The sequence below is a fragment of the Dipodomys merriami genome, unplaced genomic scaffold (assembly GCF_024711535.1).
Source record: "Dipodomys merriami isolate MVZ:Mamm:240054 unplaced genomic scaffold, mDipMer1.0.p SCAF_5, whole genome shotgun sequence".
Classification (NCBI taxonomy): domain Eukaryota; kingdom Metazoa; phylum Chordata; class Mammalia; order Rodentia; family Heteromyidae; genus Dipodomys; species Dipodomys merriami.
The window spans coordinates 70,502,816-70,573,259 of record NW_027206068.1 but is presented as its reverse complement, the minus strand read 5'-3'; the positions used below and the strand labels follow the sequence as shown (position 1 = coordinate 70,573,259).

The 70,444-nt window shown below is 46.3% G+C and overlaps 2 protein-coding genes across 5 annotated transcripts; one reads left to right on the top strand and one right to left on the bottom strand.

Moving 5' to 3' along the window:
- The first annotated feature begins 10,284 nt into the window (after positions 1-10,284).
- Trpv6 (transient receptor potential cation channel subfamily V member 6) lies at positions 10,285-24,430 on the top strand. Of its 3 annotated transcripts, XM_069996927.1 has the most exons (15): positions 10,285-10,717; positions 17,979-18,076; positions 18,201-18,323; positions 18,666-18,803; positions 19,107-19,205; positions 19,330-19,502; positions 19,879-20,025; positions 20,103-20,315; positions 20,516-20,602; positions 20,702-20,778; positions 20,996-21,161; positions 21,645-21,711; positions 21,996-22,264; positions 23,320-23,426; positions 23,762-24,430. In XM_069996927.1, the coding sequence occupies exons 1-15, from the start codon at positions 10,590-10,592 to the stop codon at positions 24,051-24,053; spliced, it is 2,184 nt and encodes a 727-aa protein (XP_069853028.1). In that variant the 5' UTR covers positions 10,285-10,589; the 3' UTR covers positions 24,054-24,430. The 3 variants fall into 3 exon arrangements, with proteins under 3 accessions (XP_069853028.1, XP_069853029.1, XP_069853030.1); XM_069996928.1 differs by lacking the exon at positions 18,666-18,803 and having other exon boundaries at positions 10,498-10,717; XM_069996929.1 differs by lacking the exons at positions 10,285-10,717; positions 17,979-18,076 and having other exon boundaries at positions 18,237-18,323; positions 18,671-18,803.
- Positions 24,418-39,170, bottom strand: Ephb6 (EPH receptor B6). 2 transcript variants are annotated; one of them, XM_069996925.1, is made up of 18 exons: positions 38,799-39,170; positions 31,844-31,964; positions 31,214-31,415; positions 30,869-30,933; positions 29,820-30,603; positions 29,026-29,181; positions 28,534-28,884; positions 28,250-28,374; positions 27,965-28,127; positions 27,509-27,623; positions 27,202-27,254; positions 26,903-27,022; positions 26,549-26,796; positions 26,234-26,407; positions 25,663-25,812; positions 25,229-25,422; positions 24,958-25,113; positions 24,418-24,847 (listed from the first exon to the last, which is right to left on the bottom strand). In XM_069996925.1, the coding sequence occupies exons 3-18, from the start codon at positions 31,311-31,313 to the stop codon at positions 24,739-24,741; spliced, it is 3,063 nt and encodes a 1,020-aa protein (XP_069853026.1). In that variant the 5' UTR covers positions 31,314-31,415; positions 31,844-31,964; positions 38,799-39,170; the 3' UTR covers positions 24,418-24,738. The 2 variants fall into 2 exon arrangements, with proteins under 2 accessions (XP_069853026.1, XP_069853025.1); XM_069996924.1 differs by lacking the exon at positions 31,844-31,964.
- Between the last annotated feature and the right edge of the window lie 31,274 nt (positions 39,171-70,444).

Genomic DNA, 70,444 nt, shown 5'->3' with positions numbered 1-70,444 from the left:
TAACTCCCTGCCTCTGGGTAAGAGGCCTCCAGATGGGGGAGCTCCGTTCGGAAGGGTGGCAGTGACTGGAGACACAGGTGCCATTGCTGCAAGCACCCCGCCCTCCCTTCCATCCCAGCTGCGACTCCCTGCCCACCTTCTCCAGGACAATAAATCTTTCAAGAGCAGAAGGCCGGCCAATTCTGTGTGTGTGGGCTGGGGTTTGGCCAACACTCATCACCCTTCCTCACATGGGTGCTTACACACGCACATGCACGCACACACACACACACACAAACACATTCCTCCTTGTCAACTCCTGGGTCCCTAGGTACACACTGATCTGATCTATCTTTACCCTTGGGGCATCAGAAAGAAAATACATTTACTAAATGACGTGCAATTTCCTTGGCACAGGATCATTTTTTTTTGCAAAACATAGTTCAACATATGATCTGTACCAACTGCTCTAATGGGGCGAAAGAAGAATTTGATGTGGTTTAGCCTCTTCCGTGGAGATTCTCCAAGTAAGAGAAACAGGCAGCCCAATGAAGGCTGCGAATGCTATAGACTGCCTTGTATCCAGAGTGAGAACAAGAAGGGTGGGACATTGGAAAATGGATGAGCCTGGTCGGATGAGAGCAGACTCAGAGGGAAGAAAAGAGACACTCTGGTATTACAAAAGCCTGGCCCTCTAGGGCATTCAGAGCTGGCTAGGGTTAGTCTGGTTAGAAAACTTGATTGGGGGAGGGCAAGGGGCAATGCCATAGAACTTATTTCTTCCTTATTTAAATTAACAATAAACTAGGAAGTTAGATTTAAACACTGTTGAGAAAGGATTGGAGGTTGGAGCCTCTGGGTTGGATGGCATAGACTTACTCTCTGGGGGGGGATGCTAGCAGTCTGAAGTTGGGTATGCTCATGGTAGGTTAGCTCACAGAAAAGTCTCCAGGACAGGAAGACAACCACAGGAGGAAAAAGGATGAGGGATAAGAACAGAGGCTGTTACTGTACGTTTATTATGGGCCAGGTGCCCCATACACCTGTCTCATCTGATTCTCACAAACCTGCAAGTTAGCTGTTGTTATCCCTGTTTTACAGACAGACAACTAAGGGCCAGAGGAGGGTGAGTTTCTTGCCCAAGGTCAAGTGACAATTATTAAGCTCTGTGTAGACAAGGAAGCTTGAGGCTCAGAGAGGTAGACTAATTTTCCCAAGATCGCTCAACTAGTAATTAGCAGCATGACATTAAATCCAAAGGTACCTAGCCCCGAAGCCTGTACCTCTGACAGGAGATTTAGCACACATGAGATAAAGACACCTGTAGTATCTCTACCAGAAGATCACTTTCTAGAATCTTCAATGCCATGTACTCCCCCCCGGTCAAGCAAAAAAAGATAGAAGAAAGGCTTGAATGCCTACCACATTTTATAGTACATAAAGTCTTTTCATGTCCACTATCATCTTTCATCCTAACAACAACCCTATAAAGTTAGCAGAGTAGGATGAGTGTTCCCGTTTTACAGACAAGGAAGTGCGGATTCTCAGAGAGATAGCCTGTTTGGGGTCACGGATCTCACCTGTGCCAGGTGGTAACATAACTTGAGGCTTACAAGTTCTTGGAAAGACCTGCCTCCCTCATTGGTAGGAACAGATGGACCAATCCAGACCCAAGCACACTGGAAACCACCCTCTCCATAAAGCCTATAACAAGGGTCTCAACCCCAGAGATACCCCAGCACAACGCTTACCTGCCCACAGTTACCTGCAGAGCTCTGACAACCAATGTGGCTTAATAGATTGCATTCTGTTTTCTCTCTTATGTGGAAATTAGATCTAAATTATACATATGTTCATAAGCATGTGCAGTATCATATACATATATACACACATATTACTAACGTGTGTTGTATGCAGGAGGGAATTCCAGCGATATCACACCTTTGAACAACGAACAGTTAACAAAATGAATACCAGGAAGCTGGAACTCAGGGTGTGTGTGGTGGTGGGGGTGAGATCAAGGGAAAGGCAGTAGACAAATGGAAAGAGGAAGGATGGGAACAATGCAGTCATAATATTCAATGTATATAAGTGACAATGGAACTAGGAAAACTGAGGGAAGGGGCCGGGAGAGATGGGGAAGAATGAGAGAAGGGGTAACATTGATCAAGATGCATTGTACTCATGAATTGACATGTTCAATTCCAATCTCTTTGCACAACTACTTAAAGACAATTTAAAAAACTAAAAATAGATTTCTTTCAGCAATGAACATAACCCCTCACCACAGCAACCCACACTATCACCTTCAGTGTTGGCTCAAATGGCAGCCCTGGCCTCTGGTGGTCTCCTTTAGCACTCTGAACTATGTTCCAGGACTTTAAGCTCAGCCTGGACTCCAAAATGACTTGGGGACTTTCCGTCAGCTTAGGAACTCATTGTTTCTCTGAGTGCTCCAGAATGAACTCTTAGAGTTGGGAACTTTAGCACAGCCAGAAGAAGGGGAAGAAGGTAGGGCTGGGAAAATGGGAGTCGTGATGGAGAAGCACTTCCTGGATAGAGAGTGTCACTCTGTGATAATGAAAAATCCTCATGCAGAGATTATTGCTGCAGAACAAACCTGCCCAGCTCATGCTCCAGCCATACCAATTCCCTGTGGATGCAGGTTCTAGCACATATATGCTGATTAAATCCAACATTCTCTCTCTCTCTTTCTCTCTCTCTCTCTCTCCCCCCCCCCAGTTCCTGTTATTGTGGTGACTGAGAAGGGACCTCACACTCTGTACCTGGGTAGATTCAGAATTGCCCAACAGCCACCTAGAGAATGTGCTGTTTGGCTTGAGTCCCTGCCTTGTTCCCAGTGGAGACGCCTCCTCCCTCAGCCCCCCTTGCCTCCTGCCTCTCTAGCCTCCCACCGGCACCAGCACCACACCCTGCTCAGGTATCTGCCACAGAATCTCTCAGGCCCCTGTGTCCCAGCCGGATGCTGACTTGCTGACGTGGGCCCTGGTTACCACTCCAGCCCCAGCTGTAAGAAAGGGCAACCTGACTCCAGGGCTCCAGCCTGGTTTCTCAGAATCTCAAGGGTGAGGGGATCTGCCTCACACTGGGGTATTTTCTCCTCTGTCAGTCCCTCATGTATTCCCCTATCTTTCAGCCTTAGACTCCTCTGACCCAAACCTTCAGGAAGAAACTTCTTGCTTGCTCTCAGGATTTCCCTCTAAGAGCTTGCATGTGTCTGAACAAGCAATCCGTCCCCCCACCCATACACACACACACACACACACACACACACACACACACACACACACACACACACACACACACACACACGCTTTCAAACAAGTCTGGCATTTTGCTTGGTTTTTATGACGGAGGTGGTGGGGTGTTTGGGTGAGTGCTTGCTTTAAATAAATAGAATTTGAAAGAGTTCTTATCAACTGCTGCCCTTTCACTGAGTTTGTTGGAGTGGGGAGAGAAAGAGAATAAGAAACGCAGGTGAGGGCAGACAGGGAAAGATTGATGATAAAAAGTGCTTCTACAAGGCGGTTATTGACAAAAGCTGTGTTATCAGGCTGAATGGGATGGTTTTGGAAAGAGATTTAGGTTTGAATTTTTCTTTTTGGCATGAGATTTGGAGTAATGATTTGACCCTGTCTCCTGAGCCTGAACCCCCAGTGAAGGCTAGTCTTGGAGATCTATATCCAACTTTCCTGCATGCCCTGGCTCCAAAAACCCCCACATGTTCCTGAGTAGAAGTAGTTGAGTAGACAGAGTTGGTTGTGTTGATCTTAGAGTCCGGGGACATCCCTGCACTAGAAAGCCAGCCTCAGTAGAGGGCTCCGCACCCTGTCTGCTCCCCTACCTGTAGCTTTCCATAGCTCTGGAAATCACTATGGTCGGTGATCCCATCTAGTGCTGGAAGGTGACAGGATTGTGCCTGCTGTCATCTCTCCTCTTGGCCTGGTGAACCTGCCAGCCTCCATCATACTCAAAGACAAAGGCAAGCAGATATCACTTTGAGGGGATGAAAGCCTCTTGGCCCGATTCTGCTGCAGCTTCTTCATGCTGGCACCTGGAAGCCCAAAGCGGTATAGGGAGGCCAAGGAAAGAGAAAGGAACAGGAGAACTCATGACGAAGGGTCTTTAGTTTTGCTCATCAGGAAACCCACAAGGAAAAGGACTTGGTCAAGGTTAACCAGTGAATTCTCATAGAACTGAACTTGGAACAATCAAACTACTCTCTCTTCTTTTCTGGTTCCTGAAAGCTGACCCACCTTCACCCATTCAGCAAACTTCCAAAGCTCATTGGTAGACTGTGTGTGCTTCTGAAGCTTGTCCCAGTTGGCTTTGATGCCTACAAGAGAAGGGATGGAGGTTGAGTTTGGGAAGGTAGAAGACTCCAGAGTTAGGTGAGGAGACCATAAAGAGAGAGGCAGCACAAAACAAGCCAGGGGCAAACAAGGCAAAAAAAAAAAAAAAGGCCAGTGGCTTGCTCAGGGCCAGGCTGTGGACTTTGACACCCTCCTTTTATACACGATATCTCCAAGGGGCCCCTGCTGGGACACAAGCCATGATATAGCTACCCTGACCCTGCAAGTGAGAGCTGGTAGAGTCCTTGGCTTTCTCCAACTCTCCAAGCTTCCCCTCACAAATCCAGGAGGCCCAGTCTTCCTTCTTCCAGAACCAGAGCTCATCATGCCCCCCTCAACCTCGAACTCCTTCAGACGCAAGGTGTGCAGACTCACAGATCCAGTGAGGGAGAGGCCACTGGCTAGGTGAGCAGTCTCAGGGTGAGACCCACCCCTATTCTTGTTCCCAGGTAGGTAGGAAGGGAAAGGGGTGAGACATGGATGACAGGGAGATGCTCCCATACACCTGCTCCGGGGGAACTCCATTCTCAGGGACAACACACCTGCGGATTTTGAAATCTAGAGACGACTGGGAAGATGCCAGAAAAGAGACATGCGAATGCATACACATAATCCTTCTAAGTCCTTGCTACAACGTATTGAGTCATTTGATGAGAAATAGACCACACGCTTCGGTTCCTGTCAAGGAACACACACGTGCCTATTTAAGAAGCTAGAAGTAGCTGTTGCGCATTTGTCCGTCATGGTCGCTGCCTCCCCTGTGCCCATGTTATCCCCAGGTGGGTCCTTCCACCAACTTCCTGTTGGCACTTCCCCAGAGTTTCCCAAAACATGTAAGAGCCTGAGGCCCCACCGTGCCTTTCGCCCAGTGATCCTGGATAGAGGTTGTAGGAAATGAGGGCTTGGGGCAAATGGATGGAACTGGAACTGCAAATGGATGAGGAAGGAGGAGGGGGGAAGTAACATTTTGAGAAAAGGCATATGGCAATTCTGCAACAAATAAGACCTCCTGACCCTTGGAAATGAAGTGGCTGTGTACACACGAAACCACAGGGGCTCTCCTCCCTGCAGAAACACAGGATGTTTGAGTTGAAAAGGACTTGGAGGGTTTCAGCACAAAATGTCTTCTAGACACAGAAGTGACAAAGCCCACTTTGGAGCCCAGTGAGATAGGCATACATGGAAGCCTGGTGTGTGTGTGTGTGTGTGTGTGTGTGTGTGTGTGTGTGTGTGTGTGTGTGTGTGTGTGTGTGTCCACACCCACTCACCTACTGGCCCGGCGGGCTCCCACAGGCTTTATGAGTTGGCACTCAGGGCCTGTGAACCCAGTGACTGGGACAAACTCCACGCTGAATGAGCACTGCTTCTGACCTCACTGCCTTCCCTGCCCCACATGAGCTCCACTCTCACAACACCTTGGCCACCTGTCCAGCCCATCTATTGATCGGAGACATCATCCAGGAAGGCCAGGAGCAGAGAAGAGGGCGCTGGAAATGGAAGAAGAAGAGTCAGAGACAAAGATGAAGCCAGATATCCAGAGTTCCAGAACCCAGAGTCCAACACATAGTTAAATGGATACACACATATACGACACCCCACACAAACACAACTCATACATGCATGCACACCACACCCCAAACACACAACGCTTACCACATACCATCAGGACATGCATGTACCTGGCATCACATATATAGACACCATGCCTGTATACACCACACATGCATCATACACAAACATACTATAGAACACACAATTCACATGCCATACAAACCACATGCATAAGTATACTACACCTGCAACAACACATGTGTACACTTCACAACATCATAGGCAACACATGATCTCTACAAACAACAAACATGAATATACAGCAATACATGTGCATGCTTCACAACACCACATACAACAGACAGCTACATAACTCAACACACACCTGCACACACCACCTATGAAACATGCATGCTACACACCACACGCACCATACATGCAACAGCACACACATACACTACACAACTTATACCTCATCCCTCCCACACATACAGACTTCACACACAATAACACATAAAACACACAATGGAGTCCAAAACACACTGTCTATGTACATATCATATATACACACCAAGTATAACACACACACATACACACACACACACACACACACACACACACACACACACACACACAGGCCAGAGGAACAGAAATCCTATTCCAGAGTGATGAAGGTAGTCAAAGAATACTGAGGGAGACAGACATGCATACACACATAAAATAGACACAGTCAGAGGAAAAATATATATCTACTTTTTTTTTGCTATCAGTCTTGGAGCTTGCACTCAGGGCCTGGGCACTATCCCTGAGCTCTTATGCTCAAGGCTAATTCTCTACCACTTATGGCTCTACTTCCAGTTTTCTAGTGGTTAACTGGAGGTAAGAGTCTCACAGACTTTTCCTTCTCTGAGCTGGCTTCGAACCACAATCCTCAGATCTCAGCCTCCTGCATAGCTAGGATGACAGGCGTGAGCCACCAGTACCCAGCTCTCTACCTTTTTGTGCCCTAAATTGGTGTTTCTCTGCTTTGTTGAATGGCAACTCCTTTGTACAACTACTGAAAGATAATACAAGTTATTTTTTAATGAAAAAAGCATTCATAAGTAGAGATACTAAACAAAATTAAGAAGATGGTTTTGCCACTTGGGGTACATTGGCAATATCTAGGCATCTTTCTTTTACAACTGAGGGGAGGGAGAGGCTCTGTCGCTCTGGGTGACCATTCAGGTGCTCCTGTCCATCCAAAGATGCCCTCACAGGCCCATTTGTATCAACAGTGCTGAGCTAGCCAGGATCAACAGTGCTCAGACCTAGCGACCCAGAATGCCACCCCAGCTCGTTTCCTGCATGCGCAGGCACGGGCACACATAGAAACCTTCTGATCTCCTCCAGCCCCATTGAGGTAATTATGTTCTAGCCATCTGCTGCTTGCCCAGGCTCTTTGATTACCTTCTGAGGACCTCACAGTGTCTTAGCGTTGGAGGCTCAGCCCGAGGCAGGAAGAACTGGCTAGAACAAGCCCCTCCTGCACACTTTGGCTCGTTTTAGACTGTCCTGGTGGAAGCTCAGAACTTCCCTTCTTCTCTTCCTCCCCAGCCTCCTGACTCCTCCAGCTCTCCCCAGGGGTGTTTGGGGGGGGGAGGATTCTCTGATGTCAGTCACTCCAAACTCCTCTGTCCACTGTTAGGACAGGGGGCGGTCATTGAGTGGATCTGTGATTTGCTCAGATTTGGAGTCTGGGCAAGGGACTTGGAGAAGGTGTGACAAGAAACCAGGCCTTGTGACACTCCTGCCCTGAGCTCACATCTCCCTCTCGCTTCCCTCCCCAGCAGCGTCAGTGGTCTCCTGCCTGGGGACACTCCTAGGCTCTGGCTTGTGCAGAGTGACATGGGGACAGGACAAGCCAGTCTGAGTTGGTATCAGCCCTTAGGAACGTGCCACAACCCATGGCTTATTTTTGCCCACCATCGCAAGGATGAGACGGGTTTTGCCCAGCAAGCCACCCTTCCCATTCTATGCCTCCACTGTATTTCGAGTCTATCTTCCATTTTCCACCTGTGGCTGACCCACGCAGGCCAGTGCTCGGCAAAGGAGGCTGAGGTGGAGGGAGAGGCGGTTGGAAAATGACTTCTTCCTCCTTCTGCTCTCCTGAGGCCTCCCTCCGTGGCATACCGTATGACCTCGCTGCCCTGGAACAAAAGTGGGGTCTTTTCCTGGAGCCAAGGAGGATAGAGAAGGTGGGGTGGCTGGCTCTGCAGGCAACTACTTGGTTTAATGGGCACAAAGGTCCTGGGTTCAAGGTTTGGATTCTAGCACCTTCCTCCCACCCAGCCTGAACCCACTGACCCCTGGGTGGGTGGGGAAGGCCAGGTTAATCGAACTGCACTGTTTGCTTAGGGCTGAATGGCCTGGCCTTAGGCCCGACAACAGGAAGACAAGTAGCTTTCCCTTTGAAGGTGGCCCTCCTACACCCCACCCACAGAGGTGCCCCACCCCTGTACCAACACACCCCTTCTCCTCACACATGTGTTCATGCGTGTGCACACATGCAGACCCACATTTCACACCACAGAGATGACCACCCCCGATAGCCTATGCCTGTGTTCCACACCACAGGGACTATTTAGATGCTGGAGACACACGTAACATGTACACACACCTATTCCTATCATGTACCCCCACACATACACACCCCCCACACAGGAAAAAACATACACTGTGACTTCAAATACCCAAGCATCCACACCAGCCAATCAGGGTCCTCAGTGGTGGTCAGAGCCATGAGGGAACGGAACTTGATGACCCTCCACCATAAGAGCACTCCTGTAGTCATAGGTCATTTACTTTCCTATTTTGAGCTTTCTTTGCCCCCATGGGCAAAAAAGATAATAATACCTGTCTTGCAGCTTTTTTGTGTGTGAGTTTATGTAGACAGACTCAATTAAAGGGGCCCCAGCACCGGTAGCAGTGACCTAAGGTTGCCTCCACCGGAAGATTGCTGGATAAAATACTCTGGATATATTCGCTGGGAGAATTATTATCTCAAAATTCACACTTATCTCAGCTTCTTTGTGGGTTGTTGGGGCTTTTTGTTGTTGTTTGTGGGGTTTTTTCTTTGTATTTTTTGTTTTTTCTTGGGCCTGGCCACTGTCCCTGAGCTTCTCTTTGCTCAAGGCTGGTACTGTACCACTTGAGCCACAGCACCACCTCCAGCTTTTTCTGCTTATGTGGTGCCATTGAACCCAGGGCTTCATGCATGTTGGGCAAGCACACTACCACTGAGCCACCTTCCCAGCCCCCTCTTTTTTTTTTTTTTTTTTTTGGTTGGTTGTGGTGCCTGAACTCTGGGCCTAGGCACTGTCCCTCAGCTCTTCAGCTCAAGGCTAGTGCTCCACCACTTGAGCCACAGTGCCACTTCCAGCTTTTTCTGTTTATGTGGTACTAAGGAATTGAACCCAGGGCCTCATACATACGAGGCAAGCACTCTATCACTGAGATACCTTCCCAGGCCCGAATAGGGACTTTTACTTTGTTGGGGTTTTACTTTGTTACCCAGACTGGCCTCGAACTTGTGATCCTTCTGCCTCAGCTTCCCAGGGTCTGAGACCACAAACATGTGTCACCATAACTAGCCCATCCTGTATCTTATTTCATAACCCATTCCCCACATGTATATGAGGTTGCACAGGGTCTCTAGAACCCCAGGGCAGAATCTGTGCACAACTCTATTTGTGCCCTCGCCAGGATCAGTTAAGGATGTATTTTACAGCTTTAAAGGGGTTGCAGGATACAATCTACATGAAACATGATAAACAAAGAATGCATATCCGAGGCTTGTCCTGGGCAACACCTCAAACAGTACCTTTATGAACTTGGCTCTTTATAGAAACAGTTTGCTAATTCAAAGTTGCTGAGAACTAAGAATCTTCGCTACTCATGTACCTTCTCTGGGCCAAGAAAGAGATTTAACTGGAAGAGTTCAGAAAAATCTCAAGTCTCCAGGACTTAAATAGGCACAGGGAAGGAGACAGGCAGATGTGAATGAGGAAGGGCAGTTCTTTTTAGCCCCCTCAATCTTTACTATAGCCTGTCCTGACCCCTCCTCCTCCTCCATCCTCTTCCTCCTCCCTGCCTTTAATTTCTCAGGTGACCCTGACCTGTCCAGGCTTTCTTAGAAAAAAGTGACTTTGTGTCCCAAAGTCCAGGGGAGAGCTCGCTAATCTCCTCAAAGGCCTCCTTTGCTGTGACTGGCCTAGAGGAAGCAGGCAGATCCCCTCCCTGGGTGGAGAAATACTTGTAGTTGCCAGGGCTACCGCCCCTCTCCTCCTGGAGGCAGGACTTGAGGCCTGTCTCTTTAAATCTCAGGTAATTTGGGAGGAAGGAGGGAGTGTCCACACAGCTCCTGCTCACTCCAACAGTTGCTCCCACAGAGGCAGACTAGCTGACAGACTTGCCCGGTGGTGGTGGACCAGCTCTGCCAAGTGTAACAAACCGGGAGCCCTCAGCACGACCGCCCCCTGGGCCACCAACAAGTTGTCTTCCAGGACCTCTCTGGAGAAGCAGGAGACGGGACCTCTACAGGGAGAGGGCAGGCCGGCTGTTGGAGCCACCCATGTGGCCCCAAGGCCTAGCCCAGTCGGGGTCTGGCCTCAGCCTCAGCCTCCCAAGGAGCCATCCTTTCACCCCATGGGGTGGTCGCTGCCCAAGGAGAAAGGGTTAATTCTCTGCCTATGGAACAAGCTCTGCAAATGGTCCCACAGACAAGAGTCCTGGACTCAGAGCCGAGATGAGCAGAATCTGCTGCAGCAGAAGAGGTAAGTCTGGTGTCTGTTCCCCTCCCCAGCCCCAGGCCGGCTCTCCACCCACCTCCTCACCCACTCGCCTCTGGTCTTCACTCAGCTAGGCTGGATGGATGACTGGCTGGCATCCCCAGGCCTAGACCTAGCTCTTTGTTTCCAGGCCCGTGGAGCTAGCTGCCCAGAGTGCCAGGTGAGGGAGGAAGGGCTGCCTGGCACAGGTGTCTGTGATCTGTAAGAAGCAGCTCAATTCTGCAGGCCTCTTAAGAGGATCTCCAAGAGCCTTGCGGGAATCGTGGCATTGAAGCCCTCTACCCAAAAGGTGTCGGCAGGTCCGGCCAATGGCTTGTGTATCTCCAGTCTGTCTAAAATGGTGTCTGGCAGAAACACAGAGAGTCAAAGTGTGCCCGTGCGAGAATGGATAGGGGAATGATCGATGGATACAGCAGGGTGGGAACTTCAGACAGCAGTAACCATGAACTAATACAAAGTGCGGACACCGGAATCATTTTTGGACATTTGTTTCAATCAGCCCTGGACCAAGGCCATGCTCTATTCCAGGCACTGGAATCTCTGGAGAGTCTTTCTCCAGAGACTGTGGGGTGGCCTGGCCTACTGTCCAGATGCCCAAGGTCCTGGGGTCTGAGGCTCCCCTATGCTCACACTCAGGTTGGACAATCTGAAGGGCTCTAGAATTGGAGCCCCGAGAAAGACGTCCTATTTTGTCCGACAGACCTCGACAACTTTCCTAAACTCACTTGATGTATTCCCCACCACTGACCAGGCCATGGTGTGGCCATGTGTGGAATTGAAAGCAGCAGAAGAGAGGAAAAAATCTGTGGGGTCTTGGGGTCCTCTGTGTGTGGTCTCCTCTATAAGACTTCCTCTGTCCTGTGGCAGGGGCCTGCCTTCCTTAGCCTGACCAGGGGCCTGCCTGGGGGTTTGTGTCTTCTTTTGCTTAAGCATTCTGGGCTGGCTGGGGAATATGCCCCTTCTTTGAGCTGTGGCTTTCCTGTTGTCACCCCAGCCACCCACGGCTTCCCACTCCAGGTCTGGGAGAATGGGGGCTGGGACACATGTTTGGTTGATGACATCTTAGGGGTAACATAAAGGCATCGTTGTTAGAGGAGAGTTCATCACTGGTTCTACTCATCCTCTTCCCACTCTTAGGACCCTGGGGCTGGGGGGTACCAGCTAAGTGTGCAGAAAAGCCCACAGGTTTCATAGGGATAGGTAAGGATCCTTGTGTGTGGTGAGGGAAGGACCAGGTAGAGGACTTGGGCTAAAGCAAACAGCCTGGCTGAGAAGAGACTGCATTCGTCTTGAATGCTTCTACCTCTCCTTATGATCAACAGGTGGGCCGCCGTTGTAGCCCTGAGCTAGGAAGGCCTGATGTACCAGTTAGGGGAATAGCCCCCCCACCCCCTGCATCCCCTGATCTTCTCAGCTGTTTCCACAGATTCTCATTCCTCTTCTTCCTAGACAGCAGGTGGCCACAGTTGTGGCTGCTCTTTGAGTGGATACTTCCTGAAAGAGCTGAGATTGCTTGAGTCTACGAGGCTACACATAGTGACCTAGATAAAGGGAAGAGGTGTTGGTAACCAGATAAGCAGGGGATGGCCAGGGAAATACTGGTGATGTGGCCACGCGAAGGCTGAGTTGATGTGAGAAAAGAGCAACAATGGATTGAGGCCCTGACATTGTATAGTTATGATCACTCAACTTGTTTCATGGAATCCTAACTGTCACATGTGGAGGTAGGTCCAGAAGTGTGCCAAGGGGGAATGCAGAGGGGAGCTTCATGTTAGGGTCAGTGGGATGCTGTGGAGTAGAGAGGGGTTGTGTGGGAAGGAAAGGGAAGACAAGGAACTCCGCGTTCCTCTCCTTGGGTTGTAGTCATTCATTCCCTCTGCCCTCTGCGATCCATATTGGCTGAACTCTCAACTTTCTCCCGTTTCTTCCAGATTACCTCTCCCTCTGATTTGTTTTCCCATTTCCTGATCTTCAGTATATTAAGCGTTTGATGAGATTGGTAGAGAATGAGTATGCTAATTTTTTACTCTCAAGGAGCTCGTGTTCTGATGAGTGAAATGTACTCCTCTGAAGATGCAGATTCAGTCAACCTTGGAGAGAAAAAATTTTTTAAAAAGAAATATGATGGTTTTGCTAACAGGCTCTGCAGCTAGGCTGTGATTTTGTCTGTCCTCAATGTGTATAAGTTTTTTTCTCCCTTCACATAGCCCTTACAAGGTATTAGGTATTATAAGTCATCTAGAGCTGATTTAAAGTCAACAAGAGGGCCAGATGTGGTAGAATATGCCTGTAATCCCAGCACTCTAGAGGCTGATGCAGGAGCACGAGGGGATTGAGTCTAGCCAACGTGGGTAAGGAGGAAGAACCTGTCTCTAAAAACCAAAATAAATAAACAAACGTAAAAAGGACATGCAAACGTGACCCCACTGTATGGCAGAGAACTGACATATCTAGATTTTTCTATCTGTGGGGATCGTGGCAGCAGTGCCCCTGAGGGACCAGATGACTGGACTCAGGTCAAAGGTAAGCTTGGTGAGAAGGTCACGAAAAGGGTATAAACCAGTCTGAAGGGAGTAGAGGAGGAAGCTGCTATATCTGATTTCGGCTGGTATGGGGTGTGCTAGGAGCTTCACGGAGACTGCCCAACCCAAGTCTGCACCCCTCCCATGCTGGCACCTTCTCTCCTAAGAAGGAACAGCAGTCAATCATGCTGGGAGTTTTCGCTTGACTCTGTACATACCTGTAGGAGTATGTGTGAACTGAAGTGAGTGTGTAAACTGAGCCCTGGTCCTCCTCTGGACACTGTGCACTTCTGTCTCAGCAAACATATATAGTCACGCTTGCTTGCGTGCACATGTCTACTGACAGGCATAAAGGAGTGGCTGTAATTTACAAAGCTCAACAACAAGTCTCTCAGCAGTCACTTTTCCCCAGAATTGGTTTCCGCATCCTACTGCCAGGCGCCTTAGCTAAGAAGTAGCCCACAAGTGCCTAGTGTACGCCACCTGCCACACATGACTGCTCTTTCTCATCCGTGGTCATTGCTCAAGGCCTACCTCCTACCTCCCAAGGGGGGGGGGGAATCAGAAGGAGCCATAAAACTAGAAGAACCACATAATTTAGTGGTAAGTGCCTAGGGCTATGTTCTTGGCTAGGCACTCTGCCTGTTAACCCTGTGTGTCCGGCAGTAACTTCACCGTGGGTGCCTCAGTTTCCTTTCCTGAGGAAAGACTCTTTCAGTTGAAAACCAGTGGCATCCACATATGCTCTTACAGTCCCTTCTGTGGCCTCCAAAACCCTCCTCCGACCATGATGAGCATGAAGCATAACAGGGAACAAGCAATGGTTAATGGTGCATGGGCTTACTTGAACAAATCACGTCAGAGATCAGAAGTTGTTGTCTCCATCTGATACATGAACAGATGAGACTTCATTTATGGTGATTTTCTAGCCTTCAGTTCTTGATTTGGACCTTTCCCCCGGACTGTTTCGTTTCTACCTTTATTTTTCTCCCTAGCACTAAACCCAGAGCCTAACTTGCACATCACACACACACACACACACACACACACACACAGATTTCCACACATGTGAGAGTGGTATCAAGCAAGAGGCACAGAGGAGAGAAGTCAAGGACTCTTACTTGGTGGCTGTCAGAGGTGGCCCTGAGCAGCACAGCATCACCTGATTTATTCAACCAAAACATGGGTTAGTTTTTGTGGCAAGGACCCCTTAGTTGCGTTTCTACTGGCCCAATACTGAGCTAGCTGTTCAGTTTTATAATTAATTGCCCAGTAAAACAAAGCATTTTTGAACCTCCAAATGCCTTTCATACTGTTATAATTTTAGATTTGCTCTATAATTTATTTTTGCTACTTAATCAGTGGGAGCTTAAATGGCTTCACCTTTTTGTTTCTTCTTTAGTTGAGTATTTAATGATCTGTTGGAAAACATTTTGTATGCATAGGGAATTTCTCATTCCGTGTGTATGTGTGTGTGTGTGTGTGCGCGCGCATGTGTGCATGTGTAGAACACTTTTCCTTTAATGAATCATGAATAGTTGGACCTCTAAATCAGGGTTTCTCCACCTTGGCATGATTGCATGTTGGGCAGGATAACTCTTGGTGCTTATCCTGTGTGGGATGTTTAGCAGTGTCCTTTCTCTCTATGTACTAGGTGCCAGCTGCACACTCTGTCCCTCCATTGTGATCTAATCTCCCACAAATCGGCTGCTCCTGGAGAATCTATAAGAGTTTTAGTACTCTTTGCACTTCCTCAATGGAGTCTGAGAGTCCCGTGCTCTGGGGTCTGTCCTTACTGCCAACCTTGTGAGCTAGGTCTTTCTCTGCTGTCCCCTTCTGGCCCCGTGATGTTATTGCCAATAATGGCTCCCTCAGATACCATCCAAACCATTCCATATACCCCGACCCCATTTCTCTCCTTTTCTTTGGCTGGATTCAGGAGTTTGCAACCAGAGAAGGCCATTTCTCTCCAAACCCTGCTAGCTTGGGTTATAAGCTGTTTTTTCATCCAGGGTGTGATCTAACTATTTTGCCAGATAAAATATAGGACATTTAGTTTAGTTTGAATTTCAGATGAACAATGGCTAAACTGTTAGCATGTGGGTATGTCTTCAAGTATTACATACACACACACACACACACACACACACACACGTTATCTATCTATAATTCCAATTCCAATTTTACTGAGCAGCTTGACTTTTTACTTGTCAAATCTGGCAACCCTAAGGCCTCCCCAGGCCCACTAGGAGCCACTATCAGCCGAGACAAGAAAAGAGATACATCGAGGATGAGGCTAGTGGAAAACATATGCAAGCATCAGAAACATGTAGACCAACAGAGAGCTTGCTGAGTATACTAACAGTGACACATAGTGTGGGGCACTGGAATGAAGGGAAGACCGAAGGAGAGAATGGGAAACATTCTGGGGAGACTGTATGTGTGTGTGATATGTATGTGTGTGTGTGTGGGGGGGGTAATCTCCCCCAGTCTATCCTAGCTCTAAAATATCTACATAAGAAAGCTTTAGGCAATTGGTTGGTAGGGATAGTGGCTCAAACAGTGCAATAAACCTGTTCTTCTGTTGTGCTTGTATACACAGCACACTCTTTTCTGCTTGCATTGTGTGTTTGCAGAAAATTGACTTACAGGGTGATAATAAAGAGAACAGTAGAGCCAAACCAACATTTAGCAGATCTACTGATAGACTCATTCTCTAGCAAGTGTTAGTAAGCATACATTGCATGTGAAGTATGCCTCCCAATCCTGGTATAACTATAGTGAGACTGAAATCCTGGTGTGAGGAGTGATTGGGAAGAGCGGAATTCAAAAGCAGCAACAACAACACAAAAGGCATGCATATTCCTCCTTCTTCATTGAAGAGTCCATTGGACTCTTTTTTTTTTTTTTTGTAAAGATACTGTACTCAAGGGTTACAGTTACATGAGTAAGGAAATGCCTTCATTCCCGATTGAGCATTGTTACCCGCTCCTTTGTTTTTCCGATACTATCCCTTCCCTCCCCACCTCCCCAACTCCTCCAACCCCGAAGTTGTAAAGTTCGTTTTCAGCATTGTGTCTTGTATGCCTCATTGTTATATCCATTGGACTCTTGTAAGCTGTGATTAGAAAGATAGTCTTGACAGCATCGAGAAGGATGGACTAGGGGCAGATAGGGTACAGGGAAATCAATTAGAAGAGTATCTGGCTAATCTTGGGCTAGAGAAAGAGGATATGAATTAGTAAGCTTTAGTAGGAACAAAAAGAAAGGGACTAACTGGAGACAGAACCATAGATGTCAGATTCCTGTGGCCTGGGGATTGCCTTGGGGAGAGTAAGGGCTAGGATGGGGAGAGATCTGAGTCCTCTTCCTATTTCTACCTCTAGCTTCAAAATAGTTTTCTGCCATTGCCAGCATTTCAGGATGTGGGTTTCTGTCGATGTTATTTTATATGACACCTAACTGGCTATCTCTAGATAGAAGGGTTTATTTCATTCACTCCCTTAGAAAGTGCAAATGGCTCCAGGCTGAGAGATTAAATTGAATAAAAAGGATTTATGTGTCTTAAGTTGGGGTAAATTCTGATTTAATAAGATACTTTTAGTTCATTGTAGGTGTAAGACTAGAGAGCTGACCTGGAAAGCCAAAGAAGATAATTTTGCTTAAAACAAGTGAAAAGCAGATAATAAATAAGGAGAGATTCATAGCCACCAGCAAAACATAAAGCAACTGTGAATCTGAAATTGAGTAAGCCCATGAAGGCTTCAGGGAAAAAATGAGAACATTCAGATCCATGAGGAATCTAACGAATCCATTCTCCATATTGGATCCTCTCCTGTTCTGCATCTCTCATAATTGACATCTCCATTGCAGCTTCTTCACAGGTGCTAATAGAGGAAATAAAGTAGCACCTGAGGCCCCGAAGATAGCAGGTCTAGGAATGATAGAGAGGGGTGCTTTCCAAGCTATGATACGTGCTATTTGCAAACAGATGGAAACTCCTGCGCTTGCCTTGAATTTCTTACATCAGATATTTCACATGCAGGAGGCCGCACTTCAATAACCGAAAAGCTTGAATAATGCTTCTTTAACTCTAATAGAGTAATTGGTTGGGGCTTTTCTTGAACTACAGAATCAGATTTTGTAGGTCAAAGGGTTAACCTGAGAATTGCCATTCCTTATGAGTGCTAATGCTGATCACCAGGATGGGCACGCACACACACACACACACACACACACACACACACACACACACACACACACACACACACACACACACACACACACACACACACACACACACACACACACACACACACACACACACACACACACACACACACACACCACACCACACACGCCCCAAATCTTCTTGTGGAAGTCGATTGAGATTATAACAGGACCACTCCAGAGATAAAGGCTAAATGATTCTGGAGTTGAAATCTTTCAGAGTGTCTGATATGCTCAGACACCATATACTCTGAGCTCTTGGCACTGAAAAAGAGGAAAACAGTCAAGATACCCTTCTACACAGACTATTTGGGCCAATGGGTTGGTTGGGGAACAGTGGTGGGAAGAGTTCAGGTGAACCCTAAATACTCCCCCTTGCCAGGTCATGGGCTTTAGCATCCATTGCTGCTGAGGTTCATGGGTTTGAACAAAGAAAGCCACTTGCTCAACTTGGCATGTTCGCTTCACTCCCTTTCACATCTCATTCCTGGTAGGATCTGGGAGTCTCCTCTCCTTCTAGCAGCCAAAGAAAATGATGTCCAGACGCTGAGTAAGCTGCTCAAGTATCAGGGCTGTGACGTGCACCAGAGAGGTGAGAAATGGTACCCCAGTCTGGATCTCTGGGTCAGCCTCTAACTTGGGCATTTGGAGAAGAGCCTGGCATGTGGAGGCAGGATCATCCTTATGTCCTTTTGTTTTTCCTCTGTAAATGCCAGGAGCCATGGGGGAGACGGCTCTGCACATAGCTGCCCTGTATGACAACCTGGATGCCGCCATGTTGCTGATGGAAGCTGCCCCAGAGTTGGTCTTTGAACCTATGACATCTGAGCTCTATGCAGGTGAGAGCCAGGATGGAGAGAAGAGCCTTTCTGTTGGGTATTTATGCCAGTGTCTGTGGTTGTTCATGTGAAGGGACAACTGAGCATTCCTACACTTCAGTCTTTCTCCAGACATCTCTCTTCATTCCTCATGAGTCCACTTTGCATGCCACTAGAATTGCATGGCATCTCTGAAATACCAGTGACCTTGAGCAGGGGAAAAGAGATGAGCCTTGTGAACACCCGTGGGCTCCCTCCCCACATCTCAGGCTACCCTAGGGACAGAGACCCTGGGTACTCCTGGGAGGGATCCCTATCAGGTCCTTGGGACTGACCTGTGACTCATGGCTCTCTCTGGGCCAGGTCAGACTGCACTGCACATCGCTGTCATGAACCAGAACGTGAACCTGGTGCGTGCCCTGCTTGCCCGAGGGGCCAGCGTCTCTGCCAGAGCTACAGGCTTTGCCTTCCACCTCAGCCCCCACAACCTCATCTACTATGGTGAGAGCCAGGGCCTCGCTGGCAGGAAGGGGAGGTGAAGAGCTGCAGAGAGCTGGGCAGGGGCAAAGGCAGGCTAGGCAAGAGAGAGCTGTGCCCAAAGAGAGCTCTGTCTGTTGGGACACTGGGAGGGGCAGCCCTTCTAGGACTTAAGGCCAGAGGCCCCTCCTGCTCAGGACCTCTGCACTGTCCCTTCCTCTGGCTCCTCTCAGCTGAGCTAGGGGAAGGGGAGGAAGTCACCCAGGCAGAATGTCCTTCTTGTCCTGGGATCTGCCATCCCTGACCCAGCGGCCTCTGTGTTCCCAGGAGAGCACCCACTGTCCTTTGCTGCCTGTGTGGGCAGTGAAGAGATCGTTCGGCTGCTCATTGAGCATGGAGCTGACATTCGGGCCCAGGACTCCCTGGGTAAGAGTGGGGATTAGGTGGGGTGTGGGATGCTGCAGGAGTGTATGGGGGAGGGGCACCACTGACTTAGGGAAAGAGTAGGACTTTGGGCCTGAGGCCACAGTCTGCCTCTCTCTTCCCCCAGGAAACACAGTGCTTCACATCCTCATCCTGCAGCCCAACAAAACCTTTGCCTGCCAGATGTACAACCTGCTGCTGTCTTATGATGGAGGGGACCACCTGCAGTCCTTGGAGCTGGTGCCCAACCACCAGGGCCTCACCCCCTTCAAGCTGGCCGGAGTGGAGGGCAACACTGTGGTGAGGAGTTGGAGGAAGCAGAGGCGAACACTCCTCCTTGACACCCTGGTGCCATTCCCAGCCCAGATTGGGAGTTGTCTCTTCTCTTGCCCCTTGTCCCTGTTTCTTTCTTTGCCCAATGTATGTCACTGAAGTGTTGGTAGCTTACGCAGTCTACAGCCCGTGCTGAAGCTGTCTGCAATGCCCAATGTAGAACCGTGGCCCTCTTGCTCCTCCCCTCTCTCCAGGCTCTAGAGAGAGTCATGGGGAGGGATAAACCTAGGCTCTTCTGCCCTTCCAAGAGGTGGCCATTAAGACTACCACCTTCTCTCCCTGGTCCTCCTGGACTGGGGCGTGGCGTGTACCTGTGAGTCCTGACCATCCCACTTGCTGTCAGATGTTCCAGCACCTGATGCAGAAGCGGAAGCACATCCAGTGGACGTATGGGCCTCTGACCTCCACCCTCTACGACCTCACGGAGATCGACTCCTCAGGTGATGAGCAGTCCTTGTTGGAACTTATTGTCACCACCAAGAAGCGAGAGGTATGGAGACTTGGCAACAGAGGTGTGGGTAAGGGGTGCCGGGGTCTTGGAGCTGCCTTTCCTATTCTCCGATGCAGGCTCGTCAGATCCTGGACCAGACACCCGTGAAGGAGCTGGTGAGCTTCAAATGGAAGAGGTATGGGCGGCCCTACTTCTGCGTGCTGGGTGCCATCTACTTGGTGTACATCATCTGCTTCACCATGTGCTGCGTCTACCGCCCCCTCAAGCCCAGAACCACCAACCGAACCAACCCCCGGGACAACACCCTTCTACAGCAGAAGCTGCTTCAGGTAATACCCGAGGAGGAGCAGAGGGGGCAAAGCAAGACTCTGATACCCATTCTTATTCTAGGGTCAGAGACTGAGACCAGCCAGACCTGAGACGTTAGAAAGAATCTCTGACACAGCCAGTGGTCCCTGGTCCCAGAGCTGAAAGTGTAGAAGTACAGATGCCCTGCGTGTTTTAACCATAATTCCCCCTCCCATCTCAGGAGGCTTATGTGACCCCCAAAGATGACCTCCGGCTGGTTGGGGAGCTGGTGACCATCATTGGGGCTGTGATCATCCTGCTGGTGGAGGTAAGGTGTGGACAGGATGCAGGATGAGTCCCTCAGCCCCAGGGATCCAGCCTGAGCTCTGGTCTGTAAATGTCTTGTGTGTCCCTGAATTTGCTCCAGATTCCAGACATCTTCAGGTTGGGAGTCACTCGCTTCTTCGGACAGACCATTCTTGGGGGACCATTCCATGTCATCATGTGAGTCACTTTTACTCCCGTGCCTTCCTTCCTTTGGGGTCATTTCCCTCTCTGGCTTCCCAGTCTCCAAAGAACTTCCAATGTGGGAGATCCTTCACCCCTAATGATGTGAGCTGTGTTCAGAGTGGGCAGGCGTTGAGTTTGAATGTATGGGGACTACCTACTTCCTCAGGATGAGCCCAGCCTCTCTTACCGCACACTTCCTGTCTTCCTCCAGTATCACCTATGCCTTCACGGTGCTGGTAACCATGGTGATGCGGCTCACCAACACGGATGGGGAGGTGGTGCCCATGTCCTTTGCCCTGGTGCTGGGCTGGTGCAATGTCATGTACTTTGCCCGAGGATTCCAGATGCTGGGGCCCTTCACCATCATGATCCAGAAGGTCAGTCACCCACGCACCCCCAACCACCACATGCTTCCTAGAGAAGACTACGCGAACGCTCTCCAGAGGGCTGGATAGTAAATAGTGCAGGGTTCGTGAATCATATGGTCTTTGTTGCATGTTCTTTTTCTTCTTTTCTTCTCCTTCCCTCTCCCTACATGCTTCCCTCCTCTTTCTTCTTCCTTTTCCCTCCCTCTTTCTCTCCCTCCCTTCCTTACTTGCTTCGTTCCTTCCTCCTTCCCCTTCCTTCCTTCTTTCTTCTCATTCCCTCCATCCCTTTCCTTCCTTCTTGCCCTCCTTTCTTTGTTTCTTCTCTTTTCTTTTTAAACTACTCTTAGTTTAAGAACCACATCATGACAGGCCAGGCAGATTTGGCCTGTATGCCATACTCTACCCATCCCTGACCTGGGGTTAGACTACAAGCACTGGATGGGGCAACTGCTCCAGAAGTGTGACATCCTCTCTGCCTTCCCTTCCCTCTAGATGATTTTTGGAGACCTGATGCGATTCTGCTGGTTGATGGCTGTGGTGATCCTGGGCTTTGCTTCTGGTAAATCACCTATCCACAGTGGGAGGGAAGGACTGGGGAACTCACAGAGTGCAGAATGACTCTGGCTACATAAGGAAAAGAGGTCATCTCAGAGAAGGCTGTGCAGTTGAGGGTGGGATGTCACTTGGGGGTGACAGAAAACAGGGAATGTAGCTCTTGGGATCAGAAGGATGAGTCTCGCTAGGCTGAGATGGCAATATGGGAGATACAGGGGACAACGATCTGGCTCTGGGCTAGTCATGATACGGTTGCCATGGCAACTCTCACCCCCTTGGGTGGAGCAGCCTTCTATATCATCTTCCAGACAGAAGACCCTGACGAGCTGGGCCATTTCTACGACTACCCCATGGCACTGTTCAGCACCTTCGAACTGTTCCTCACCATTATCGACGGCCCCGCCAACTATGACGTGGATCTACCCTTCATGTACAGCATCACTTATGCGGCCTTTGCCATCATCGCCACCTTGCTCATGCTCAACCTTCTCATTGCCATGATGGGTGACACTCACTGGCGAGTGGCTCATGAGAGAGATGAGCTCTGGAGAGCCCAGGTGAGCCCCCTGGTGGCTGGGAGGGCTTAGTGCAAATATTGCCATTCCTACCCAGTAACTGTTTTATCTTGAACTTTACATTGTTTGGCTACTTCTTGTATAGTAAGTATGCAGAATAATGCCAAAGGTACATGAGATTTGGATTAACCACAGTACTGAGAAGTACTGGACTCTCTGGAAAGAATCCCTCACACTTCTTTCAACAAGTAAAGCCTGCCTGTTCTAGAAGGATCAAAAAATAAAGCGAGGGGTGGCTAAAAATTCATTTGGTAAATCTTGCTCCCCAGTAAGAAAATACCAAGTTTTCTTGACTTCAGTCTGTGGAATTTGACCCAAAAAAAATTGCGAGTGTTAAAAATATACCATAAAATCCTCCTGGAGGAGCAGCAGCATCTATAACCATTCAGAGCGTCAAGAGGTGCATAAAGACAATGCTATGAATCAAATCCCTTTTTTAAGAAGATACTTAGGGGGACAAAAAAAGAGTTTATCTCAAAAAAAGTAATTTCCACAAAATAAAAATGGAAATTCCATATCCTGGAAGGCATTTAACTGCGGTGTATTAGAAATGGAGTGACACCCGGCTGCCTAAACAGAGAAATATTCTCTCCATGAAAACATACTGATATTAGATTTCCAAGTTGAATGCATTACACTTATAAATGGATTTTATGTAGGGTCAAAATAGTCTGAGGCCCATCCAGCTCCTATCTCTGTCCATCTTAGAATGAAGTCGTCCCTTCTTCCAAAGGAAGCTGTGGTGTCTCACCGGCCTCTGCCCGACTTTACAATGGTTCTCACATCACAGGGTGAATTGCGGGCCTTGTCAGTTTTGTCAGTTCTCTCTTACAGAGAATTCTCTCCTGGAGAATCCCACTGCCACTCTGGTTCAGAGGTGTCCCGTCCCACCTCTGGAAAACGATGAGCTCCCTAGTTGCCATGCATTTACTAAATGTATTCCCCTGCCCCAGCTGCCCCTGCCCCAGCTGCATTCCTCAGTCTGGGCCTCTCTGACAACCTCCTCTCTCTGTCACCTCTCCTGTCCCTGAATGTAGGTGGTGGCCACCACGGTGATGCTCGAGCGGAAGTTGCCTCGCTGCTTGTGGCCTCGTTCAGGGATCTGTGGGCGTGACTATGGGCTGGGGGACCGCTGGTTCCTACGGTGAGTGATGGTGCTGGGGTGGGTGTTCCCTAACCAAATACCTTTCCATGGTGGTTCTTCCCTTAGATGACTTCCTGCTTCCTCCTATGGAGGTTGACATAGTTACTGGGGTCCAAAGCCTATTGCCTGAGTTCCGCTCTTGGGGAAGGGCTTTCATTTGGAGCTTGGAGCCCCAGAGCTGGAGGACCACCACCTGCTGCTTTCTGAGAGCTGGCTACGGAAAAGGAGAAGGGCCAACATTAGTGGGGCTGGAGGAGAGCGAGCGAATGGAAGATCGGCATTGGTCTTACAGACGTTCTTCAACTCTTCTCAAGTCGTCTTCTCGTGCTCCACAGGGTGGAAGACAGGCAGGATCTCAACCGACAGCGGATTCTACGCTACGCCCAGGCCTTCCAGCCACAAGATGTCCTCTGCTCCGAGGACTTGGACAAAGACTCAGGGGGAAAACTGGAGCTGGGCCGTCCCTTTGGTCCCTACCTGTCCTTTCCCACACCCTCTGTGTCTCGGAGCACCTCCCGCAGCAGCACCAACTGGGAAAGGCTTCGGCAAGGCACCCTGCGCAGGGACTTGCGGGGCATCATCAACAGAGGCGTGGAAGATGGGGAAGGCTGGGAGTACCAGGTCTGAGAACAAAACCCATCCACACGCGACGACACCGAGTCCAAGTGGGAAAGTGGAGTCAAATGAATGTGAAGGGAGGCATGCTGGGACAAACTGTCCTGGGTCTCTACAACTCCTTCCACTTGGGAGCCAAGAGAAGGGGGAACGCTGTGGTCTTCTCCTCAACCCAAGAATCCCTTATTCTCTTGTGGAAGTCCCACTACTCATCTGAGCACTTTAAGGACAGGCTTGCCTTCTCCATCACCTGTTTCCACCCCCTGTGTGTCTTAAATGGGAGCGCAGTGGAGAGTTGAAGCACTGGGCATGTGGACAGGTGTCTGAGGGACAGACAGGCTAGGCTGAGCCTCATCACCTTCCAATAAAGTCATTTCCTGTTCCCTGCCCCCCCTCTCCCTCTCTTCATTAGTGTCTTGCCATCTTACCCACCAATCTGCCCCTCCTGAGGGCCTCCCTGAGCCCTCCCTGCCAACCGACTCAGGCCCAGACACACCTGAGCTTGTAAATTCCCTTCTTTTTCTTTAATGTGGGAGAGGCTGGGGCTGGGGAATGCAGCATCCAGATGACTGGACGTCCTGTCCAGGCGAAGGGGTCAACATGGATCTTGGCTTCTATCTCACTCATGTCTCTATGGCCCTGAATCCAGTCCTGGGCCATAGCATCGCTGGCTCTCGGCTTCCTGCCCAGGCCTCACTCACACCTCTACCGAACCCGGCTGCCTCAGGTGCTGCTGGAGGAGCTGGATGTTGTGTAGCAGCTTCTTCTGGTGGCCAGCCAGGGTGATGCCCAGGGCGGGCAGGTCTCTGGTGGGGAGGGAATAGGTCAGATCGAGGCCTGCTTCTCCAAGATCCCAGACATGCCACCCTCCCTCGAGTCAGCATCCTTGCCCCCTCCTCCCCAAATCCCCACTTACTCCAGACTCAGCTGAGCCACATCGCTGAAGGTACAAAGGCCGAACTTGGAGAAGTTGTCCTGATAGCACTCCAGCCCAATGGCCGAGAGCCAGGCCTGGGGTGAGTCCAGGCAAGGGAAGTCCAGGGCCACAGGATTCAGGAGCGCCTGGGAAGGTCTAAGGTGGGAAGGGGCAGGCAGGTCAGGCTCTCCTCTTCATCTTAGCCCTCTCTCCTCAGTTCCCTTTCTGGTTTGTATCTAGTTTCCCCAGGCTCCAACCCCAAGCTCCAGACCTGTCCCCGGGGGCCCCATCCGCTTGCAAGGTGTCTGGTTTGCGGATCATCTTGTCAAAGGCAGCGACCAGTTGGTCAAAGTGAGGCCTCCGGGCACGATCCTTCTGCCATGTGTCAAGCATCAGCAGATGTAGTCCGGGTGGACAACCTGGAGGTGGGGGCAGCCGGAACTCCTGTTCTATTGCATTTAGTACCTAGGGGGCCAGGAAACACGGTGATGGGAAGCTATTGCTAGTAGAGAGGAGTGTTAGGAGGAAAAGGCGGGGAAGGGGGTAGATTGGAGTCAGAGGCAGCATTGAGGCAGGAGGGGGGAAGGACTCCCCCTCCCCCCAAAGAGGCTGGTCTGGTTTCACCAGTTCTGAAGACTTTCCCATGTGAGCAGACCAAAGAATGGAGGGCTCAGAGCACAGAAGGGAGGCAGGAGGAGCGCTCACCTCCTGCTCAGTCATGTCCCAGTAAGGCCGTTCCCCGTAGCTCATCACTTCCCACATGAGGATCCCAAAGCTCCAGACATCGCTGGCCGTGCTGTGCTTCCCGTGCGTGATGACCTCGGGCGCGGCCCAGCGCAGCAGAGAACTCGGACCCTGAGAGGCAGAGGCCACAAGAACACAGAGGGAATCACACTGACCCAGCTGGGATCGGAGTTCAGGGTCTCCTTAACGACCCTGCAGGGTGGATGGCCAGGGGATGGAGGCTCTGAGGTGCAGAGAACATGAACTTGTGCCAGCTAATAGAGGGTGGGGGTGGGAGAGGAGGAGGAGGGAAGGCTGGATGGGACTGGACTTTTGTAGGCCTCCTGTCCTCCCCAATTCCTTTCTGTACCTTAGTCTCTGAAATCCCTCCATGGCCCCTCATGCAGACTTGTCTCTCCCATCACAGGGGGAAAGCCTCCAACCCCCCTGTCCACCAATCCTCTATTATCCCGCCTGAGTCACCCACCCCAGATCCCATTCCACCCCCCAGCACCTGCTGAAGGATACCAAGCCCACTGGATCCAGGACTCACCTGAGGATGGTAACCCAGGCGGGCCACTTTGCACACCAGGTGGCTATTCACGAGCACGCTTTGGGCGGAGAGGGCGCGGTGCACGAAGGCAAAGCTGGACAGGTACTGCATGGCGGCGGCCACCCCCCTCTGCATGGCCACCAGCTGCAGGCTGCTGAACTGGCCCTCCCGTTGCTGAAGGGCAGGGGGCAGAAGTCAGTGAGGAAGGCAGGGCCACTGGCATGCCAGAGCAGTGTGGGAGGGCAGAGGTGAATTTGGCAATGCCCACCCCGGACCCCAGAAATCCCCCTCCCTTCCCCACAAGCCGGAACTGACCCTGAGGAAGCTGTCCAGGGGTCCGAGCTCCATGAGCTCTGTCAGCACCATGAGAGGCCGGCTCTTGGTGACTACGCCCTCCAGCCGCAGGATGTTGGGGTGCTGGAACTGGCCCAGCAGTGCGGCCCGGCCAAGGAAGGTCATCTGTAGGCTCTCTGCACCCCCAGCCCACAGGGCCTGGATGGCCACGGCCTGTTCCCGCCTTCCCCGCGGCTGCAGGCGGCCTCGACGCACTTCTCCGAAGGACCCTGGGAGAAGAGGCGTCGGAGGGTTCAAGGAAGGACCAGCAGTGTTCCACTGTGTTTAGACACCCCAGCCCCCCAGTGCCCCAGAGCTTCCCTGTCCCTGCGGTACCTGCCCCAATGACCTCTTCAATCTTGATATATGCGGGGTCCACCTCTCGGGCAAGTTCTCGGATGGCCTGGCAGGGGTCCTCATAGGTCGAGGGGTCAATGTAATACTTGACCCCAAGTCCTGCAGGATGGGGCATGCTCTAAGGATGTGTGTTTCAAGGCTGGGTACCCAGATACTCAGATGTGCCTTCTCCCCTCTGGAAGAGGGTGTAGAGGGCACCCTCCGCTCCCCCCCTCCCTGGGCCTCCCCATCACCCCAGCCCCAAGTCCCCTAACCCCAGCTCCACTCTGTGACCCCACCTGGACTGCTGTACTGCTGTAGTTGCTCCGTGTAGCCGGTCCCACGGCGCTTCCTGAGGGAGAAACCAACAACCTGGAATGATGCCCCCATTTCTGCCCCGTGGTGCCGGCCTGTGACCACCCTGCCGGGAAGTCTGTCCAACCGAGGTCCCGAGGGGACAGGACACTGCCAGGCCCCTCCTCTCTACGGCTGCACAAGGCTCAGGGCTGCTCCAGGGAGAAGGGTGTGGGGTGGGGGCTATGGCTCTGAAGCCAGCAGGGCTTGAACGGGGCTGGGCAGGTTGGGCGGGAGTGGCAGGGGTCTCACCGCTGGAAGATGACCGCCAGCACGGTGATGGCTGCCAGCAGGAGGAAGGCCAAGGCCCCCAGGATAGAGCCAATCACCAAGGACAGCTTCTCTGGAAGCTGAGAGGACAGCTCACCTAAGGGACCAGCACTGGGGTCACAGGGAGCCAAGCCTGATATAAACCCAAGAGAGCAGCCGCACCCCACTCGCCTGCACACAGCCATGCACAACGGTCACGTATACACACTCCTGCAACACACACCCACTCACGTCTACACTTCACACGCCACAACCCCCAGAGCACACACGATGTGTGTGTGTGTGTGTGTGTGTGTGTGTGTGTGTGTGTGTGTCTGCAACCCCACAAGCATTCCTCCCATAGCCCCAAGGTCAGGGGTCAGCCACCGATCTCCAATTGGAGGAGACTGGGTCAAGGTCATGGCAAGGACATCTGGGCCCATCTAGGCCTCCCCTCACCTTGAGGCAGTGTCTGAAAATAGACTTTTCCCCCATAGGGTCCGTGGCCAGCTGCAGTCCGTGCCCGCACCTGGAAACCATAGATGTGCCCAGGGCTCAGCCGTGTCACAGTGGCAGTGTTGGTCTCGCTGGTCAGGGTGAAGGAGTGAGATTCATCTTCTGCCTGTGGGCAGCGGTCATTCATTCACTTGAGGTCAAGCCTGGCCCCTGTCGCCCCCCTCCACCCCACTGCTGTCCGAGGTCTCCTCATTGCTCACACCTTCCCTTCCCGTGGGTGTGGCGCACCTGGTCATAGTAGCGGAGCTGGTAGTCTAGGATATTCCCATTTGTCTGCTCAGGCTGTGGCCAGGACACGGTGATGCTGCTGGCCGCCCGGCTCACCTGGTGTACCACGGGGACTGCAGAGGGGACTGAATGGCAGGGCAGTGACGTTAGGAGGGAGTGGGAGTCTCTGGGATCAGCCTTGATCACGGGAGGCAAGGGTCCTCAGACCAGGGACTGGAGGGAAGGCAGGAAGGGGGTTCTGAGGAGTTGAGGCAGGATGTCCTTCCGGTGGACAAAGCGCTCACCTTCGTGGCTGGTGCTGACATTGATGGCTGCGGCCTGGGGTGGGTCAGGGCTGAGCTCCGACACCCCATTGACAGCCTGCACTTCCAAGATGTAGGGGACGTGTGCTCGGAGCCCCCCGACTAACACTCGGCTCTCGGTCAGGCCCCTCTGGCGGGGGTCAAAATGCACCTCGTCCCTGCAGCGGCGACATGTGGCCCCGCCGCCGCCCTCCGGGTGGTCCCCGCATTCCTTGCACACGACATTGAAGAGCAGGTCTCCTCGGCCCCCCAACTCCTGGGGCAAACGCCAGTGAAGCATGAGCGCTGAGCCTTGTACCTCGAACCACAGTTCTCGGGGAGCCGATGGAGGGCCTGGGTAGGGTGGGAAGGGGGGAACGGGAGGGTGTGGGCCAGAAGGTGGGAGTGGGGACCCCCTCTTTCCCTGCCGTTGCACCCTACACCAGCCCTCCACTCCCAGGCTCTTTTCTGTGCCGTGGTCCTTGGGGGACTTACCAGTACAGGGGGCTTCTGGGGGGTCAGAACTGGCCCTGTAGAAGCCCTGGAGGCAGGGGCACACAGGAGCGGCAGGGTCAGGGGCGTGGCTACGGATGGGGCATGGAGAGCAGGGGGCATTCCCCGCCAAGGCCTTATAGGAACCCCTGGGGCAGGCTGAGGAGACAGAGAGGAGAACAGAGAGGGCATACTCTTTCCATTTGCCCCTCCCAAGACCCCGGTGCACCTGCATAGCCCCCTTTCCTTTCCATAGCTTTCCATCCCTCCTGAGACCTGGCCCCGGCCCCCTCTTTTCTGCAGCAAAGATTTAGTCTCTCAGTCATGGGGAAAGAATTGTATTTCCACCAGTGACAGAGTGAGAAGGGCTGGGGGCTGCAGGTGGGCAAGGCCGCCATGTCCTTCACCATACCATACCTACCAGCACCTTCCACCTCCTTCCCAGATACCCACGGCAGACCGGGGCGGGGGACACAAAGGATTTGCCTCCCGCACTAAGCCAAGAACTCGACAGTTGTTGATCTCTATCACGTATTAGGCTGGCAAATCCCTGGGATTCTTCGCAATTGCTAGGGAAGGCTTTGCAGTTTCCAGAAATATCAAAAGGGTGGGTATGAGTTAACTCTGTGTGCTTTAGAAACTGAAATTGGGGGAAACGGGTCATTTCCTCATTTGGCTGCTTCCTGACCAAGGGTTTTGGTATTCAGGAGAGGAGCGCGAGATGAGGAACAGGAGGGAGGCGCTGGGCAGGTAAGGAAGGAGGGGTGCAGAGCAGGTGGGACAGGCACGACTCTCACCTTGGCAGATCTTGTCTCCACGCACAGGCTGGTGGCCAGGCTGGCAGCGGCAGCCCCCGACAGCCACCATCCACTTGCCTTCCCCGTTACAGTGCAGCCTGGGGGGGCTGCCCCCTGCCTGGCCCCCTACTCCATCCTCCTCGGGCTCTGCGTGAGCCACGCAGGTGCCCACGGCTGCCACCAGGGAGGCCCCCCCAGCTCCACTGGCCTGGGTCTCAGGGAAGGAGGCAAAGGCACGGAGAACAGTCGGGCAGGTGTAGGAGAACAACTTGACTGCAACAAGGGCCAGGCAGGCCCCGGTGTCCTGAAAGGCTACGTAGAAACCACGCTGGGTCAGAGGCCCAAAGCTCCGCTCTTTGACATTCAACTGCAGCCCAGCGCGCTGATGGGTCCTGTGAGGTCCCACGGTCCACGTGGAGGAGGAAGAGGAGGAGGTGAAGGAGGACGATGAGGCCGGAAAGCTCTCATCGGCTGCAATAGTGTCCACCTTGGTCCAGCGCTTGAGATGCCAAGCTGAAATGCTGTCCAGGCTGTCTGGCTCTTCGGCCTGGCGGTAGTACAGGGTGAAGGTCTCCCGGCAGGCGCCCCCACTCACACCCAGGCTGGAGCATGCTCTCACGGAGAAGTGCAGTCGGATGTGGACCCTCTGAGCCCCTCGCCGCTCCACGAAGTGTGTCTGCAACCAATTGTCCTGGGCAGTGCCAGGAGGGGCCCCCGCCACGTGGCATGCCTCGAAGGTCCTTGTCAGGCGCCGCTGGTCATCTAGAACACTCACCTCGTCCCACTGCAGGAGGGGGGCGAGAAATGGGACCAGGAGAAGTATTAGCTGCTCAGGGGTTAGGGAGGGATGGAGGGGAGGGTGACAGTAAAGGAGATGCCTCTATTCCACTGAGCCTTAAAATGGACACAAGCCCAGCAAGGAGAGGATGCCTTTCCATCTTGTTCCTCTAGGGGGGAGTCTTACTCCCTTTACCCAGAATTCCCTTCCTGAGCAGGGCTCTCTAGGGGACTAGGGGGGTGGGGAGGAATGAATGAAGAGTGACACTCACTCCACCTGGTGGGTAGGTGAGCCAGCCGATCTCAGAGGTCTCTCCTGTGGTGTCCAGCAGCACCTCTGTCCAGAGATAAAGAGGGACATGTTGCCAAACCTCCAGCTAGCACTATTAACCCCCAGTCCACCCCCATGGAGAAGGAAGGAGTTCTCCTTCCCTGGTCCATTTAACTAGCCAGCAGGAACCCAACGCCAGGATCCTGTTTCTGAAATACATGATCGGGTCCTACATTTTCCTTTTTTGATCAAAGTCAGCCCTCTTCTCTGCCTTTTTTGAATCTTCTATTTCCCACCCACCCTACGCTCCCCCTGATAAGGGAAGGTCTCTGCCTCCTCTCCTTACCTTCCAGAGCCAGAACTGAGGGCCCCAGGACCAGGATCCACAGGCTGTACACCATGCCCGCCACTCGGTTCCCTGACTGGACAGTCCCTTCAGTAGCCATGGGACATCTTCGGGGTGCCCACCATTGCCCCGGCCATCACCCTGCTCCCTGGTGGGACTGAGGCTTTTTCAAAGCCTGAGGATCTACAGCTAAGCTTGCTTCCTAGAAAGACACAGAATCAGAAGGGGTAGGAGAGAGGATCCATACTCAGCCCAGCTGCCCACACCGGGTCCTGGGTCATCTGCAGCTCTCACTGTCTGTAGTGAGTCATGCAGACTCGACCTGCATGGGAGATCACGTACCAGGTTGCTCAGCCCTACTCCCTATGTGAATGTGTCTTAGGGGTCTCCTTAGAGGTAATGCCGGCTCAGTTTTACTTTTACTCTTTTCTTCTGGAAGAAGTTATTACAATTTTCCCGTTTACTCTCCTCCCCTGCTCTGCCAGCCACCCGGTATGGAAATTAGAAAACTGTTCTTGTTAAAGACAGGTGGCGCAGAAGATTTTCTATCCTTAAAGACACTTGAATTCTCCCATTGCTAGTGTGTCCCCCATCCTCTACCCCACCCCCCGCTCTCACCCCCTGTAATACCACTATGGATGCTCCAGACATTTCACGGAGGCAGTGAAGTGAGAAGGACACAGAGAGATGGCTGTGGGGTATGAGGAAGAGAAGGTGGAACAGATGCAGAAAGAGCACAGGCATCAAGATTCTGAAAGATAAATGAGGTTGTGTAAGAAGAGGATAGTGATGTAGGCACACTTTCTGAACAAAGATTCTCTACCCTAAGGGGGGCATTCCCTCCCATGGCTTACCGAAAAAGCATAGAACATAGGAAAAGATGCATCGTTTGCTCATATTTAAAGGAAGGCCTATTAGAACAACAGTGATGTGTCATTTGTTATAGACTGGATGTTTATATACTGGCCACTGTGGTGATAGTATTAGGAGGCCAGGCATCTGGGAGATAATTAAGTCATAAGGATTTATATGCAGGGGATTAGTGGTCTTAGAAAAGAGACCCCAAAGGGATTTCCAGCTCCCTCTCTCCATAGTATAAAAGAACTATTTACAACCAAGGAAGGGAGCCCTTACAAGTACTCAATCATGCGGGTGCTCCTGATCTCAGACTGGCCTTCCGAACACTAACAAATAACTTTTTATTGTTTATGTCACTTGATCTGTGACATTTTTGTTATTGCAGGTGGAACTGATTATATGACATCATTGCTACCTATGAGATGGATAACACACCATGCTGGAGAAAATACGAGTAACAGGGTTTCTTCAATGTGTGGCTGCTTAGGCGTTCACACTGTAATACTGATGCGTGGACGACAGCTGCTATAGGCATCTAGTGGCTCCACTTCTAGGAAATTCTTCAGGTGTACCATATTAGTTTGAAGAAGAAAATCCTGTGGACTGTGTGTGTGTGTGTGTGCGTGTGCGCGCGCTCATATGCGTGTGTGTGTGCACGCTTGTGTGTCTATGTATACTAGGGTTTGAGCTGAAGGCCAGAGTGCTTTCCCTTTGCTCAAGGTTAGTGCTCTACCACTTAAGCCACACTCCACTTCTGGTTTTTTTGATGGCTCACTGGAGAAAAGCCTCTTTAAAACTTTCCTGCTGGCTTCAAACTTTGATCCTCAGATCTCAGGCTCCTGCGTAGCTGGGATTACAGGTCTGAGCCTGGTGGCAGCAAGAGCGTCTGTGAATTGCTTATAGGGGAAAGACTGTCTATGAATAGAAAGATGGTTGGGAGATGGTGACACATTCTTAACAAGGCGCATGGGCTGTTTATGTGCAGATATGAAAATGATTTCCACGTGAAAGGAGGATGTGAAAAACAGTGTCATCTCCCACTTTCAAGCTTAAGAGGAACAAATACATATGTATGGGAGGGTATTTTGGGAGGGATATATGCAACTTGAAGAGAAAGAAAAAGAAGGAGATTGGGGGGCACAGGGAGATTTATTTCTTGTTGTAGTCTAAGTTCTATATTTAAAACGTTCGTGCATGTAATATCTTTTCAACTAAATCATTAAAAGTTTCTTTTAAGAGTGTAGTTAACTTTCTAGTAAGATGAATCAAAAATACTGACTATGCCCTAAGAGTAATTTCTCTGTACGCCTGGCCTAGGAAACCTGTCTGAGTCTCTGAAAGCCAGAGCATGAAGCCTACAAGCTATGTCTGTAGGCGTGGCCCGAGGGCTACAGGAAGACCAGAGGACCCAGAATCTTCTCTGTTTATTGATCTAGAGATGGGTGGTACTCTGTCTCTCTCCGCTGTTTTGTCTCAAAGTCTGTGTGTTGCCCAGACAAGACAATTTGACTGATTTACTACGGTTGAGAAAAATAAGCGGGGGAGGCATGATGCTCACATTGCTCACAAGAAAGGACTTGCCCCCTTGGATATGTGTGGCCTTGTGACCCAAAGGAACCAAAACCAAGCCATGAAACCACACTTCACTATGATCAGTAATAAAACTTGTAATTTAATTCTTGCACCCTTCATTTCTCTTCTGGTCATGGTAACTGTGCTGTAAGATGAAATCTTCAGTGTCAGCCTCATAAAGCTCTCATGGAGAGACACCTTTTCTACATTCTTATAGGTCGAGGTATAGTGGCCATCTTCCAATTAGTCACTGAAACCAACCATCCCTCTGACACCCTATGCACAAAATAATTCAACTCAGAGCCTGTGGAAGCAACTAAGAGGCACTTCCATATAATAATTAGTTCCTAAAAAAACATAGAGAGGGTTGGGAAGGTGGCTCAGTGGTAAAGCGCTTGCCTTGCATGCATGAGGCCCTGGGTTCGATTCCTCAGCACCACAGAAGCAAAAAAGAAAAAAGCCAGAAGTGGTGCTGTGGCTCAAGTGGTAGAGCACTAGCCTTGAGCTGAAGAGCTGAGGGACAGCGCCCAGGCCCAGAAGTCAAGCCCCATGACCGGACGCCCCCCCCAAAAAAATAAACATAGAGATTCTCTTCAAATAACTCCTAAACACTTCTGGGATCATTCACAGATTACCTACCAGCACAAGAGAAGAAAAGGGAGATAACAGAATAAGAGTACACAATGCCCTCTTCATTTCCACAACGCTGGTCTATCAACACTAGTTGTTTAGTAAACATCTGGAACAATTCAAGGTGTAGGTCCAACCACCCAAATCTAAAACCTTCCTTGGAGGACTTGCTAGACACACCAAAGCAAATCAGATTCTGTCCAGAGCCACAGCCTTCCAGCACAGGCTTATCAAGAACAGAATATGCCCAAAGTTTTGTTAACATCACAATGATATTTTTGCCATTGTTGTCTGAAAGAGAACAACGCAAGATAGGAAAAGATGCACCACTAGAAATATTGGTTGTACAGCATGGAACATTCTAGAACATGAGGAAGGGCAAGATGTTGGCTTTGATGACACATAAAAGTAACACTGTTTGGGGACTGCAATATGGTGTTCTGGCGTAGAACCTATCATGCATCTTTATGACAACATGAAGCTGGCCTTTCTCTGAAAGATCCAGAAAAGAGTAAAAGCAATTATAAAATATGCTAAAGACACTTAGCTTCTGTCTTCAAGAATCAGAAAGAATAAATGGAAACACTACATGTAGATTGCTGCTTGAGCCATTTTTTTTTGAAATTTTACTAAGAACAAAGGTAATCAATTAAAAAGAAACAAAGATCTTAAAGGAATCCAGAAGTGTATTCTCATGTTGGATGAGAATTCCTTTCAGATTCAGACACAGAATATTGAACGTTAAAAAGAAGTGTCTTCAGGGAGGGGGGGGAAAGTTGCTGAGTCAGAATAGGCAATTTGATCAGGTCTTGCTTCTCTGACAAATCAATGATCATTTTTAATATATAAAACTAATGTTCAGTGTATCTGTCTTAAGACAAAGAAAATAGGAGAGGAGGAAAGCTTAAGATATGGAATAAATTGCTGTCAACTAATTCATACAACCGCAGGTTCTTCTGAAGCAAGTTTCAAAGGTAGAAAAACAGGAGACAAGAACACAAGTACAGCTCATGCCTGGAATATTAAACAGGCAGGACTTAGAAAATGACTTTCGAAGACAGCTTCGTTGGTTCTAGGAATGCAACATCTCTGCATTTGGTCCAGGAGAGCATCCTGGACACAGCCCAGTACATCCCTGTGGCCACACAGGGGTGGAGACCGATGGAAGATATGACCTACAAGGCCAGGACCCTAACTCCTCCTTCTCCTAGCTTTCCTGCCATTCCTCTGTCTACTACAGCTAATGAGAAGAAATGGCCAGGGTTTAGAAATCCTGCAACAACAACAAAAAAGTACAGAAAACTGGTCTCAATCAGGAAAACATTCATATTTCAAATGTGTACAAAGTTTTAAAAATATAAAACACTCGAAGCAGCAAAAAATGTGGATGTAGAATGATAGCTCAGAAAATGAGACTGATTAGACAAAGTTTCCTGTGATTAAAAAAATAAAATAAAATCCCAGCTCGGTTTCTGTAGATAACACTTTCTGTCTTTTTGATACAGAGGAGACACTAGAGCCTGCCACACTTCTGTGGTTTATAAAACGCAAGGAAAAGTCTTGGGCAGCAAGGTTGTATTTTATTTTCAGAAACTGGCAAAAATTAGAGATGTAGAAATGTAGCTCATAGAGCATTGCTTACGCAGTCTGTTCTCTATGAAAAATGAAAGATTTGCAAGCATATTCAATTAGCAAATCTGTAAGAGCTTTAAAAATTAACTGCTAAAATTAAATGTTAAGTACCTATACTTTGTAAAAACAAATCCAGCTTACTTAATAGAGTTTCCGCATCTCGATCTACAAAGTAATTTTTTTTAAAATTGATCTTATAAGCCAAATTGGCCTGAAAGAAGGTATGACAGAGATATATTAGATCATTAAAACTAGCTGTGGTAGGAGGTAGAGGATGTAGAGATGGAGGATGTAGGTGGGGATAATTAATTTTGTCTTACACCTCTCTGGATATTCTTCTTGTTACAACAGCATACCTTATTTTTATAGTTAAAAATCTAAACAAGGAAAGGAGGAAGATGCTTTTATAACCTAGACAAACACAGCCTCTATTTACATTGAATCTCTTCTTTCTTTTACCTTCTGGATTTGAAAATATCTAAGGATCTTCTTCGATGGTAAAAGGAAAATAGAGACTGAGAGTGGAGCAGTTGAAGGCCAGATAAACTTTTATCCCTGGATATTCTCTCAAAAGCCCCTCTCCCAAGAAGTTCAAGTCAGCCTCAAGTTTCTCTCCTACAAGGTCAAGTTAAGAATTGGGACTACAGAAGGAAAGGGCCATGGAGGGGAATGGCTGTGGGGGTGGCTAGCCTATCAGAAAGGTATCATTGCTAGAAGAAACAGAGAAACAATTTGGCTCCAGATTGCTAGGCTGGCTGCTGTCCAGGAGAGGGAGTATCCCTGAGGACAGACAGGCCAGTGGTTTTAGGTCTGTGGCGGTTGCTGGTCTGGTTCTTACACCTGTTAACTGCAGGGTGAGCGTGGGGGGGGGGGGGAGGGAGGGTGTCAGCCTATGGCCCTGTCCTCTGTCCTGCTCAGCAGCTTTTCAACGCCCAGGAAATTCCAGCATAATCCATGCTCAGCGTGTACTCTTTCATCTGTATGCTGGAGATCCTCAGAGTAGCTCTCTCCGTGCTCTGGCCTTCTGCCTTGAAAAAAAAAATCCCATAGGGCTTTAGGTGGCAGCTAAGACAGACAGGGAGGAGGAGGCAGCTGTCCTCCGGCTCTCGACCTCTCTGCTGTCCAGGATGGAGAAGCTAATTGGTGGACTATTTAGCCGAGAGCAGTCCTGAGGTCCCCGGAGGCCTCCTGCCTCTCAGAATGTCCTCCAGTTCATGCCCACTCATGAGACACATGTACCTCCTACTCCCGGGCCTAGGGAACCTTTTAAAATGCAGTCAGTGCCTGGATCTAGCCAGACAGAAGGCAGAGAATGAGCCATTCTAACTACCTATTAACCAGGCCCATGCATGTCTCTGGGAGACAGTGCTAAGGAGAGTTCTGGAACAAGTGGTACATGTGTAGAAGGGATGAGGAGTGAAAGCTAGGTGAGGGCAAGACGCAGCACCTTTGTCCGCAGGTGCCTGGGGGTATGTCTACCAGGCAGAAGGCTAAGGAATGCATATGAATGCGGTGGGCAGCAGCAGGCAGCTGGGAGGTGTGTTTGTGTGCTTGTGTATGGCTGGTTCTGTAAGGGGTCCTGGGAGCTCCTGTTCCTTTTCTGGAGGCCCTGTAACACCCCAAGTCCGGCTGGGAACCGGTCCCCTTGGGGATGCTGCCAGAGAAAGAGCCAAACAGAGAAAGGGAAACTGAGTCTTCGTGCCTTCCAGACACTGCCAATCCCTTTCCACCTGGGGTGCAGAGGTCTTGGGCCCCCTTGAGGCCAGGGAGGAAGGAATGGAGAGGAGCTGGGAGGGCTGCCTGCTGTCCACCGCTCAGCCATCTAGGTCTATGACTCCCAGCATTCTAGAAACTGCGCTGTCCTGGCCACCTTCTTACACCCTTAACAGACCAACTGACGCCAATGGAACAACCTTCTCCCTAGGTCATTTAGGTCCGAAACACCACCCATCCCAATCTTCCTCCAAGGAAAATGTCCACTGCCCTGAAAAGTCTGGTGCTCAGCTGAGCAGCACCAAGTCCCCAGTGCCCTATGAGCGGGACAGCTGCCCCGGACTACAGAGAGCCCCCACCACTCCAGCCTCTGGTCTCTCAGCTCAGAGCTATCATCTCCTGTTCCAGAGCCTGAGTCAAACTCCCATGGCGGGTGGAAGGCCTGACTTAACTGACTGGGAACAGGCTGGGCAGATCTTCTCTATGGGCACTGCCAGGGACATTACAACATCAGCTCTGCTGGGCCTACGCCAGCTCCCCCAGGGATGGGAGGAGAGAGGGTGCCAGACTGCCAAGATCAGTAGGCAGGGGTGAAGGCACGCAGGGCCTAGTACCCAGATGTAGACAGGGGGGTGGAGTCCTGTGCAGGAACAGGCAAGAGACTCTGGTTGCAATTGGGGGGGGGGGCGGGTCTGGCAGGGAGCAGAATCTCAGCTAACACCTGCGGGGGACAGAGTGGGGGGCACAGCCGACCAGGCTTCTGGCTCCTCCCAGCTCCTAGGACATGGGAAAGAGCTCACTGGAGTTAGGATGGGCATTCCTTTTCAGAATGCTGACGGCCAGGCCTTTGGGAAGAACCCCCACAACGCCTAGCTCAGGACCCCAGAGCCAAAGCCAGAGGAAGGTCTCTGGGAGCATGGTGGAAGGGGATCCTAATAGCCCAGGGTTCACGGCGCATCCACAAGCACGGCTGGTGGGGTAGGGTGGGGGGGGGTAAGAGTTCAACACCCCTTAAATCCCTGCTCTAGGTAGGTTCCCCACAGGGGGTGCCCAGGCCCTGGCTGGGGCGGGGGGAGAACCCATCTACTTTGCAAACCTGAGTCTCCCTGTCCGCAGGCGCGCTGACCCCGTCCCCCCCCCCCCCAACTCCCCCAACGCCGCTCGCGGTTCCCGGGCTCACCTGGCTGCCGGCCTCAGCTCCGTGCGCTCTGCGCCCCCCGAGGCCGCGGCTCCCGGACCTCTGTCCCCAGAGCCGCGCGCGTCCTCTCCGCTCCGGGGACCCCCACCCCCTCCTCCCCTCGCCCCGTTCACCCGAGGCCCAGGTCCGCCGGGCGCCGGGGGCGGGGGGCGATCTGCGGCTCCGGGGTGGACGGGGAGCCGGCGTCAGCGGCTGGGTCTGGAGGCGAACCCTCGCGCGGCAGGGTAGATGTGGGGGGAGGCAACCTCGAAGGGCCCCCCGCGCCGCGATCGCCCGTCCCCGAGCCGGGTCGCGGGTCTCGGCGCCCGCCGCCGCTCCCGAGCCGTGGCTGGAGCGATCGCAGCCCGGCCCGCCCCCTCTCCGCGTCCCCTCCCCGCCCGGCCCCCTCGGGCCGCCCTCCCGCTCCGCTCTTCCGGGAGCCGAGCCCGCCCTCCCGGCCGAAGACGCGGGTGCGCGGTGCCCGCCGCTCCGCCCGGCGCGCGGGAGGTGGCGGGGCGCGGGGTGGCGCGGGGGGGGGGGGGGAGGTGGAGGAGACGCGGGGCGCGCCCGGGATCCGCCGGGGCTCCGGGCCGGGGCGGGGCCGCGCGGGTCGGCGGGCAAGGCGGGTTCAAGACCCGCACCCAAAGCTTCGCGAAGCGCGACTGGCAGGGAGCGCGCGCTCCGGGCTGCGCCACGGCCCCCCCCCCCCCCCGTGCCTCCCTCCCCTCCCCTCCTCTCTCTCTTTTGGCTCTAACTCTAGAAACTAACGCCGCGGGGGCTTCCCACTCGGGTTTGCGCTGAGGTGGGCGTGAGCCGCGGAGAGAAGGGGGTGAAGAGTAAACGCAATCTCGGCGGTGCCTGGCGGAGAGGGCGCGAGTCTGGTGCGGGGGGCGGCGGGGAGATCGGAGGCGGGAAGCGACCCCGCGCTGGCCTCGCTCGAACTCCTCGCCCTGTGGCTGCCTGGATGTGGGTCCGTGTTTAGGGCTTCTGACGCGGCTTCTCGGCCTCCTCCCGAGGAGGGCGGGGGAGGCAGCGAAGCCTAGAGACGTCCCGATGTGGGTGCCAGGCTGAGACACGGCCCGGGCAGGGCGCCGCGCCTCTGGGCGCCCCGCGCCCCGCGGGGACGAGAGGCCGACCTCGAGCGCTCGGCGAGGTTGAAGATCCCCTCCCCGCCCCAGTGGAGGGAGGGGGGGGTCTCCTGGACGAAAAAGGGTTCCTCCCACCCCCATCTTCAACCCAGGACTGGATCTGGGGTCTATTGTTCGGGTCCTGGGGAGCTGGGCTGCGGCCTTCCCCCGAGGTGTTGCTGTCACCTGCTGGTTCTCGCAGGAAACACAGGAGCCGGCTGGAATGAGCTCTGGCCACAGGCGCGCGCGCGCGCACACACACACACACACACCTCCCCTGTGGCCCTCGTTGCATGCCTTCTTTTCGCGGATTCAAAGCCACAATTAGGGGACCCACTAGCTGCAAACAGGCTGATCAGAACCCGTCCTTAAAGAACATTCGGAAACCAAAGAGGATTGTGAAAGAGATCTCTGAGTCAACAGACACCAGAAATGAAACAATGAAACTCATTGAGGCACCTGGGAGGAGAAACAAGCTTTAATGAATTCGCTGAATGAGTGACAGGAAAATAGTTTTGAAAAAAGAAAGAAAAAAGAAACAACAACGACAAAAGAACTGAACAAGTTCTCACTTGGCAGGGGTGGGGGGTGGAGGGGCCTTTCCCTTCCTATCGGGAGCCAGTTAATACAACTGATGATTCTGGATCTGGACCTCCATCCAAACTCTATTTACACTGCTGTGTCTTAACTGTTGGGTCCCCGCCCCCCCCAAAGGTTCTTGATAAAAGACTCGTCTTCATTTTCTCCAAAACCTTCAAAGAGTTTGTCACACAAAAAAAACACCCTGAACTTAATTTGTATTACATAACTCACAATTTTATCTATCTATATTTATCTATATCTAATCTAATCTATGGAATTTCATGCTGTGGGTTGAACATGCTAAATAGGCAGTTTTCTCCAATCCTTCCTACACAGACACACACACACACACTATGCCTGATTGCTACAAATCTCTAAGTCCTTTAAAACTTTTAAAAACTAGTAAAACATATGACTAAATTATTTTAAAATAAGACATATCCACAAAACCAAAGCATAGATATTCCTTTATCAAACCCAGAAATTTCAGGAGGAATTTGCAACATTCAGAAAGAATACCAGCTTTCCTCCACCCCTGACATATCTCATAATAGGTGCTGGAGTTTGCAAGTAATGTTTTTCCATCTGAGGCTAAAGTTATTTGTCTCAGGTTAAAAGTTGGGAGGTATCTCATTTTCAAGGAAAATGCCATTGTACTCAGGATGTAGAGAGATTACACTTGGCCTGTATCTTCTTCTATGTGTTTCCAAACCCAAGCCTTCATGGTGGGTGGGAAGTGCAAAATGCACCTGTTAAATTATGCTGCAATCTGTAGCTATGGAAAAGCAAAGTAATGCATTCCTTTTGAAAGTTGAGCACAAATCTGCTATGGTCTGCTGCAAACGCTCAGCACACATTAGGTGCGTAGCAGTATTCTAGAAAGATAAAATACAAAATAACAGTTAAAGTTACTTAGTTTAGTGCTGAAGGTAGGATTTGATAAGGTGTGTACCTAATAGAATGCATCGTCTCCAGCACACACAATAAATATGATCCAAAATGGTCTCCAGAGTAGAAAACTCCAGGTGGGGTGAAATGACTTGTTAATTTTTGGGGCTTCTTTTTTCTCCCCCTCTTAAGTTTTTGCCTCCTTCTTGGGCTTTTTTCCTTCATTATCTATCAATCCTGAAGGATGTACAGTTTTCTACTTCTTTATTTCCCCTTAGAACAGCAGATGCAAGTTGATGTTATTATAAACAAAGAGCTTTACAAGTAATTTCAGTGATAAGAAATCTAGCAAAAAGCAATAAAAGAATTTCGTAAGCTTTCAGATCTCTTCATTTCAAAACACACACTATAGCTCCCAATACACGGCTTCACGGGGGTTCAGGCATTTACAGAACTGTTTTGGGGCCCTGTGGCTCTGAAGTCTGGCGCCTCCAAACATTTTTGCCAATAAAGGCACTAAATACCCATTTATAATCTCCCCGTACCCCCATAAATTCCTGCTCAGAATCTTTGAGAATGTTCTCCTATGATACTGGTTTTGTATGAAAGACCAAATGAGATTGGAGATGATAGATAGGTAAACCATTGAAGACAAAGACATTAACTCAGGATGTAGAGAGATTACACTTGGCTTGTATCTCACCAGGGATGTATCTCCCTAGGCCTGTATCTCCCTAAGACTCACCAGGGAGTCTTAGGGACAGGCTCAAAGTCCAGGAGTTTCACTTGAGGTCTGGTCACTCAACCCCATATGCCAAATAAAGAGACATGGTAAAGGGCAGAGAAAGGAGATTTATTACACAGCAGACATAGGAAGACAGTACTTCAGTATGCTTTCAATTGTTTTCAGAGGCACAAACACTGGCTTCAGATTAAAATAGGGAGGACTGGGGGCAGGAAGTGAGAAAGGTATGCAGAGTTAACACAGTTCTAAATCTCAGATGTGGCCTGGTTGACCACTAGCTCAGTCTTTGTCCTGAGAGAAGTTCTGGAGAAGGCGTTATCATTTTATTACAGGAACAAGGTGGTCTCCTGAATTTTTGGTTGGTTGTTTTAAGGTAATAGGAAGGAGCTGTTGCCTATTTGAGGGGTAATTTGCCTCCCACACAAGATGGTGATCAAGTCTTCTCTTTCCTGCTTAAAACAAGGTGATTGTGAAGTTTACTACTGCAGCAGGGAATAGCTTGGATCAAAGGGCACAGATATAAAATTGGAGGACTTTTAGTTCAGTCACAGAACCCAGCACAAGCATCTTTCAAGTAGCCACTTAAATGAACACTTTGCTATTACTTTAACCAAACAATACTGAAAAGGTCTTCAGAGCTATCCATGCACAGAGAGAAAGAAGGCGTTCTGCTGTCACAACAGAAATGATCCGTGTAGTTGGGGGTGACTGCCACTGCATAAATGCGAAAGTTGTGTCCTAACAATTGAAAGAAATTAGATAACCCAGGAGTGTAAAAATGCCGTACAGAGGGATCACAGTTACATGAGTAAGGTAATGAGTACATTTCCTATGGGGCATTGCTACCTCCTCCTTTGTTTTTCCCCTACCATCCCTTCCCTTCCCACCTCCTGTCCCAGCCACCCAAGCTGTAAAGTTCATTTTCAACAGTGTCTTGTACATCTCATTGTTACAATGGGTCAACCTGTATCCTTATTTCAGCATTTTGTTATTTCCCTTCCCTTCCCCAAATTAGAAAAATGTATATACAAGACACAGGGCATCAACATCAAATACAGTGAAAACAGGGGTTATACCAAACCCAGGAGTATTCTGAAAACCCCCTCCCCCCCCCCCACCCCCCGCCAGGCCAACACAACTCATCTTGATGGTAATACCTCAGATTAACCAGAACTCCACTGATAATACCTACTAAGTTCATTCGAGAAAAAGAAAACAGGATTAAAGATATAAATCTAGCCAAATCTGTAGTTTCAAGAATCTTTCAGAAACTCTACTCAGCGACTCTCCTCATATAGAATTGACCAGAACTGTATCACATAGTCATGCATACCTGTAAAAAAAAAAAAAAACCTGAGCAATATAAACACCAATACAATTAAAGCTATATTAGTGAGAAAGCAGACACAATATTAGCTTGAGATCCAGCAGCCTTTGCCACAAAAGAAAGTGACCAAAGTCTTCTCTGTCTTGTCCTGCTGTTGATAAAGATGGAAGCTTTTTGTCGGAAACCTTCGCTGAAATTTCCTCCCCAAACCAACATCTTTAACATAGATATGTTAAGGCTTAGAAGAGACTCCTTGGAAGTTAGTGGAGTAAATGGAAACCCTAGGAGCCTTCCGCCACTGAAAAAGTGTTACCAGCTTAAAAGAATGGAAATGAGTGTCTTGGGGTTCCTCGTATAAACAATAGGTGGAAAACGCATTTGAGAATTTAGTACTATTTCAGTACTATTTCGGACATGTCCCCCGTGCAGATCAGGACTGATCAATACTCTGCACCATTTTGTGTCTCTTTCCTCATCTTTGTCTTTTTCCAGCAGGTCACCGACATGAGCACTCAGGTGCAGTGCTTTCCTCTAGCTCTCTGGTCGGAACGTGCCCCGTACCACGGCAGGAACTCTCACCTTCATGTCTGTAGGATCTGCAGTAAAGCTCTAGAGTGGCAGAAATATTTCCTGGAGCTCAGACTCCTGGGTGTTCCCTTAGGTGACATATCTCTCTTTTCATCCAAATAAGGCTCTGAAGAGCTACCTCGCCAAAAATCTAAGCACTAATCATGCAGTGCAGTAAGTCACTATGAGTAAATAATGGAAGTTGGAGTCACCTAAAAATCTAGGGCAAAATGGAAAAGAGAAGGTCATAACTTTATATTCTTAATGAATTAAAAATGGATGTGGAATTTTTGATTATTTCTTTGTTGCTTTGTATGTCCCTCCCCCACAGTATAACCCCTGCTTTCACTGTATTTCATCTCTGTATAATTTGTGGAGGGGAAGGGGAAAAACAAATCGTTTAAATAGGGATACAGGTGGACCCATTGCAACAATGAGATGTACAAGATGTTATGTGGAAAATGAACTTTACAACTTTGGTGGGGAGGGCGGGGAGGATTGGGGGTGGTGGGGAGGATTGGGGGGGAGGATGGGAAGGGATGGGATGGGGAAACAAAGGAGGAGGCTACAATGCTTGATAAAAAATGTACTCATTATCTTGCCCATGTAATTGTAACCCCTCTGTACAGTATTTTCACAATAAAAAGAAAAAAAAAAGAAAAAAATGGATGTGGAAGTTATCTTCAAGGTTGAGATATAAAGACAATGAAAAATAAATAAAAAACAGACTAGTCAAAATAAAATCTCAATTATACACAAGAAAAGACTTAAAAATACAGGGGGAGAAAAAGTATCACTATATTCCTGCAATCCCAGCACTTGGGAAGCTGAGGCTGGATAAGTACCAATGTAAGACCAGATAGTGAGAGTCTGATCTCAGGGAGAAAAGGGGGAGGGAGAAGAGAGAGAGAGAGGCTTTTAAAAAATAATAGAGAAGATGAAAGGTTTGGAAAATAAAACAGGATATTTAACAATAATTCCAGAATGAAAGATCAAATATACAAGAAAAGAGGAAAAAAGGCAAAATTAAATTTATTTTTAGTATCATGCACATATTTTAGTGTAGTTCATACTTATTAAATATTTGATTTAAATGAAAAAAATCACAAATTGAAAGTTTAGAGATTTTGTCATCTTTTAAATAAAATTGAGAAAGAGAAATAAATACTAAGATAGAGTCTAGTGAATACTTCTTCTAGTCAGTACTTTATAAGTACACACACATCCACACATCAGACTGAGAGTTGATTCTTATCAATGACTAAGACTAAGATAAATTCATAATTCTTTGGGGGATTCTGATGAATAAGAAAGCAAAGAAAGGGATCAATCTAAGCTGTGGGGGAAAGGGGCAGCTCTTAAAAGCCAATCTCAACTCTCTTCTAGGCTGCATCTAAAAAACTAAATAATTGCCCACACTATAGTTAGGAGGAGACATAGACCTCTTTTGGGGCTTATGAGAATAAAAATAGGATTCTTCTGGGACTATTTCTGAGAAAGGCTTGGGACGTTGATGAAGGCTACATAGTTGGTGGGTGTGACCCTTCTTCTCTTCTCAGCACCCAGTGAACTTCGAGGCTGAAAACAACACAATTCTGCTATTTTATAGCCATGCAGATAGGAAGTCTGAAGCAGGTCTCGCAGCAGCAAAATGAAGTTTTGGACTGAACCCAGGGAGAATCTCCTTTTTCTTAGGTTTCCCAGTGCAACTTCTAGAAACCACCACATTCATTATCTTGTGGCCCTCTCTGTTGGTTTCCCAGTGCAACTTCTAGAAACCACCACATTCATTATCCCGTGGCCCTCTCAGTTGAAATTGCACCTGCTGCCATGCTTTTCACTCCCTTTCTCCTTTTCAAGACTTGTGTGTGTGACACAACAATGGCTCATGGGAATAATCCAGGACAATCTTCCCATGCGGTGGTTAGCTGTTTAGCAGCCTTCAATGCCCTTTCCATGTGTACTCCCTCAGCAGGTGCTGAGGATCAGGATGGGACTCTTTGAGGAACGTAACTGTGCCTATCTCTGACCAGGGGATGTTGGCTACAGCAGTATATTAGCCCATGAGTCAGAGTTACCAAGCCCATTCCTACAGACCTTTTGTTTCATAGGAAAAAAAATACACACTCATGATTGTGAATTTTTATTACTCACATCTCCCTACATTTCTAATGGAAGTAGACTCAGAAGTCATACCTCTACCTAAGGGCTTATGATTTTCAAAAGGCAAGATAAGGTCATTTTTAATTCTTAGAGAATTTTCCACTCAAGGCTGTTTTCCAGCAAGGCACAGTACAAGAGGAATCTAAAAATCAAGAGATGAATAAGCACTTCATTCTCCATTAGGGGAGTTGTAACTGAGAAAAAGTGGTTATAATCATTTACATTATCTAAAATTGTGGGATAAATAAGACATAAAAGAAGATACAGACCTGAAAATCATTATCCTATCATCAGAAGAAAACTAAGAAATGGAGAGCATTTATGAAGACAAAAAAATTAGCAAATATAAATATATAGATAGCCTTTTTCTTGTAGAAAACGTCAATCTTAAGGTCAATATAACACAAAATATGAAAGAGAAGTAGAGAAGTTGAGGAAGTCATCAGTGCTAAATTCCTTGATATATATCAGAGGAAGTTGATAGTGTTGGTATAATTGGGCAAAAAGAATTTTAATGCTTTCAGATTATCATGGAAGATTATCTCTCAAAAAGGGTGCTAATCTTACAAGTCATGGAGATTTAAAAAATGATCATAATTCAGGTATCTAGAGGGAAAACAGATAAGAGATAATAAAGAATCACTCAAATATAGAAAGTGTAATTGAAGAGATAGAGATCAAATAAAATGTAATGTTCTAACAAGCTTGATACTCTAGAACAAGATGTAGTGGTAGGTCAATGGGGTAATGGATTGTGAAATTTCATCATACAACAAGTAACCAAACAAATCAGTTTTCTTTTCTGTAATATATACCAACTGCTATTGTATTGAAGTTTGGGGAAATATTTGTAAAAATGGACAATATTTTGGGACATCTAGTCCTGTAACTTCTCAAATAACAATGAAATCATGAGTGATAGTATGAATGAATGCCTATTAATATTAAATATTTAATTTTGAAATGTTTAATCCTTGAGCTTCAATACAAACACACACACACACACACACACACACACACACACACACCCCACACACACACACACCTGGAAAGAGAATATCTCCATTTTTACTGTTTCCCAGATCTCCTGCTCCTCATCTCTTTCCTGTTCATTCAAAATCTCAGAAGAGACAGGAAGATGGTATTTCCTGATCTACAAAACTCAAGAGGCTATTACAAGGAATAACTTTAAGCCTCAGCTGAGTGTGTAGCTAAATCAGCAACAGAAAATATACACAACTTGGATTTAGCCTACTTTTTCTTTATTATAAGCCTAAGGAAATGTGTGAGAAAGTGGAAGCAGATTCTAAAAAATCATGATAAACCTATTCAAATTCAACAAAAATACACACTTACATATTTGAACCACTTTAAACAAACACCTGAAATTGTTTCTTTCCATACTGAATGACATACATTTCTTAACTGAATATCTTCATGTATTTTGTTCAAAGTAGATTAATGGGGAAGAGGCATTTGGTAGGTAATATAAGATCTTAAATATAATTAGCATACAATGCAGAAAATTTCCATGTTAACGTTCACTAAATTGGCACTGGCCTACTAACCCCACCTTCTCCCTACCACACTAAATCTTTTAGTTGCCCAGAGGAGCTTTTCTAACACTGCTTTCCATAGTAGTATAAACAACGGATTCTACTATATGAACAGGTGGGATTCACCATTCTAAGACAGGCTCCTCTTTCCTGCATCTTTGTTCTGTGCTATTCATGTGAACTAATTGGGGGTTTGGGGGCTTGTAATTTCCTGAGTCACTACTACTTGTCAGATACTAGAAAGAAAAGGAAATGGATGTTTATGACATAGTGGTTGGGAGATGAAGAGGGAGAGTGGATTTAGCACCACTTTATATCACCCTGCCAGTCTCCAGAGTAAAGCAAATGACTCAGAATCTTCCCCCAAAGACACTTTGAATACTAGATTAATTTAATGAATGATGTGTGTAAGGCAAATGGAAAAATGAGATACCATTGGGGCTGTCACCCTCCCTGTCTGTAAAATGGAGTTGCACTTTATTTTGTTGTTTTCACCAATCTTCCTCCCTAGAGAGGTTTTTCTTCCTCTCTCTCCTGTCAACTACTTAATTCCCATTAATCCTTAAAATAGCCACTCTCAACTCAGAAGTAAGCACTTACAAACACCATCAATTCATTTTAACAAGTGTGTTAAGTTGTTGCGATGAAGGAACAGACCATCTTTTCAACAAATAGTACTCACACTTCCACATGCCGAAGACTGAAATTGGGCTCCTTTTGTATATTATGTATAAAAATCAACCCAAAATGTACCAAATATCTAAACTAAATAGTTATAGCTACAAACTCTTCAGAAGAAAACATTTGGGAAAGTTTTCCTGACCCTGGATTAGCAAAAATGTATTATTTTGACCTGGAAAGCAGGAGCAACAAAACAAAAAATAGATTCCATGAAAATTAAGAACTTTTGAGTGCTTGGCAGAGTGACACATACTTCCAACCCTTGCTACTCAGGGAGATATAGAAGGATCATGGTTTGAGGCCAGCCCAGGAAAATACTAAGTGAGATTCTACCTCAAAAACTAAGTGAGAGTGGTGGTTCATGTTCAGAAGACAGGTGCTGGAGGATCAAGGCTTGAGACCCACCCAAAGTTATCTTAGGAGCCTACCTGTTAAACAAGCTACAATGTAAGGATTGATGGTGTGGTACAGTACTGTCTGAACAAGCTTAAGCCCTGTATTCAAACCTAGTATTGAAAAAAATACTAAGAAAACAGGCTCCCCATTCCCCCAAGCCACTATCATCTGCCTTTGGAACCTTAGCAGAGTACTATGGTTGGCCATACCTAGAGTGGAATGGTGGCCAACTCAGAGCCCAGAGGGAAGGCAGGGTGGGGACATCAAGGGAGCCAAAGTCAGAACTCTGAGGACCAGAACCTGGAGGCAAATGTCCATTTCTTACATGAGGCCCAGCCCATATGCACCTTCCACCTCAGCAAGGAAGACATAGACTGTCAACAGCTTTCCTTCCACCCCAGCCTCGCCCCGACCGTCCCTATTTTCTGTAACAATTATTCTCTGTTCTCTCACACTGCTATTTCTTAGACTTTCATCTTGTATATCATCCTTCTTCATACGTTTTCTTTATTTTTCCCTTCTCTTCTTTTTCGTTACTGAAAGACACACACACATATCTTTAATCATTTTTGAATTTATGGTTTATTTGATGAGAACCATAGTTGTTTCCAAGCATTTTTATTGTATAACTTTTATTTTGAATTGTTGATTCTGTTCCTGTGCTCTTCTCTCCTCTGAGAATTGAGAAAGAGATATATAACTCAACAGGTGCAAAAATAGCATCATAGAAGCCTATCATCCCTGCTAATCAGGATGCTGAGATCTGAGGGTTGTGATTGAAACTAGCCCAGACAGGAAAGTCTGTGAGATTTTTATACCCACTTAGCCAGCAAAAAGCCAGAAGTGTATCTGTGGCTCAACTAGTAGATCACTAGCCTTAAGTGAAAATAAAGCTTGGGGACAGCATCCAAGCCCTGAGGATTTGGTGTGTGCACATGTGTGTGTGTGTGTGTGTGTGTGTGTGTGTGTGTGTGTGCGCGCGCGCGCGTGTCCACGCGTGCATGCACACACAGCAACATAGAAACTAAAAAGTGTAAGGTCCATAACCTTTAAGATGATTCATAAATGACATCAATTTCATGGTATAACCCCTGCTTTCACTGTATTTGATGTTGGTATAATTTGTGGAGGGGAAGGGAAAAAAACGAATCATTTAAATAGGGATACAGGTGGACCCATTGCAACAATGAGATGTACAAGTCGTTATGTCGAAAACAAACTTTACAACTTTGGTGGGGGGGAGGAGAATTGGGTGAGGGGGTGGGGGAAGGATGGGAAGAGCTGGGAAGGGGAAACAAAGGAGGACTAAAATGCTTGATAAGAAATGTACTCATTATCTTGCCCATGTAATTGTAACTCCTGTGTACAGTATTTTCACAATAAAAAAATGACATCAGTTTAAGAGTTGAACAAGAAAGCAACATGAATGAGATATATTCAGCAAGGATAGTGAGATTTGAAAAAATATGGAAATGTTGGGACTGAAACCTCAATATGAACAAGGAAAATTACACTTAAAGAGCAATAAAGAAAAAAATCAAACAGCCATAGATACAGTCTTTAGGAACTCTGGAACATAACCAACAGAACAAAAATAGGAAACTATGGTGTAGAAGAAGGAGCTGAGATAAAAACTAAAGGTACCGAAAGACAAATCAAAACCTATGTGTAGGGCCTTACGTTCAATTCTAGTATTGCCAAGAAATAATTCAGGAAAGCAAGAGAGAGATGGAGAGGGAGGGATAGAGATAGAGACATACAGAGAGAGGGAGAAGAAGAAGGAGGGATTAATAGAGGGAGAGAGGAAGGAAGGAAGGGAGGAAGGAAGGAAGGAAGGAAGGAAGGAAGGAAGGAAGGAAGGAAGGGAGGGAGGGAGGGAGGGAGGGAGGGAGGAAGGGAGGAAGGGAGGAAGGGAGGAAGAGAGGAAGGGAGAAAGGGAAGGAGGGAGGGAGGAGAAGTGAAGGTAATTAAAAATAATTACAATAGAAAATGTCACAACACTGTTCAAAAAGAAATGTACTCATTACTGGACTTATGTAACTGCAATCTCTCTATATATCACCTTTACAATAAAATTTAAATTAAAAAAAGAAAGAAAAGAAAATTTTACAAATTTTGGAAAAGATATTAATAGCCAAAGATAGGAGACATTTAGAACTCCAAATAGACATGACCAGAAAATTTGCTGATGCCTGTCACATTACAGTTAAAATGCCAAGTCTACAGAATGAAGAAAGGATATTGAATGCTGTAAGGAAAAAAAATGCCAATTCACTTACAAAAGCAAAGATATTAACCTCAGACGTCTCAGCAGAAAGGCTAAAAGCTATGAAAGCATGGAATTACACATTTCAAGTTCTAAAAGAAAATAACTGCCAACCAAGATTACTATATCCACCTAAGTTCCCCTTCAAAATTGATGGGGAAATAAAAAATTACCAAAATAATCATAGTCTTAGCAATTTTTTTTTTACCTTTGTGAGCCATGTGAAAGCATAGGTACCTATATTCTTATCTAGAAAAATATAGTTCAGGGGAACTAGAGAAGAAGAGGTAAAGAAGGTTGCTGCGTATCAATACAGAGACCTAGCCATCAGGAAGATTAAAAGATCCTAAACACATATGCAGCAAATATAGTGCATCTAAAATCATAAAGAAACACTACTGAACAGAAAGGGACAGATATCCTGATGTCATAATCATCAGTCAGTTCAACATTTCATTTCATCAATAGATAGGGCATCCAGAAAAAGTATTAACACATACTTCATAGTTACATAGCACCATAGATCAAATGTATTCAACAGACATCTACAGAATAACTAACCCAACAGCTGTGGAAAGGAAATACATTCCTCTCAGCAGCCTGCAAAACTTCTTCTGGAAACGAACTTTACAACTTTGGTGCAGGGAGTATTGGGTGGGGGGGCGGGGGGAGGATGGGAAGGGATGGGAAGGGGAAACAAAGGAAGAGGCAACAATGCTTGATAAGAAATGTACTCATTATCTTGCCCGTGTAATTGTAACCCCTCTGTACAGTTTTCTCACAATTAAAAAAAAAAAGAATTCCTGGAAGTGGCGCTGTGGCTCAAACAGTAGAGCACTCTCCTTGAGCTGAAGAGCTGAGGGACAGCGCCCAAGCCCAGAGTTCAAGCCCCACGACCAACCAAAAAAAAAAAAAAAAGAAAGAAAAAAAAAAGAATTCTTTAAAAAAAAAAAAAAAAAACTTCTTCTGGGATAGAACATATTTTAGACCACAAAGCAAATGCTAATAAATAAACAAAGAAATTATGTCATATGTGTTAGCTGATTATAAAAGAAAGAAATTAAAGATCAATATCAAGAGAAACTGTAAAAACTATACAATATTTTTCAAAGTTAAGTGGGTTATTGAAGAAATCAGAGTGGAAATTTTTTTGGGGGGGAGGGATCTGGTCGTGGGACCTGAACTCTGGGCCTGGACGCTGTCCCTCAGCTCCGTATTCAGCTCAAGGCTAGCGCTCTAACACTTGAGCCACAGCACCACTTCCGGCTTTTTTTCTTTTTGCTTATGTGGTGCTGAGGAATCGAACCCAGGGCCTCAGGCATGCAAGGCAAGCACTCTACCACTGAGCCACTTTCCCAGCCTCCAGAGTGGAAATTTTTTAAAAGTCCTAGTATCCATTGGCCAGGCACAGATGGCTCATACCCATAATATTAGCTACTTAGGAGGCTGAGTAAGGCTGAGGTAGGAAAGTCTGTGAGACTCTGATCTCTAATAACCATCAGAAAACCAGAAATGGAGCTGTGGCGCGAAATGGTAGAGGGCTAGCCTTGAACAAAAGAACTCAGTGACAGTGCCTAGGACCTGAGTTCAAGCCCCATGACTGACCCACCCCACCCCCTTAAAAAAAAATCCTAGCATCAAACAAAAAAAAAAAAACCACAACTTACTACAATCTGTAGACCTGGAAAAAGCAGTATGAAGAGGAACATTTACAGCTATGAGTGTCTACACTAGAAAAATCAGAGACATATGAAATGAATTAGCTATTGATACACCTCACGGTCTTAGATAAATAGGAACAAGCCAATTCCCAAATGAGTAGGTGGAAAGAAATATAAAGATCAGGCAGAAATTAATGAACGAGTGATTAAAAGAAAAACACAAAAACTAAAACAACAAAAGAACAACAAATATTAAACAAAGCATGGGTTCCTTGGAAACATAAAGAAGACTGATAAAACCTTAGACAAAATGAACAAAAGATAGACTTACCTTAAGACCTCATCATACCATTTTGGAGAATGAATATACCATAAGAGTAAAAATAAGTATACAAGAAAGAAGCCCTCATATGCTACAGTTCTATTCACAATTCCAGACTAAAATTCAAACTATGGAATCAGCTAAGGTGCCCAAGAAACAATGAATTGAATGAGAAAATACAGTACATACATCCAATTATTTCTGGGAAAATTGATGGAACTGGAGACCATCATGTTGAAGGAGACAAGCCAAGCTCAAAAAGTAAAGTAAGATATCACATCTTTTCACTCTTGGAGACTGAATACCAGATATTACCAATTATATGTAATAGATAATATATCATATGTAATATAAATTTATGTATGTTATATATATATATAGATAGATAGATGGGGTTTTAATCCCTATTTATGAAGGCTCTATCCCCAAGGCTATACCTCTTACTTCTATAACCTAGAGATTAGATTTTCACATATGAAAATTATGGAAATCCAAACATTCAGACTACAACAATAAAGTACCAAGAGTAAGAAAATTCACAGATACAGAAAATAACTCAGGGCTACTGTGGGTTGAGGGAAAGCTAGAGGCATGAATAGTTTAATGGCCCAGGATTTTTGTAGAGGGTGATGGATATGTTTGGGATACAGATAAAGGTGATGGTTCTACAATACTGGAAATGTACTGAATGTCACTGAATTGTGGTTATAATAATAAATGTTATTATGATTTCCCTATAAAGAATAAAAACCCCAGTTTAGAGGCTACTATTTCCAGGAAACGCTCCCAGATTATACTCACAGGAGACTCAATCTTTTTAAACGTGTATTTCTTCATGAGTTTTTTTTTTCTTTTTGAGGCAGAATCTTGCTAGTAGCATAGGCCAGCCTGGAACTTGCAATTCTGCTACTTTGTTCCTTGAGGAATGTCTTTCTTCTACCCAAGACATTGCACAATAAAATTTCTTATCTTCTAATAATTTGCTGTAATGTTTCATTATTGAATTTATCTTTCTCAAATTAAGGGAGGAAAACAAAGCACAATCTTGAGTATCACACACATAGCAATTATCCAAATCTTTTTTTAATCCATGGCACTTATAAAGCTGACCAATTTTAATAGGGCATTTGAAAATATAATTTAGAAAGTGTGGCATGACTAAGCCACACACAAACACAGACAGAGAAACAAATCTAATCATTCTGTTGTTCCATCACACAATTATCCATGATCAAATTATAGATTGTAGAATGGATAATTATCCCTAATGGCCTCCAAGAGCTATCATTTTCTTTAATTTGAATTTTCAAGCACTGACTGAGGTAGCTGATTATGTAGGGGCTTAGCAACACGTTCTGAATGTAGGGAAGTTGTTCTGATCAGTAATAATTATGGTAAGTTAAGTTTCCAGTGAGAACCTGCCCTTCTTGAAATGGGATTGCAACAAAAGAGTGGGGAGTATAATGGACTTTTCAATCTTATAATTAGAAATAACTTTTCGTGTAAATGCTCCCAGTTCAACGCATGAACAAGCACTACCAAAGAAGTGAAATCTGCTTCTATTTCTCTTTTTTCTTTTCTCATTTCAGATTAGAACAACTAGACATTTTAGAATACTTTCTTTGGTAAATACTTAAAATTCCCCAAACCCAGAGGACCATTGTCCATTTTTTTCTTCTGTTGACATTTTTATAAGATAATTCTCTTTCAAATGTTCTTTCTTCTTTCAGTGATAGTAATGTTGATAGGAATGGTGGATTTATCAGGCAGTGGTGGATCATGCCTGGAATTCCAGTTACTAAGGAGGTTGAGATCTATGGCTGCCTGTTCGAAGCCAATTCCAATAGACAAATCCAAGAGATTCTTATCTCCAATTAACTAGAAAAAAAGGCAGAAGTAGAGGTGGGGCTCAAGTGGTAGTTGAATGAAAAAGTGGAGAGCCAGAGACCCTTGAGTAGACACACACACACACAGAGAGAGAGAGAGAGAGAGAGAGAGAGAGAGAGAGAGAGAGAGAGAGAGAATTGGTAGACTCAGTGTTCCTGAAAACTGAGAATTTCTACAATTTATATTGCAGTTATTTTAGCAAATGTCAAGTGCATATTATTATTCAGTCTGCTTTATTAGTAATAAGTATATTCTTCAGTTATGCCATTTAGTCTATTTTTTTCCCAAGTGAAAACAGTTTTATATCTTTGTAAACGAGTGATTAAGGTCATAAAGACTGTTTTTGTTAGGACTCAAAGAAGTTTATGTTAGACGATCATGTGTGCCCTTCTCAATAATTTAAGGGATTTTCATCTGCTAAATACCATTGAATTTTTTTTTAAAGAAGGCAGCTAAGGAGTTAATTGGCAGAGAAACAAGATAATTCATGAAAAAAAAAACTCCAGCAGTAGAGTCCATGTAATGACATAGAGAACATTGTGACTTCTTTTCTTTTTTCTTCTTACCGGAGTCCCTCTCCCCCCCCCCCCCCCAATAGCAGCTGGTTTAAAAACTCTCCTTGAGAAGACGATGTGGTTTTATTTGTAGGGTTTAGAGAAAACATGTTAGTAAGGTATCTGAGTCAAGAGAGATGACGTACTGATGTGCATTCTTACATAAGACGGGGTCCTTTCAAATGGCCTTTGAAGTCCAGTGAAGTCAAGTTGGTGATCACCTTTTGTGTTTTTCTTCTGGGGCTGAATGTAGTATGCATATGTAAATTTCTGTCCTGGGCTTCGGGCTGAGCTGAATGGTTCCCCATAGTAGAGTGGTGAGTATTTAAAGCTTTGTGTTTATTTTTAAAGCACAATTACATAGGAACTTTGGGATGCCAAAAAGCAAAAATGGAAAAGGCAATGGTGGAAAACAGCAGACAAAGGAGAGAACAGTTTTCTTTCTTCCCAATAAAATAAACTGACGAAAGGAGTCCTGGGCTCTACCAACCTCATGACTTTTTGGTCTCCAGGCTTCATCAGTGACAGCGGAGATGCTGATGGAGGTTTTAAAACTGGAACTCTAGAAGCTGCTATTCTACCAACAAAGATAGGGCCATATTATTCCTCCCCCAGGGGGCCTGGACTCCTGTATATGCATGTGGGGAAAACCTACTAACAATTGTATTTGCCAGCCAGGTGTAGTGGCACATACCTATAATTCCAGCAAGCTGAGGTAGGAGGATGAGATCAAGACCAAACAGGGTGCATCTGAGACCCTGTCTCAAAACAAAATAATAGTAATAATAATGATTACAATGAAAGAAGAAAAAGTATTTTGTCTCATCTGAGATAATAAAGGAAATTTTTATAGCCTTTTAATGAAACACAATGTAGTTTTTAACCAGATTCCTGAGCTCATTAATACTGATTACTGGTGAATCTGGCCCATTTTCCCTTGGAGAAGACAAACACTGATCTTTAACGCACAGTTCAGCAATCTCTCTTTGAGTAATGGTCATCATTGGTCGTAATCAATTATGTAAGTATGTATTTCTGTTCCTTTTCCTTATAATATCAGAATTCAGCATATGGCTTTTCCTAGAGGCCACTTAGAGATTTTGCGTGGGATCTGAGACAGAAGGAGAGAGACAGGGGAGTCAGAGAGCACACAAGGAAGTGGGAAGAGCTAGGGATGGGGGTGAATTTCTCTAGTTTTCTCCACTGCTTCTAGTCAGAGATAATCTGCAATTCTCCAGGGCAACCACTTTATGAAGTGAACAGACGTTTCATGACGGAGGAGGAGAAGCAGATGTCTGAGCGGCGTCAAGAAATAAGAATATTGAACAGAGGTTGGCTCTACGTCCATCTGAAACCTAAAACATCCAAGATACCTTCCTAGAAGGTATACATCTTGTAGCGCAGCACGAATAAAACACAACACTGGCTGCCTTTGTCCTTGTTGCTGATGCTGGTCATGAGTTTTCAATCAAGTATCATGGCCATCCATTTCTCAATCACACAAATTGTGTGTAGGTATGTGTAGTGGGACAAGAACATTTTATGGGCATAAGTTACCATGCCATAAGATATATTCTTTCATTCGAGGAATTATTTTTAATATATATTTTTATTGTAAAGATACTGTACAAAGGGGTTACAGTTACATGAATAAGGTGATGAGTACACTTCCTATTGAGCATTGTTACCCCCTCCTTTGTTTATCCCCTACCATCCCTTCCCTCCCCAACTCCCAACTTCTCCCTCCCTGCCCCCTCCCCAGACTGTAAAGTTCATTTTCAACATAGTGTCTTGCACACCTCATTGTTACAATTTCAGCGTTTTGTTATTTCCCTTCCCCTTGCCAAATTAGAAAAATGTATATACAAGATGCAGGGCACTGGACTCAAATTCAGTGAAAACAGGGTTTATACCATGGGGGAGATCATACAAAAGAAACAAAAACACCACACAGTACATTATAAGTACATTAAAAACAACAGCCAGAAAGATAAAACCTCTTGTGTCCTTATCTTGGGATTCATCTTGCTTAGCATCATCTTATTTGGTCATATACACATAGATTTTTACCTTTTCTGCTTGTCCTAGACATATACTAGTTATTGCAAGAAAGGGAAACCATGGGACCTATGTTTCTTTGGGCCTGGCTTACTTCACTTAATATAATTTTTTCTAAGTCTTTCCATTTCCTAACAAATAAGGTAGTGTCATTCTTTCTGATGGAGGCATAGAATTCCATTATATATATATATATATATATATATATATATATATATATATATATATATATATATATATATATATATATATCACATTTTCTTGATTCATTCATCTACTGAGAGGCATCTGGGTTAGTTCCATATGTTAGCTATAGTGAATAAAGCTGCGATAAACATACTTGTGCTGGTAGCTTTAGTATGGCCTTGTCTGTGATCCTTTGGATTAAATGCAGTTAGATGATGACTAAGAGATGGGTTTGTTGACTCTAGTTAGCTGTAACGCTAGCTACTCAGGGGGTTGAGATCCAGAGGACCCGGGCAGAAGTTTCCTGAGACTTCATTTCAATTAGTAATAGCTGGTGTCATTCCAGCAACACCAAGAGCATGAATAAGAAGATTGTGATCTAGGCCAGCCTGAGTAAAAAGTGAGACCTTATTAGAAAAGCAACAAAATGGAGAGTGCAAGGTGGTAAAAGTATCTGCTTAGTAAGCATGAAGCTCCTGAATTCACACCCCAGTACCAACAGCAACAATCATAAAAAGGATAAATACAGCATTCAATAAGTTCAAGGAAAACAATGGTAATGATGGAAACATTGTGGATAAAGAAGGGGAATCCTCTTGGAAAATAATGTCCAGACTCTTACAAATTTAACTATAGCTCCCCCAAAACAGAAGTAACCCAAAGTAATAAGGTTGATGTGTGGTCCTTCAAACTGATGGAGACAGATGCTACAATGAAGACTAATTTTTGGCTCCTGGTATTGTCAGTCTTGATTATCTCTGATCAGAATTGATAAGGGAATGTCACATCTGTGAGCCTCACTGCTCACTGGGCAGACCCTGAGGTTGGGCATCCATTCACCTTCACATGAAGACCATTCTTCTTCAGTATGCTTCCTCTTCCTCCCCCTCCCCCTCCTCCTCCTCCCCCTCCTCCTCCCACTCCCCTTCCTTCTCTCCTCTTTCTCCTCTTTCTCCCCCTCCCCTCCCCCTCCCCCTCCCCCTCCTTCTCCTCCCCCTCCTCTTCCTACTCCTCTTCCTTCTCCTGTCTTCCTCTGCCTCCTCTTCCTCTTCCTCCCCTCCCCCTCCCCCCCCCTTCTTCTCCTTCTTTGGTGGTGGGGCTTGAATTCTGAGTCTGAGCATTGTCCCTTAGCTCTTCAACTCAAGGCCAGCGCTCTACCACTTAAGCCATAGCATCACTTCTGGTTTTTGGTGGTTTATTGGAGATAAGAGTTTCATGGCCTTTTCTGCCCAGGCTAGCTTTGAACCATGATCCTCAGATCTTAGCCTCCTGAGTAGCTAGGATTACAGGTATGAACCACCAGAGCCCAGCTCAACATTCTACTTCTTGTGAAACCAAAGTGTTTTCTTACTTAGGATATCTTACCTGAGTGGTCTTAGTTCTTATCATAATTTCAACTACTTTATATCCTGGTTATACCATAAAATCACCAGGCTGATCATTCTGGAATTTCTTGTACTTGAGTTTCAAGGTTCATTTCACCTTATTTCATATCTCTCTCACTTGTGTTTTCTTGCTGGAGTTCATATTATTAATACTTGTTACAGGAAAAGCTCTGTCTATAACCTATCTAATAATGCATTATTCTCTTTGCATGCTTGACTAATATTTTGGCTAGGGATAGAATTTGAAATGTGAAGGGAATGTTTTCTTTTTTAGCTTGGCAGAAGACTTGAGTCCGTTTACATCTAGTAACCAACATTGCTGGTGAAAATCAGCTGTTAATCTGAATTATATTCCTTTTGTATCTCATTTTAGCCATTTTTTGGATACATATATGTGTATTTATATATTCCTGATATATGTATCCGAAAAATGTATACACATACATATGCTTGTGTGCGCGTGTGTGCGTGCGCGTGTGTGTGTGTGTGTGTGTGTGTGTGTTTGTGTGTGTGTATGTGTGTGTGCACACACTATTAGGGTTTGTGCAATCCTTTTTGCCCTGTTATCTGTTATTTTTGAGACGGGGTCTTGCTTTTTGCCTGGGGCTGGCATACATTGCAATGCTCCTATGCATACTTCCCACTGTGGCTGGTGTGATAGGCACAAGACACCCTGCCCAGCATTTTCTGTTGAGATGGGGTCTTACAAAGGTTTTTCCCCTGGCTGGACTTCAACTCTGATCTTTCTGATCTCGCCTCTGGAGTTACTGTGATGAAAGCGTGGGCTGTCATGATGAGCTAGGAATCTGTTTATCCTTGCCATTCTGGAATATTACGGGTTTGTTTTTTTGTTTGTTTGTTTGTTTTTGTCCGTTGTGGGAGCTGAACTCTGGGCCTGGGCACTGTCCCTCAGCTCTTCAGCTCAAGTCTAGCGCTCTACCACTTGAGCCATAGCGCTACTTCTGGCTTTTTCTGCTTATGTGGTGCTGAGGAATCGAACCCAGGGCCTCATGCACGCGAGGCAAACACTCTACCACTGAGCCACCTTCCCAATTCTTTGAAAATATTTCTTAAAATATATACTCATTGTTTAACTTTTCTCAAAATGTTTTCCATCTCCTCGTATGCTCTTGTCTATGCTTTTTGATATTTTCCTGCTTTTCTTCTGAAATTTTTATTTAAGCAACAATTTCTAAAGCAGAGTGAGAAAACCTGTCTTTTTTATCAAAGTGTGTTGCTTTAAAATTCCAGCTTGAGACTGGTGACTTGGCTCTTGTTGAGGAAAAGAGGAACACCTTTGTGATAAGGAAAGATCTTTTGAAATGTAAAGATCTTTTGTCTTGAACTGGTTTCTTTTTCAGATGCAGTTAAGACACACCTCAGATTGTTCAAGAAGCAGCAGATCAGAGATTACTTGTTTACTGAAAATCTGATTTCAAAATCACCTTATGTAAATACATTTTACCCTACTCAAACTAGCCAGTCAGAGGCAGATTGTAAACTTGAACTCAACCAATCTGAACAGAGGGGCGGGGCCTGCTCTGTGTGCTTGCTTGGCTAATGGCATATCCTTCTGCAAAAGTAACTTGCCTTGCTGTGACAATTATTTTTGTATCTATATTGTGATCCCAGTGGTCCTGGTAGTAGAACAATTGACTCTCCATTATGCTTGAATTTCTTTTCTTTTACACATTATCCTCTCCCTAATAAATGAATATATCTCCCAATTTTGTCTTAAAAGACAACAGGAGACTCAGAATTCAATTGATCCTTTTCTTTCCCCAGAGTTGTCTGCTTGTTGTGGGTGAATATCATTGTTAACTTTTGTCTTTCTTTGGCAAGTTGCTCTACTAGTAAAGGCAATAATAAGAAACAGTCCCCAAATCTTTGTTTCCTTGATTCAGTTGTTTGGGGTGGACTTTGCTTCTCCTCACATAGTAGACAATGTATGTCTTCCTGAGCAGTCCACTATCCTGGGTAGGGAGTTTTCAGTGATCATGGATCCACTCAGCTTCGTATTGTTGAAACAAGAAGTATATGAGAGAGGCTAACAAGGGGAGAGTTGGTGTATGGGGTCAAGCCTGGAGATAGTATAAAATTTCTATTATCACCCCATTATTTAGAAATAGTCCTCTGCCTTTTCTAGATGTAACGTGTTTTCCTGTACTCCCAAGCAGATCACTGACTTGTTTTATAAAGCTATAGAATTGTTTTTGTCACAGGTTGTTAGACTCAAATGTTTGTTGATGTTCTGTTCAGTTGCCTGATATGTTTGTGAATGAATGCAAAAGTGTTGGTGATTCCCTGTAGCTAGATACCCAATACTCCCTCTGATAACCGTGAAAACATGACTGACTACAAGCTTTCTGTTTATGCGCAAAGCAGGTAGGCTAGCAGGCTGTCTGCAAAGATAAGCAGCCTCTCTCTGTTCCCCAGGTCATTGTTTCCCTAGCTTCACAGAATGGGGGTTTCCTGGGGAACAGTCATATGTGGTTTGGTCAGAAGGAGGCCTCCCTTAGCCACATGAAGAACACAGAGTTCTTCAGCTTTAAGACCTTTCCCATGCTCTGACTAGAGCTCTACAAAAGCAGGGCACAAATGGCCGGGTCTCACCTGCTGCCTTCTCTTCTGTGCTCACCTGTGGCTCTCTCTCCGCTGCTTTGTGTATCACTTTGGCCACAGTCTTCTCTCATCTTTCAGAAACTCAGAGCCCTTTGTCTTGTTCTTAATTCCTTTCCACCATCAGCAAACATAGTGCTGTCTTTCTGTTGTACACATAAACTAATTTATGTTTCAATAGTTTGTTTTTATAAAGTGAATAGTTTATGTTTTCTTCACCTATCAGCTTGAACCAAATGCTGATTTTTCACTTAGCAGTATACTAATTGCCAGAGCAATACTCCTTTGTATAACATCAATCTCCTAAACAAGGGTTTAAATATGAAACACATTCTATTTTATAATAGATTGTAATTTGCCTACTTATTTCCTCTGAAAACATAGGTTGTTTCGGTATTGCTTTTCACAATCATAAGCAGACTCTGCAATGGGAATTACTCTGCCTGTAATGTAAAATATCTGATGACTTTTTTGGATGATCTTTTTTTTGTGGTAGAATGGCTGGCTCGAAAGTCATTTACTCTGTTGGTTTATGTATGTATAATAAGTTCCCTTCCAGAAGGCTTGTACTATCTTATAGTAAACATTAGCAAACATCAGTAATAAACATTACCATTTAAAAAAAAACCCTCGCCAACTTATTAACACTAATATCACTGTCTTGCTTTCTCCCCCTGTCAAATACGTTCTAGGCACTGACCTACCATGAGGATTAGAACACAGAACATTGCTCATGACAAAGCACTTGCCTGCCAAGTACAAGTCTCTAAGTTCACACTTCAATAAACAAAAGAAAAAAGTCTACCTCACTCATCTTTATGGTAAACTAAATATTTAATTCTAATTTGGGAGATAAAACCAAGGTTTGAACTCAGAACCTTATACTTTCTAGTCAGGTGCTCTACTGAGCAATGTCTCAACCAATTTTGCATTGGTTACTTTTTAAGGTAGGGTCTTGTTTACTGCCTGGCACAGGTGTGAACCGCAATATGCCTGTATGCCTGTTTTTGTATTTCTACTGTAGTTAGAATGGCAAGCATGGGACACCACGCCCAGCTTCTTTCCACTGAGGCAGAATCTTCTCCACATCTCTGCTGCAATGGCCTGGAACTACCATTGTCCCAATCTCAGCCTCCCATGTAGTTAGGATTACAGGTATGAGACACTAGCACCTAGCTTAAGTTCCAATATTTTTTTTTAATTTTAATTTTTTGTGAACACACTGTACAGAGGGGTTACAATTACATGGGCAGGTTAATGCGTACATTTCTTACCAAGCATTGCAGCCTCCTCCTTTGTTTACCCTTCACATCCCTTCCCAGCCTCCCCTGCCCAATCCTCCCGGCCTCCGCTCGTTTTCGACATGACAACTTGTACTTCTCATTGTTGCAACAGGTCCACCTGTATCCTTAAATGACTTGTTTTTCCCCATCTCCTCTACAAGTTATACTGACATCAAATATAGTGAAAGCAGGGGTTATACTGTGGGGGAGGGACATACAAAGCTACAAAGAGATAATCTTATAAATGCGTTAGAAACAAATGCATGAAAGGAAAAAAACATTAAAATACATTTCTAAGGGTTCATTTTCCTAACATCACATTATCTGACCTTTTCCGCTTGACTCATACATATACTAGATTCAATATTTTTTTTAAATGTTATTTTTTTTGCTGGGTGCCGGTGGCTCATGCCTGTAATCCTAGCTACTCAGGAGGCTGAGATCTGAGGATCGCAGTTCAAAGCCAGCCCAGGCAGGAAAGTCTGTGAAACTCTTATCTCCAATAAACCACCAGAAAAGCAGAAGTGGCGCTGTAGCTCAAGTGGTAGAGCGTTCACCTTGAGCTGAAGAGCTGAGGGACAGCGCCCCGGCCCAGAGTTCAAGCCCCACAACTGACCAAAAAGAAAAAAAAAAAATATATATATATATATATATATATATACACATATATAAAATGTTTTTATAAATGAGCTAGCTGGTTGTTTCTCAGAGTTGTCACAAACATCGAATAAGATGACCTATGTAAAAGCACAAGAGCAGAGTGCTCCATGTATATGCCTTAAACATTATTTTTCTCTCCTTTGGATCTAAATCTCATGAGTGCTCAAGTACTTTAAATCTTCAGACTCTAGCAGGGACACAGGGACAGTAAACAAATTGCGTACACAATATCTTAGCTTTAGGCAGCGCGAATGACCATTAGGGAGGAAAATCAAGGAGACCAATAAAAGATTGACCTGCGGGAACTTAGTTCTCCTTGGTGAAACATTCAGATTTCCTTTTGCTTAGATTCACTGGAGCATCTGTGAGTGAGCAATCTGTCTCTAAGGCTGCTGCTATTGTTCTGTCCACATTCCCTGTGGCTAAGAGATTTTCTCCTCTCCCTTTATCACTCCCAATGTGCCTGGGTGAATGATCCAGGGACCAAGAGGACACACGGCTTAGTGTGACCACAGGATACAGAAGGCACAGCTCTTTGGCTTTTTAAAGCTTGTGTGTGTGTGTGTGTGTGTGTGTGTGTGTGTGTGTGTGTGTGTGTGTGTGTGTGTGTGTGTGTGTGTTGGGGGTGATATTTGATGATACATGGGAAGGAGAATTTTGAAAAGTATAAAGAGAGCAGAGCTAAGATAATAATATTGTGGATAGCTAAGTGAACAATAAATGTGTGCAAAGGTGAGTATAAAACTATTGGAAAGGCATGTTCTGAAAATACAGGACAAAAGAGATCTTGAATTTAATACGTAGATTGACTTTCCAGTTGTACTTCTACCTGGCTCTTTGTATCTCTGAGATGAAACATTGGCTACCAGGTAAGTCTTATCGTCAGAGCCTTATTTTCCTCTCCTCCTCTCCCTCGTCCTCCTTCTGATTTCTACATCAGGCAGATATATGCAGACATTTTTTTTACACTGACCTTCAAGTCTAAAACATGACTGGGGATAAGGTCTCCAGAGTCACTCAAGTTGCACTTGTGTCCTGCTTAACCTCCTACATACATGGCCTGAAATTAGCTCCAAGCATCCTCTCTGCATTGCTTTATGGAGTAAATAAACTTAGAACATCCCATGTGATGGCATTCCTTCTAAGTTTGTATCAGTTAGGTTTTGCATTTTTCTGCTGCTGAGATGTCAAATAATCATGGCGCAAACAACCCAAGAATCAATCATGTTTTTTTCCCCTCCACACACACAAATACACAGGATACAGCACACACACCCAGGGTGAGGCAATCTTGAGCCACAAAGGCTGAAGGGCGGTTGTGACAAGCTGGAAATTTCTCTTTCAGCAAAGAATCTGACTGTGAGTAACTCAGAATGCTGTAACACATTCATGGTGATGGAGGAGCCAGAATAACTTTTTGGCTTTGCTCCTCTTAAAGTGCTACGACTAAGTAAGTGCACACCATCCCATTTGGGTACCAAGAAGTAGAAGGAAGGGGGGAAGAATGGGCATATAAACTTTAAAAACTATTGGCATATTTTAAATTGTACATAATAAGGGATTTCATCATGACTGTGTGTGTGTGTGTGTGTGTGTGTGTGTGTGTGTGTGTGTGTGCGCGCGCGTGTGTGTGTGTGTGTTTCTGACACTACCAAGGACTTGTGCCGTAAGTCAGGGCTTTATATTCTTGTTTGTCCTACTCTCTCACAGCTGCTGCTCTTTCACTTGAGGCATGCTCTAGTCCAGGATTTTGCTGGTCAGCTGGAGATGGAGTCTCTTGGACTTCTCTACTCAGACTAGATTTTAACTCTGATCTCAGCCTCACCAGTAGCTAGGATTATAGGCTTGAGTCACCCGGGCCTGGCCCTTATGACCTGTTCATACAGTGTAGTATTTTTGTTTGTGCTGAAGCTGGATAGACTAGGGAAAAATGAGGTGCAGACAGCTAACAGCAAATACAAGAGATGTTCCTTCATGTACTTCCCTTAAGATTAGGGGAGCAAAAGTCATTTTGGGGGAAATGAAGCAGGATAACTTAAGGAAACTGAGGCCTGGTGTAGGCAACTCAGGAATATGGCATTTAGAAATGTAGAAATGCTTCAAAAAGCAACAAATGAATGCATTCTTTCCTGACAGGTGCATTTCTCACCCAAGGATTCACAACTGCCTGACAGGACGCCCCAAAATGCAGATAGCAGGGTGTCTCTTTGTTTCATAGCAGGATGTGCTCTTACCTGGAACCTCAGAGAATAATACCAAGTGTAGTTAAAGCAAAGACAAAGCACCCAGCTTTGCATCACTGAAAGCCAGATAACCCCCTCCCCCGGTCCCCTCCCTCCCTCTTTTACCCTATAAATACCCAACAGCCCAAGGAGCTGGGTGTCTCTTTGTGTGTGTATATGTCTCTCTGTCTCTCCCTCTCTGGGTCTATCTCTGCACCCACATTTTGCTAGTGTGTGCCCATGCCCTTCTGTTTGTCTGCTTTTTGTCTGTTTGTCTGCTTGCCTACTTGTTTACTTAAGAAAGTTTTCCCAAGTTTTCTTACCATTATGATTTGTCTGAAATTCTTATTCTGCGATTGAAGTCAAGAACCCTAAGTGAAGAGTTCCTAAATTTAAAGGGAAGTCTCACCAAACCTCACCTCTGTCTGGTGACAGTGCCGTTGTTTAGGATACTGAGTAAACAATAACTCCGGTCCTTACATCCCATGACTGAAAGTTAGTTACATTTAGTTGTTAGCAAATCTAGAGAAAGTTGTTTTGATTTGGCTTTTATTCCAAATGCCCATGGGTTTAACCAGATTTAATTACAGTTTATAGTGGGAGACGTGGAGAAAGACACTGGGAACCTTGATATATGGTTTATGTAACTAGAGGAATCCATGACTGAATAAATGAGGAGATGCATAAATAATGCAGGAGAAATCTTCTTTGTATAGATACATCACATGACCCAAAGCTAACAAACCTTTTGCTCCACCTGCGGTCACCAAGTGACCTTCCCATTATCATTTGGGTTCTTTTCTGCTTCTTCTTCAGAAAAACAATGTGCTGGATGAAAAGCATGTCCTCAGAACCCAAGGCAATTATGTTTTGCATTATGAAAATTTAATTTTACAAACTGCCACTCTATAACCTTAATGATTATATACAACCTTTTCTTTGAACCTGAACGGACCATGATAGAGAGAGAAAGAGAGATCCACATTTTATCTGATGGTACAAAGTTAGGAGCTTGCAAATTTGAGACCAGAAGCTCAGACCTTGATGACTTTACTCAGAGGTACGACTCTGCCGTGGAGAAATCTCTTAGTGGTCTGCAAAGTATATACCCTGGAGATGCCCCTGTTTCTCTTGTCTTCCTTTCATCTACATGAAGAAAACAATGAAGGGAACTTTGCTGAAGTTACCTTCTCTCAGTATTGTCCTGTCCCTTGCAGGATGATAAGCTTTCTTCCAAAGAGGAATGCATTTCTTCACTTCCATTGGCTCCTGCTCTAGCTCCTGTCCCTAGGTTCTCAAGTCACTCCCTAAACATCAGATTTCAAGTGCTGGCTCTCATTGATGAGCAGTGAGAAAATCACTTAACAAATTTAGGACTCCTTATTTTCATGGATAAATGTGCTGGGTTGATCTTAATGACGCATGAAGATCTGCCACCGTGGGAAACACTGAATTTGTGGACTCTCAGTATACCAAGAGATTCTCAAAAGAGATGGTTTTATTTCATACACATGCATGCGCATGTGTGCGTGTGCAAACACACACATACACACACAACACACGTATGTATATTTCAATGACTCAAAATTGATAGTATTATTTTATTTGCTCAGGCTAGAAGCAATACTACCTCTGTGTCATAATTCCCTTTGCTAAGAGCAGAGTGGACTCCTGCTTTCAATCCTGATGTACAGTGCCACCACTCCTTTCATGAAGTCTTCTGATCACTCGCCATCTTTGTCTCCCTGAAGGACTGAGATGAGAACCTGCTGTTCAGCCTGGCTCTCAGCAGCCCCAGCCTGGGTCCCCACACCCGAGCCTGCCTTCCCGCTTCCCATGGATCTCTGCTCCTCCAACCTGGCCCCTTGTTCCTAGCTTGCTCCTTCTTTAACCTGGCTCTGTACCCTCTGTGGATATGGTCATTTGGACTTTAAACAGCCGCTTCCTGTTTTTCCTCATCTTTTCCCATCCATATGGAGCATGTCTAGGTGGCATTTTACCCTGTCATCTGTGTTTCAAAAGTTGCTGGCTTATTTACTTATACTCTGCACATTTATGAATTCTGTCCCTGTCTCATATGTCTCTCTACTCTTTCTTTATCTGCCCTGTTTGCTATCTTGTCTCTATAACTGATCTAACATTCTCAAATAATATGACAGATGCACAGGACAAGTATCTTTTAATTCCCTCTCTCTTGGTTTGTCATTACATTTATTTTTTTCATGTGTGTGAAGACTCTAGACCAGCTGTCATGTACTAGCTTCTTTCTTCAACCCATATCTTTTTATTTTATGCAGACATGGAAGTTTGTGGAAGAAAGATGAGTGTTTACCTAATCTTGGGCTTTATAACTTTTTCAGCCAAGTCTCTGCTATCAGAGAAAATGCTTCCTCTTCTTAATGCTTTCTTTCCTAATTATAGCTTCCTTCAACCTAGAGGTAAACTTGGCTAGAGCTACCCTCGTTTTTGTGGAATATGTAGGCGCTCACTTCTCTCTGGTCTCTCTGTGTATGTGTGTGTGTGCATGTATATGGATGATCCATATATAACACAACCACTACTACAGAGCCTGCCACAGCCATTTGCCTTTGGATCCGACAACTGGTATGGAGGAGAATCAGAACACAGAATATGATCACTGATTCTATGCTGATCAACTTATTCTTCCATTAGTGGACTCTTCTGCTTTCTCCTGTCTGTCATTCCAACTCCAAAGGCAAGGGTGCAGACCACTTCTTCCCAGTCCCTGCATAGCTGTGAAGGAACTGATAAATTGCTCTCAGTCTTCATCTTTCCTTCTGTTAGCATTGGTCATATAAATGGAATATTTATTCCCTTTCCGAGTGAAGAGACAGTCACTTAGCTACACATCAAATATATAAATAGGCATTTTAAAACACAAGCCTTCATCGATGCACTTAGATAGCATCATGCTCATTTTTTATTCTTACCACTGTGATTAGATAAAGTTATGACATCTCTGCACAATCTCTAGCTTGAAGAAAGAATAGGGACAGGATCTTTATGAAATTGCTTCTCTCTCTCTCTGGGCCCTATTTGAGCAGTAAGTTGTCTTTTATTGACTTCTAGTCATTAAATCAGCTGTTATTCACTAGATGGTGTTTTAGAATTTTTTTCTCTCCTTGGTGTAATCCTGAGAAGTCTGTCTTTCTAACTCCTAAGTTTAATGTAAGCATATGTTCTGTCTACTTCTATGCAGGTCTCTCAGCCTCTCTTTGTCCCTGCTCTGTCTGTCTGTCTGTCTGTACATTGTTTTCCTTCTCTCTCTCTGTATTATTTTATATAATAACCAGATCTTCAAGTAATTCATTTCTTTGGCTCTCTTATTTAAAAAAAAATCCTGTTGTATTTCTAGGACCTGACAGAGTCCTAGAGTTCAAGGACAGGACTTGTTTTAATTTAATAACTTTTTGAAGTGAATGTCTTCTGATGGGAGGAATTTACTGATCACCAAGTCCATCCTTCATCCACTGGTTGCTAGCTCCATGCTCTGGAATAGGTTCTAATGGTCCTACACACAGTAGATACTCCCAGAATGTTTCTTATTGTCTCATTCTTGGATTCAACTTACCTGTATATTTTCTTCCTTATATTCTCGGATGCCTTGAAAAACTTGCTTTTGAGAATTGTTTGCTTAGCATCGAGGGCTACACTTCTGAAATTCCCCAAACCTAGACATGTCCATTGCTTTCTAAAGATTTGAAATAACAAACACCAGTTTTGTTGTTCCTTTGTCTCTTGAACACTACTGTGGAGAGGGAAAATAAATAAATTAATTAATTTCTCCCCTATCTTGGATTCTAGACTTCTCTTTTTCTCTACCCATAGGGAAGCAAAAACAAACATCTCTCCTACCACATTGTACTGTCAGTGAACACTTTAGAGTCAGGATCCCTGCCTTGGTATCTTGGCTCAGCTACTTGCTAATCTTGTGACTGAAGGGAGAATTATCTAACCCAGCTGCTTCTCAGCTTTCTTATCTGTGGCGTGGGGGTGATAAGAAAAACATTTGCTGCACAGAGCCCCTGTCTGGATAAAGTCATTAAGAACTGTGCCCGAGGAACAATAAACTTTAATAGTGATAGAGAAACTAACTCAAGGCCTCTGTACAGTAGCACAGGGAATTCCTGCTGCTCTCATGCTGCGGTGAGAAAAAAGTCCATGGCTTAGATTAAACACTTGAGCTTAATAACCCGTTGGCATTAGATTAGCCCCAAATGTTGCCAGTCCTGTTGGCAAGTAATCCAGTCTCTCCAAGGCTCCATGCCCTCATTTGCAAAATGGGACAGATACCAACTTCCAGATATGTTTGTCAAAGAATTTTAAGGTTGGAAAGGCATTAAAACAACTGGATTGCACCTGAACGTAGTACGTACTCGTTAGATGTTATGGGTTAGAAAATCAAAAGCATTTCTTAGGCCTTTATAGAACACAAATTTACTTTGAAGAATTTGTCATTTAGGGACAATTTGCATATGGAATTGTTTTCTTTT

What these genes read in the sequence shown, in the direction of transcription:
- Trpv6 (XM_069996927.1), top strand. Translation starts at nt 10,590, where the DNA reads ATGGGGTGGTCGCTGCCCAAGGAGAAAGGGTTAATTCTCTGCCTATGG. An exon ending in TGATCATCCTGCTGGTGGAG is followed by an intron (nt 20,603 to 20,701) that starts GTAAGGTGTGGA and finishes AATTTGCTCCAG; the next exon opens with ATTCCAGACATCTTCAGGTT. An exon ending in GGGGACCGCTGGTTCCTACG is followed by an intron (nt 23,427 to 23,761) that starts GTGAGTGATGGT and finishes CGTGCTCCACAG; the next exon opens with GGTGGAAGACAGGCAGGATC.
- Ephb6 (XM_069996925.1), bottom strand. Translation starts at nt 31,313, where the DNA reads ATGGCTACTGAAGGGACTGTCCAGTCAGGGAACCGAGTGGCGGGCATG. An exon ending in AGCTCCGCTACTATGACCAG is followed by an intron (nt 28,128 to 28,249) that starts GTGCGCCACACC and finishes CGCTGCCCACAG; the next exon opens with GCAGAAGATGAATCTCACTC. An exon ending in TGAAGAGGTCATTGGGGCAG is followed by an intron (nt 26,797 to 26,902) that starts GTACCGCAGGGA and finishes CTCTTCTCCCAG; the next exon opens with GGTCCTTCGGAGAAGTGCGT.